Genomic DNA, 63,111 nt, shown 5'->3' with positions numbered 1-63,111 from the left:
TTTAATAAATAAGTTTTAAATATATATTATTTTTAAAAAAAACCCAAACAAGACCCATCCCCAGATTTCTATTTACTGAGAATGAGCTGCATAAGTCTAAATTTATATTGAGGACATAATAATTTTGAAAATTTTCCAGGATTTAAATAACATATGGACAATCAGACGACCTTGTACAGAATCAACTGTGGTGGAAGAGGTGTGTGGATCATAAATTCTATTAAATCCCATATAAACCCCTGTTCTATTCATTAATTGTAAATTACCCCTATATTTATTAAAAAGGTCACCCTTTTTTTAATATTCATAATGCAAATCACAAGACATAATTATGTATTTCCCTCTACACGAATTTAGCACACAATATTATATGTGATCACGCATTATTTCAAGATTAAATAAATATTGTAAATAGTAACAATAATATCCTATTTAAAAGCCTCAATTGCGTAAATTTAATGTCCTCAAGTATTTTTATTCTGTTAACAACAAAACATCTTAATTAATTTTATGTATCTATGATTCTCTGATCTAAGGACGTTATATCTACATTATTTTTGTTAAACAATTTCTAATTCCTTATGCGCCGCCTCAACCCCCGGGGCGTCACAATTAATTGGTATCATAACCACCAGGTTTATAATTCAGTTGGGAGTTTGATAGAGAAATTTTGACGAAGTCAAATTTTAGCAAAATCTCAATGCCTTGCTAGTCGAATCGTACCGGAAAAAATTCACATTCCATCATTTGGAATTACAAATTCAAAATGTTTGCCATTTGTTGGAACATTTTGATAACTTATATATTCGCATAGTGGTCTTAAAGCTCGAATCTGTCCGTTACTCCATAATTTCAATGTGTGTTAAAATTTATAAGCTTGCCACTTTTGTGAAGCCTGCGAAAAATTCTGTCCACCCCAAATCTTGTACTTTTACTTGTCTGATGGCTGCAACACTACAAGAGTTTGCAAACCCAAATGCGAATCCCAACCAGCCGCCACGAGAACCCCAACAACATGGTATTAAGTACCATTATGAGTCTCTTTGAAGGAACAGCATCCCAACCTTTGATGGAACCCTGGTCCAGAAATTGTACATAACTGGCTCAAGAACGTGGAAACACAACTCTATCTGCTAAAGGTGCCAAAAGAACTTCAAGTGAATGTGGTGACCCAATTTCTCGAAGACAGAGCATGAAAATGGTGGGAAATAATTTCACCAGCCCTGGTGAATGTCGGACCAATCAAATGGCAAATGTTCCGAAGGTAATTTATGAAGCAATACTACCCAACATAATTTTGGTTACAAAAGCTGAGTGAAATCGAAAGTTTTACCCATACTCATGACATGATGGTTATAGAATATAATTCTAAACTCAATGCTCTTGCAATCAATGTTCCAACCACTATGGTGGACAGAACTTTGAAGATGCATCGCTATAATAAAAAGGTTGAAGGGCCGAATCCCATTAGCCTTAAGATTATACAAGCTTACCAGCTTTGTTGACTTAATGGGAGCAGCTATGAGCGCTGAAACTGACATCAATTGTCGGGATGGCGAAAACAAATGACCTTTTGTGGGTTAGTCACTGCAAGCCGAGCAAAATATCAAGCGGACCAGCTTTTCAAGTGACCAATCGAAAGGACCCTCTTCCACCACAGCAACGAAGAAATAAAGACATGTCCTACTTGCAACCACGACACCTTGGGAAGTGCTACAAGAAGTTGAGAGCTTGCTTCAAGTGCGGAAAGTTAGGACATCATATCATTGATTGTCCCAAGACCAAGGATATAAAAGGAACCGGACCAAACATAGGAACTCACAACCTAAGGAAAACAAACATAATGCTCGTGTGCTAGCCATGACCCAAGATGAGGTAGACAAAACAAATAATGTGGTGACATGCACTATTCTAATCAATAAAATGACTACCTATGTACTGTTTTATTGTGGTGGTATCCACTCGTTTGTATCGAAAAGATTTTCTAGAAAACTAAATCTTGAATACAAAACTCTTAGCGAGCCATTGAGAGTAACAACATCGGCTATCAATACAAATGAAACCCGTAAAGTACATAGAAGTTGAGAGATCTGCACAAGTAATCAAATCTTCGAGGTAGAACTTATTCAACTTAATATGATAGATTTCGACGATATCCTAATCATGTGTTAGTTAGCCAAGAACGTCTTGTTAAATTGTTAAGATGTTTAACGTGGTCACTAGTCAAATTACTAAAATACACACAACAATTTAAGACGTGGAGCTATAGGCATCAATACTAGCATCACAATATAATACAATATATTAATATTATGTATTGTTTGAATTATGAATAATATTTTTATTTTTAAATAATTGATTTATTCGTTATTTTTTATATATAAAATAAAGATTTTCTCCAATATTTTATTTAAGATTAAAATGATAGATAAACAAGTTGAATTATTTATCCTATCTACATGAGTTAGTTAATAAAAATTGGTAAGATATGCGGAAATTACTAATAAATGCATTGAAAGGAATTTTATTTTATTTTTAAAAGGGCACATGGAATGTTGGGGCAATCGAGGAAAACAATTCTGGTATACAGACTTAAATATTACAATATAGTCTAAATTTAGGATAGATGCAGCTTCTGTACTTGACAAGCAACATGTCGTTTTCAATAAAGGACTCGAATTGTCAATTTTTTGTGTAAGAAAAATGTTACATATATATACGTGAGATTTATATTTTAAAATTATAAATTTACTTTAAATATATTTTTAAAAAAGTTTTTTCAATTAAAATATGTTTCAGATAATTTTTTAAAATCAAAAGTTAACTCTTCCTTTACCTTGCCAACAAAAATGTCATTTTCTATAAGATCTTATATGTTGTTTTATTTATTTCTTCATTAGTGTAATAATGCATTTTTTATATTTGGTTATCTAAATTCATTATTCACAATTCAAAAAAAAAAAAAAAAGTTGATGTTCCTATTCTTAAAAGCCAGCAATGTCTAAATTTCCAACAAATCCTTAAATTGTCGAATATTCAATTCAACCCATCAAATTTACAATTACGTCTGAAAAGAAAAATTCAAGAGTGATAAGAGCATTAGAACGCCAAATTTAGAAAAGATAAAACAACATTGATCTTAATCTTGAGAGATTAATCTCGGAGAAAATATTCAGAAACCAAATAGTTCATGCATATTCTTGATGAATTATCAATATAATTATCGTAAAATCCAGGTTTTGATAAAGTTTCCTTCCATCGAAGATGATTTTGCTTGATCGTCTTCCCCATTTCGCTGTCTTCGTCTATCAAAGATTTAATGGCCTTACACAAATCCTCCTTAGAAAACCATGCATTCTCACCCCTTTCCACCTCCACAGCCACTTTCATCTCATCCGCCAGCAGCCGCGCGTTCAGGATTTGATCTCCCAGCCATGGAACCAGCACGATCTGACAGTCACTCAACAGAGATTCCCACATAGATCCGATTCCGCAGTGACTGACGAAGCACCCGACGGAAGGGTGGTTCAGAATCTGAGTTTGCTGAACCCACCCATTTAAACCACGCCCATGTCCCCACCCCTTTCCAAGAATCCTTCCGGTAACGCTTCTTCCATGGAGTTTACGCCGTGGGGTTTCGACAGGGCGAGGAAGAAAGGCAGCCTCGTCATCTCGAAACCTAGTACCAGCTCCTGAAACTGATTCTTTTTCATGATGTTTTGGCTTCCAAACGCACAATAGAGGACGGATTTCGGCTTGAATTTTCTAAGCCATGTATCCCACTTCTCTTCCAAAACAGTTTTCTGAGCCTGTGGAAGAACAGGCCCAGATAAAAAAACAGATTTATTGTACTGGCTGGCCAGGTAATCACACATCGGGCCTTCTAACTCACGAACAGTTCGCGTACCAATCGCATCGCACTCTTGCAACGCGGAGGTGATGCGAACGTCGAAAGTAATGTCTCCGTAAGTGGAACAGATAAAAGACAGAGCCCGTGCCTCGTGACGACGGCGGCGGATGACGACTGTTTCAGAAGGATACCCTTTAGGAGGCTCCGCCAGTTCATCATCCGTCGTCGGCCGATCTTTTGGGAAGTGCCTTGCGGGAACCACCCCGATAGCCATGGACGAGGCAGAAACGATATTATAGCAAACAGTTTTGAACCCGATTTTGGCAGCAAGCTTTGTCATCCAGTGGGCAAAATCGAAAAGCACAATATCAGGTTTTAGAACCGAAATAAGCTCCTCCACTTCATCGGACATGGCGTCAAAGGCTATGGCAAGCGGGTCCTTCCCGCTGTAGTCGATGTCACCTGTCGTCTCCGCGCCGAGGGGCAGGCCTTCGACATGAGGCACTGCAACAGTGTAGAATTTGATCAACTCTGAGTGAATATTTTGGTTTTGGAGTTTAAGCAAGCCTTTTTTGGGCAGCAGAAAGGAGATTCGGTGGCCTCTGTTAGCGAGATCGTTGGATAGAGTGGAGTAGGGGATTATGTGCCCCATACCTATCCATGGAAACATGGCTAGGTGCAGCTTTGGTTTCCCTGAATTATTTATTCTTGCAGGGATGGATTCAGTATGTTCAGTTTCTATGCAACTATATAATGGTCATCAAGTTGGTTGATGTATTTGTCTGGTTAATTAAAAAAAATGGTGGGTGTAGGCGAGTTCGTAACCTACTCGATGGAAGGTGTATATTATTTTTTGTATGGGCACGTCCATCCGACTACCTGTGCACCATCATTTAACACAGGTGTGTTGTTTGTGGGGTTCAAATTTGAGAGAAAAACAAGAAGAAAACAAAGAAAATGGTTTTGTAGAGACAAGTGTTGAACACTTGCTCCTTAAGAAGAATTTGCCCTCACAATGTGATAGAGTTTGTGGCGATCTTCTCCCAAGATACAACTACAACACTTGAATAATGAGCCCTCAAATATTCAAGTTCTATCATAAGGAAATGAAAGAACTCTCTCTTGTTGAAGAAGGAAGAAGAAGATATGCAAATGATGTATATGTGTGTTTGATTTTTAATAATCAAACATTTAATATTTTTCAAGTGAAAAGACATGAGCTTTCATTTAATGTTTTTCAATAATATTTAATAATAGTTTTGTCTTTCTAGATAATGTGATAATTAATGTGCTAATTATGTTAAGATATGTGTGATATGACATCTTTGTTTAAAAAGAGTTTGTGTATAATAAAACTCATATTTTTCATATTGTGTAGGTTTCTTTGTTGATAAACCATAAGGCTATAAATAATAGGATTCATCTCATGCAAAGTGTGGAGATTCACGCAGAAGCACATAGATACTCTTGCACATTTGCCCGCCATAAACTTTAGAGAAAACAATCTGCAAGGTTGCTGCTGATCGAAGAGTGTCGAATCCACGTGTTGTCGTGATTGTTGGAGATATCTGCAGATAACAATTGTGAAGGATTGTTGAAGGAGTTTGGCAAGCAATACACCATGGATAGGCCAAGTGGATTGTTGAATCGGACGTAATCACTGCCTTTCATTCCATTCGAACACTTTCTCTCTTCTCCATGGATGATCCAATTGATGATTATATCCCTCGTCTCTGCTCAAGTGCATATGAAGCTACTTTAAAGCATTGTCGAAGATCCGCAAACTAAGTGGCTAATGAATTGTCTACTCGAAGTTTGCATGCCAAAAAAAGAAAACTTGGTGTTTTTGAATGTGGTCCCTAGACTCATATGTAGCGTTCTGACAAATGATTTGGTGAATTACATTGTTTCATGCTGAAAAAATTCAATCGATGATATCCAAAACTACTCGTGCTTCTCTTTATATATGTATATATATAAGATCGAAGATGTTTAAATTCGGGTCGAAATGGATAGAATATATATAATGAAACACGATCCAATAACTGTCCATTTTGACCCGAATTTAAACATCTTCGATCTTTAATCAAATATAATCATACATTATAATCTATTCCGAACCTTTTGCGCATTTAAACCTTTGTACACTAATATAATTACTCCATTCTTATGTTAAAGCGTATGCATTTACATCCTTGAAGTTCCATTCCACGTATGTTTCCGCAAGTCTTATCAAAATTTGCGAAAACCAATGTGTACTGAAGCCATAGGCGACATGACATGAATCAAAAGGCTTCTTGCTTGCTCGTTACCAACCACTCTATCAGGAAACAAAGACATAATTTCTCAAATTTACAATGATATGAAGCATCTATACCTTCATCTAAACTAACCAGCACGCCGTCCCTAAACATGAAGCTAAAATTTAGCCCAGATGAAATCCGAGAATGATCTGTTCTAGCTACTTTCTCAGTCTTTGCATGACAACCGCAGTTCATCATCAATTTTCGTTCCAACCTTTTACATTCAGGAAGAAGTGTTTCCCTGCATTTGTTACACTGGAGTTGTTTCTCATGCTTGGTGTCTGGTGTTCTACCAGCACACGATAATTCACCCTTAGATAGCTTGCTCAGTGTTAAGTGCAGATTAGCAGATAACGAGGAAAGAAAATCATGAACATCCTCCAAAGCCGTACCACTTCCTTTGTGTTGCCATTCGATGTTTATTTTTTTCAGCAGTAGATTCTGGAGGTTGACAATGCAGTCAGGACAACATTGGTAAAAGCACGTGACAGAACCATTGGTGAAATAGGTATGCTTCAAAGACGTATCTTTGTACAAGATATGAACTTTAGTCAATGACAGATCACTAGCCAGGTTAGTGGCATTTGCAGAAGAAAACTCAAAACCATGCTCTTCACCGGATTCACATTGACCATCTACAAGGATATGACAGCGATTCTCTGCAAAACCATTGGAAAGTTCGAAAGATTCAGCAGTCCCTCCAAATTCTGTCTCATCTCTGGCAATTTCAGCCTCTGGACACTCTAAATTAGTATCATTTGGTGGCAAACTGTTTTCATAATGGGCAGGATGATCCAGGACAACTTGCTGGGGAGGAACTTTTCTGAAATCCTCCACTCCATCACCAGCATTTAACAGATCATCATTAACTGTAGCTGTATCAGCAGGTCCACCCTCTGTAGCAGTAACGTCCTGCAGACTTTCTTCAAGTAGTTCTGGTCCATGCATGATTTTGTCACAAACTTCTAGACCAAAGCCATCACCTTGAGAAGTACCATGCTTGCAGACATCATCACTATCCAAGGATCCCACACAAACTTTGGTGGTTGCCGCTGAAACACAAGGATCCACTTCCAAACTGGAAATAAGATCATTTCTTAGAAGATGAGGACTGAAATAATCACAGCAAACAGAGAAATATTGAAGCATTACCTGTGTATGGCATATGCCCAACTGAAAATCATGTCTTCGAGATAAGCAACTTGTGATAGGAGACGAATAAACTGGGTTCTGTCTTTTCCAGCTTTAACTTTATCATCAATTCTTTCAACAAGAATTTCTAGAACTTTCCGAACACCATAGCAGACTTCCCTGAGAGAGGTGTATTCACCTCTATATGCTGATAAACCAATAGCAACAAGTCCTCTAATTAAACCAGATTCTTTACTTCTGATATTGCTGGAACCAGAGGCAGCCACTGCCTTCTCTGTCGAATTGATTGGACGAAGAATGCAAGAATTGAAGGGCCAGTTTTTCCATGGTCCATTCATGTTGGCATGAGGACCTTCTTTCAGCTTGGATGTGACCCAACAAAGTTCAGCAAAATGAGGATAGCATAAAATCTGATAGCCTACAATTGAGATTGCGAACAGCAAGCTTGATTTTCCTTTAATACTTTTATTTGTAAATGGAACTGGACTGAGGGACCGGACCGGACCGGATTTACTAGCACAAGCTTTATCCACAACACTGTCAACCATATCATAAGTTTTCTCATCCAATGAGTTCCTACGAGAGTGATATCTACCGTAAATTGAGACAAGGAAGTGCTGCACCATATCCTTTGACAATCTGGCAACAAATGTATTAATCGCCTTATCATGATCAAACATCCCGTCAAGCTGCACAGAGAAATGCGGCACCTTATGGTCCAGAGGACCCAAGATACTACTTGCAACATCACTCATAAAAAACAGCCTAACTCTAGGAGGCAATAATGATAGTGGCAATTCCGACGTGGCCTGTCAAATGAAAAATGTGCGATAAGAATTCTTAATGCATAATTGACAATGCAGAGACAAGCAAAAAGAACATACCAGAATTATCAAGGATGTATTTACACACACAGATTCCACCTGCTTGATGAATAAGGTCCAAAGATATGAGACTTTAACAGGACACACGTCACGTTCCATGTCAATTTCACTCTTCCCCTCCGAAGATAAATTTTCAAGGGATTGAGGTTCCATTGAAGATAAATCATAGTTGCCTTCTCTGGCTTCATTACACATATCGATAGCCCACAAATCAATTCTTGGCATATATATCATACACATATTTGTACCTGAGCATCTCACTGACATGATAAACAATGAAAGTGATCATATTCTTCGACTAAAATTTTTAAAAAAGAAAAATCATAACAATCATATATCACTATCAACTATTTCAAGTAGCACTTCCTCCTAAAACTGTTGCAAACACTGTTATGATATATATAAAATAATGATTGCTTCCTCAAGATGAAAATGGGAAACCAGAGTTAAACTTTTCATATAAATATTTTAAAATCAAAAGCTGGTGCTATGAACTAGATTCTGGTTACCATGTCTTGTATCAGCACTTGGGTAAATGAATGGATAGGGTAATGAGAAGCAAAAAAAGAACAAGAAAGGACAAATGCAATTCACTATACACAGAGTTGTATAGAGAAAAGAGGAGGCGATGCAAATAATATCTATGGAAAAGAAAAAAAAACTCAAATTTGAACCCAACAAGTTCCTGCTTCTGAAAAATTGTACCCCAACACCAAAAATAATAGGGGAACTGTTACGGGTTTGGGTTGAGGGGTAGAGGGCTGGGTCCAAATAGGGTAGTTAAAGAAATAGCATATAAAAAAGAGGGGGATTAGTTATTTTGGGGGAGGGTAGTTTTTGTTCGGAAATAACGTCGCTGGCAGTTGCTAGGGAGAGGGAAGATCATTCTGTGATGCATATTTTCTGCTCCATACTCTTTGTGAGGATTGGTCATTATCTTTATATAATTTTTCTAGTTTAGTTAATTAAATTACATTCTTTTATAATTGGTGTTTTGAGTTTGTATCAGGAAGCTACTCAGTGGAGTAGAGATATGCCACATATGTACTTAAATTTCACACAAACAAAGCCAGATTCATAGATTACATTAGCCATTAAGCAAACAAAATATCATCTCAATGCATTGTCACAGTATTCTTTTTCCATGCCTGCGGTCAAAGATATTTTTTCCCAAAAAAATGAGAACACAATCTACAAGGCAAAAATGGAGACACGCAAACCATGCATAACACCTGATATAACCTAACACCACAAATCTGAATAAGGGAGAGATTACTAAAGGTACAAGCAAGAGAACCAAGGCATTAACAAAACCATATACCAGCTACAGTTCCTGATACGATTGAGCCACAGCGAAATGAGGAAAATACTAAATAAAAAATAAAAAGATGATATCCGACGAGGAAAAACAGGACCTTAGAAAAGTAAATATCAACAGTCCAAATATAAAAACATGAAGGGGCCTTGACTATTTTAATTCCCACACTAAAAAATACTAATTATTAAAATATAAAATGTCATGAGCATGGCAAATGCATTTTTATATGTGCATAAATTCATTGGCAATGACTGCATATAAAATATCAAGAAACGAAAAGAATTACAATGATGAAATCCAATAAACACTCAAATCTTTGCAGATTCAAGATACTTGAATATTTTACCAAATCCTCATACTTCTACATGCAACTGGGTATAAATAATAAAAACTTTAAAATAGACCAACTAAAGCAACTTTGTTTATTCAAAGCAGGTTCTGGATACCTAGCACAACCAGTTGCAGTCCATGCTATTACTAACTGAGGAACGACTCATTCTAAGCTTGCAAAAACCTCACATGATATGCATCCTGAAATTAATTTATAAACTGCAATTTCAGAAGCATATATTGTGCTGTATAGAAGACAAAACAGAGGTCTCAGAAAGATAGCTTGCAGGACATAAATGCCAGCATGGTTGATAAAACTTTAGCAGCTTTCCTGCTATGATGCAAATAATTGAATTTTAGTGGCAGGAATGGAAAATCAGACATACTCAGTATTCGTGTCAACCCATGAACCATGTCTCCATGACCTTCTTGAGAGATACTAGGCAAGTCCACTTTCCAAATATCAACATTGCCAACAAAACAGTGAAGGAGACAAGATGCAAGATGCCTCTGGCCAGATCTCGGATTTCCAGAAATCAGCATGTGAAATCCTGATTTATTGTATGTTGTGTAAGACATATTTCTTCGAAGCACAGTGTGAGAACCAATGTTCTGAAGGTCGGGAGGGTAAAATGCACTATAAGTTTCATTACTGTCGTCCTCTGTCACATCAGAACTGTAAATCGTATTTTCTCCGACCAGAACATTTGCAAGGGATAGATTTTTCATAATCTCATCTATTACATCCACTTCTTGAAGCAAATCATCGACATGTGACCACCAATTATCGCCCTGCACTCTCCGCCTGTCCAAAGCAGAAACAATCACATTTTTAACCAATGTAGAAGCCTTGCTGAGAGGCAGCGGCAACCAGATGTGTTCATCTAGATTCAGGAGAACTAGCAATCTCGTCAGTGGTTGCAGAAGACAAGGAGCTAGATGGGTGTCCAGGGGTGAAGAAACCACATCGTTTACAACAGTTCCACCTTCTCTGTGAGAACATGGAGGTGGTGCGCATGAGAAAGCTTGCAACCAATCTCTCTCCTCGACCAAAATGGAAGGAATGGGAGGAAACTGACCCTGAGATGCACTAGTTTCAGCAGCTGAGAGAACCTCTTGCAAGGGGAAGCTCCTCTTTAAAGCAACTATAGCTGCTTGTGTACAAAGAGCCTGCAGATCAGCACCAGCAAATCCCACAGTTTGCTTTGCTACCCACTTCAGCAATGATCCGCCAATTGGCTTCGGCCAATTCCGAGTGTGCAAAGACAGAATAGCTTCTCTGTCCTTCATCAAAGGCAGTGGGAAATAAATCTCTCTGTCAAATCTTCCAGGCCTCCTTAAGGCAGGATCAACTGCTTCGGGACGATTAGTAGCTCCAATTACAATAACTGAACCTCGGGACATTAAGCCATCCATCAAGGCCAACAGAGTGGATACAACTGAACTATGTGTTTGATCTTGCCGCTTAGAGCGGCAAGGGGCTAAACCATCTATCTCGTCGAAAAAAATTATAGAAGGTTGAGATTTCTCAGCTACTTGAAACAAAAGTCTTAGCTGACGCTCAGCATCACCAACATATTTTCCAAGACAGTCTGCACCTTTGCGTGCAAAATACGCAATCCTTTTGTCCCCTTGAGCACAGGAACCAACCAGTGCACGCACAACTAATGTCTTACCTGTTCCAGGATATCCATGCAACAGAACTCCCCTTGGAGGAGTAAGACCTAGATTTTTAAAATACTCTGGGTATAACAGTGGTAAAATGACAACCTCTTTCATGCACTGGACGACATGCTGCAGCCCAGCAACAGATTCCCAGCCCTGAAATTGGGTCTCTCTTTTTTCAGAGTTGTTACCTCCAATGTAAACAGGTGCCATTCTCCGTAAATCTCGATGAAGCCTCTTGCTTTCTCGTTTCAGAAACTCTTCATCCTCCCCACAGTTCTCTAACCACTTTTCTTCCACTTCAATATCCTTTCGATGTGCATCATTTGACATTTTTCGCACTTCCAACCTCATTTTTTTCGCCTTCATTTTGTTCAACCTACGTTCATTCTGTATTCCATGAGGTTGAAAGAGATGCCGATGATCAGTGCAGGCTATAAGAAACTTGCGATGGTCAAAGATGCAACCTTTGGCTCGTGCACATGGCTAAAAAAATTAAGCAATCAACCATATTATAAATTAGAGCAAATCATTAAAGAAACAATAAAGCATCCAACATAAAATAGGGAAAAAATTAAATGAGCAAAGTATACTAGATATGAGACACTCACAAGGTGGTAGGTTTTAGGACATCGATCAACACGACACCCTATTGTAGCTCCAGGTCTCTTACAGCGATTGCATTTCAGCATCCTTCCCCGGTAAAGGGCAGCCCTAACATTTTTCAGGCAGCCTAAACCAGCAAAATAAACCTGAAAACAATAGTCAAGAGTAGCTGCACTAAATTAAGTCTCGGCATGAAGAAACAAAATCTAGCACTTTAACAAAAGAAATCAAAAGCCAAATATGTTCAGTGTTCATCTTCTAAAACATAAAAAAATCAGAGACCCAAAATTGTAGGTAGTTAGCACAAAAACCATCATTAAGCAACACTTGAGACGATTTAATGCAAAGTCCCAATAAATTTGGATAGATTCACACCGAGTACTAAAGCAAAGAGTGAGATGGTTTAAATCAGTGCATGCTCATATTATGGACAATAGACATAAATGCAAAGTTTGCAACAAAGCAGTACATAAACAGTTATTCATAGGCAGTGATGGCTATTTGCAAAGCTTTTCACTTCTTTCAAACTTCACGTCGCTTCACAAGGAAAATCACAGAGTTCAAAAATTATGCAACCACTCTTTTCTCTCCCCACTATTTTTTAGCGATCAGAACAAAATGCTGCACTACATCCCTTGTTGTCTAAAACACTAGCTTTTAAACATAGTCAAATACTCTGGAAATTCCAAACATGTACCATCCAATTTTTTTCCCAAATATCATACATACAATGAAGAGAGCTCTCTCACATAAAGCAGTGTAAATCCAAAAACTAAGCTGAAAAACGATAATTTAGGAAAGAGAGAACATGAACACTAGAACAACTCTAATAAAGCAACAAAATGCAGAAAAATATTTGGTTCGGAAAAGTTATTTACTCATAATAATACTGGCAAATACTCAAGTGTGGTACAAGAATGCTAGCAAGCATGAACCCCAAGTAAAAAAATAAATTGAAAAAAAAGTAGCACGAGGGAAAAACCAAATCAACCAAAATAAACGAGGTTATGTAGTCTTCCATCTATCAAACCAACGCCAAATTTCTCGTAAAGTAACACAAAATGATACATCAAGATCTGAGAATTAAGAAACAGAGACTCTTTAACAAAGCCCAACATGCATTTCGATGGTTAAAACTTTGTAAACAAGCTAGTACTGTCCTTGACTTTTATTATCTATTTGTTTAATGACATTAATAATTATACCTATAGAAGTAAGAACTAATGTGCATCAGTAGCTTTTTATTGCAATAAATGAAATCATTAATAAATTTAAATTGTGAAATGAGGCACAAGACATCCTTCTGATCAATCTTGCAAATCTGGATGCCTAATCTCAACAAGAAAAGAAAACACAACTATTGATTAAGTTTAATAGAGATTGACACATGTACTTGAAAAATGAAAAACGTATCTTCATGGCTCACAGGAAACATATGAGAACTCCGTAACAATACAAAACCCAAGCCAGTATCAAGGCTCACATGAAACGCCAAATGCATCTTAAACAAGAGTAAAAATAAGTAGGCGCGTAAATTTTCTATTGATACCAAGAGAAAAGGTGCTAGGCAGCATAGATATTATTGAAGTCTTGAACAAAGCAACTAAAATAAAAACCATAGGAATCCAAAACAGAGAAAACTAGTCCCATTAAATTCCACAGGCATATACAAATTTATTATGAATTTCCGTTCCCTTGTGCATGGGAACCTTGTCCTCAATAAATACATCTCAAAAGATAATGGATAGGCAAAAAATCTTCACATGGTTAATTCGTTTAAAGAAAAATTGATCATGAGACATTAAATGATAATACTAACAAAATATTTATTTACAAGAATAACAAGATTATCCACATCCCTTTTGTGGTGAGAAAAATAAACCAATAACATAAAAACAGAAATATACACACAAACATAAAACCCCATCTGTTTAATACAGCACACGGCCCTTCTCGTTCCAACGTCCATCTCTGACGGAGGGAAACATTTTTTCATCATTACTAGCACGCTCGAAATTTTTTATGTTGACAGTCGGATAGGAGATGGTTACAATAAAAAATAATGTAAAACAATAGAAGGATGAAACTTTAGTTTTAAACTCTGTATCAGAAAAGGTTAACAATGAAAAGAGTGCCCTATTCAATTAAGACAAAATTTTAATTCCAAACACACCTCCGGACTCCATACAGCACATTGCTGATGAACCCAAATTCCTGCTATGCCAAAACGATTATTGATAGGACCCAAAAGCCGTCCGAGCCATCCAGATTCATCACCAAATCCATCCCATACATCATAATTGTATTCATCTGAAGCAGATGACCCGCTATATGTCTCATTGTCACTGCCCATCCCATCCAGCACAAGTAATTTTGGAGGCTTGCCATCAGTACCTCCCCCGCATAAACCACAGCGTCTCCCTAGTTTAATTCTTGGTTTTCTATCCACGTCATCTAAAGCATTGTCTTTTCTATTTAAGTTTTCATATGTCTCATCTTCTGGAGGTTTATCATGACATCCATCACCATTTGCTCGGTGACTTGCAGCTTCATCGATGTCTTGTTGTTCAGGCACAATATCACTTGCTAGGTTTTCAATCCCCATATTTTCAGCCCTGATCTCAATGTCAACATTGTTGTGACCTTCTCCCGATTCTGATTCCTTTTGAATGGCAGCCACTTCTCTCTCACTCAAATCTGAAGCCAGATTACCATTGTTTGCTCCAATGTCACTTCTGACTTGCAACTTGATTTCCAGGTGTAACCTGTCACCCTCATTCATCCCTTCAAACACCTCATCCCTATTGTATTCTATATAATCCTTTTCAACATCTGCCGAAACGATCTCCAGTTCCTCATTTGCATAAACATTGGAAGCTTTAATTCGTCCTGGCCTTTTTGACTTAACAATTGTCGATTTTTCATCTACTAATTCAACTTTCTTATCATTACATCGAATTTCCATGTCTTCTCTAAATCCATCAAATAGTTTTCTTTTACCTCTCAAAGAAGACTCCCCTCTTGAACTCCCAGAAAAACTTGTCCATTTTCCCTTGAATCTCAATCTTGACCCCCAAGCACCATTCCGTCCATCCAAATTCGGAGAACTCGAGCAAGGTGATTCATACTTCAGCCCGAATTCTCTTCTGACACTTTCAGTACTACTAGCACCACGATCATTAACCTTTTGCCTCTTTTTTGGAGGCCGAGGCGATGAATCCAGTAATACAGGAGCTCTCCTAGCTCTACTGCTCCTTCGGAGTTCCAATTCCTTCTCTACATCATTAAGCTTATTCGAATCAACATTTTGAACCCCTTGGTGACTCCTATTGTAAGTTTTTTCACAAATTGCGTCCAATCTCTTGTGCTTTTTCTTACCCTTAAACTTGTTCCTAAATTTCTTGTCCTTCCCAATAAACTGCGAAAATCGCATATCAAAGACCAACAAAAAATAAAAAATTATAATATAAACTCCAACCAATCTCCTTTTTCCCTCTCAGTCGCCTATATAATCCACACCACGCGACGAAATATACAGCTCGTACAGGTTGATTCGATATCAATTTCTCTTTGTGTTCAAAGTATCCCGGGAAACGAGCGAATAAGATATAATGAGGCAAAGAAGGACTGACCGTCCAATAAATTGATCATGCAGAGGAAAAACCCTAAAAGATTAATATTTCAACCCGAAATCTGTTCAGACCAAAAATCAGCATCGCAGATTGACACCAGATTTTCAGAGTACACAGATATTCTCAGTTTTTTCCCATTTCAATAAGATGCCAAGGGCTTTTTGGTTGGAGGAAGCTCTAACAGAAGACTTCTGGGGCGGAGCTGTATAGAGAGACCAGGGTTCCTAGTCCACAACGAAGTGTGTGTGTATATATATATATAGACACATATTTTTTGGGTCTTTTACCCACTCGGATTTTAAGCGCGTGGCTTCAAGCTCCAACATACAGGGAGATACATATTGGAACCATGAGTCCAATTTGGTCCGATGAAAGATTCCGTTAAATACATGATTGTTTTTTTTCCAAGTCTTCTGCCGGATTAAAATGGGGTCGGATTTTTATTATTTTGGATTTAATATCTCAAAAACTCCATGTTTCATCCAATAATATATATTTTTACAAAAACAAAAATTTATAATTTCTTGAAAAAATCATGATTTCAAATGTTCTAGAATTCGAGTTTTAATAAAAACAGAATAAATAATAAATAATCAACATATGAAATTATTTTATGCCCTTAATACTTTCATTTTATTGGTAATAATTGATTAATGATTTGAACTTGAGAAGAAATATGTGTTGTTGAATTAATTAATTGTCTCAAATTGTTCGAGAATTTTCATTTCTTAATTGTGAAGTAAGTTATCTTCCGGTTCCCACCAACCCGAGGGTTGGGCTTTGGGTCATACTGAGGTGGTGGACTGGTGGTTTGTGTTTGTACAGTGTGACACGCGCGGATGCTAGAAGGTGAGATTAGCTGGATGAATTTGATTTCTCAATTTTTAGTGCTATTTTCCCACCTAACGTTACCGCCAGATTGGATATTTTCATTTATTTGCCTTTTAATTATCACATCTCTTCTCTTGTGATCCTTACACACACACTGGGCGGGCTTTTTCGGGTTTCGGGTACCTGACTTTTTCGGATAGCATTTTTCATACTTGACCCGACCCGATGTTTATAGGCTACCATATTAGTCCGGTACCGTCGAATTTAATTGTTGTGTTCTTGTGTAATAGGTGTAGAATATCGTCCATGACACTTCTTAGTTGTTTCAGAGTAATCGGATGTGGCATATCGAGTATTGCTTTGATATTCGATGGGTGAACCTGTACTTCGTTCCTATGAAAATCGAATCCCCAAAATATACCAACTGAAACACCGAAGTCACATTTCAGTTAGTTCATCTTCATCTTATTTGCCCAATTGGGTTCGGGTTTTTCAGGTCTGGTTCACCAATCACCACCACAAAAAGACTCTAAAAGCTGGCAATATTAATTGGTCCAAAAACCCGAAGCGTGCTTCCGACGTACATCATCTCAACCACCCCTTTGGCCTCTTCCACAGTCAAGTTTCCGGTTCTAATATCCTTCAAAAGCCCTCGTTCGACTAACTTAGGTGCTAGTTCAAGAAGCCTTAACGCAGTGAATCCACTTAAAATCTTGTCAAAGAACGGCAAGATTAATTCCTTTTCACAAGTAACAAATGCCACATTCACATTAGGACCTTAGGCAATATATCCCTCCTCATCTACCCAGATAGAGGCAGATGCCCCCTTCTCCTCAGCTTCCATTTGCGAAAGAACATTTGGGAGGTAGTTCACATTTTTCATTGTAGCAAAAAGTGGAGATTTCATTGGGATCGTAGATGTTATTACTATGACTCCTTCTTTACATTGAGAAAAATTATGATCAATGACGACTGCATAGAATGCAGATTTTGGGCATCCGGCAGGAGAGAGTAGAAAGTCCCCAGGCCCAGCACTTAACCAGTATGTCAGAGTTCCTTTTCGGCAATTTGATGCTGCTGTGAGCTGAATAAGAATGCTTCTAAGAGTAGATTGAGGGAAGGGTGAAACAACTTTCGCTTTTGCTGCTGATCTGAGAAAACGAGCTAGGTGGACGTCTAATTCATAGAGGTGTCTGCGAGTAGCAATTATTTACCATTCAAGTTTGAGATTTCGAAAATATCAACCATAAATTTTTGATAGAAAACTCAGAATTCGAAAAATGAGATGATTGGCGATGGGCACATACCCATAAAGTATAATGGCGGTGTCAAAGACACCGTGCCCTCGATGAACCATGTGATCATCTATGGGAATAACCATCATCGTAGGATCAAGAACAATTCCACCAAATATGCTAGAATACATAGCTGGAATTGGCTTTGGCTTTCCCAGCCATTCCTCTTGCCTCTTTGAAAGCAACTAATTATGGTAACAAAACCAAGATAAAGAAGTCAAGCTAGAAGTTTTTAATATATATCCAAAATCAGAGAAAATGCAGAGGAGAAAGGAAACGGATTTAACACCAACATGAAACATCAATCAGTAATTCAAGAACAGGTAAATCCTAGTAATCCCACGTACGTTTATGCTGTATGAAACATTTGATGTGATAGTAATTCTCTTGATACCAACGTAGACCAATACAAAGACAAATTAAAGATGCAAAGAATTCATATTGAAGCTGAGTAGGCGCCTCAGTCCTCACCTCTTCTGCCGATGAAAACACGTGGACACTGAAATCCCCGCCATTCTCAACAAATTACATAACATTCAAGAAAATCAAATCCAAGAAATAAAAGAATGTACCAGATTTCTCTGAAACAGAATTGGAAGTTGCCATAACACAAAAATGCTAAGAATTCCGCAAAAAAAGGAGAGATGGGTGTGGAGATTCGCTAAGAAAGGACCAAAGGAGTGCGCTTTTCAAGTAAGAAAAAAATGAATCATGAAACAAGCCGTCGCCTTTGTTAATTTGTTTTAATTAGATTATAGTATAATGAAAGGGACACATACATACAAGCAGAAACGGGTTGTCACTGAAAGCCAAGAACGATAAAGTGCGGGAATCAATGCGTGCTTTAATGATGCGTGAACTCCAGCGTAAGGTGTATGTAATTCCCAAGAGAAAGACGAAAGCCGGTTAAACTGAAAATTCCTGACGTCAGGGTAAATCGAAAAAAAATATTTTTTATTCTTTTCTGTTATTATTGTATTTACATTTTCTTGAAATCAAAAGTTGCTGCAGCCATTGATGTTTCCAAATGCAAGATTTTCGACTTCGTCATTTGAATCTGAATACAAGTTTCTTCAGTTTGTATTTGGTTTTGTAGATTTCCCCGACCAATGCATTTCTCTTTTGTCTTCTGATTCAACATCTCATATCCTCTCTTTCTTTCTTCATTTTTATTTTTTAAAGCTTTCAGGCCGGGCACATGGAGAGTACACTAGCTCTTTGGCATTCAATTCTTAGATTCTTGTCATATTTATGTTGTCCAAACTAATATAAATAATCTGATTGTAAATTTATCTATTATCTATTATCTATATAAATATGTGACTTTATATGTGAATTTTCATTTGTCTCCTTATTAATTGTTTTCTTTATATTAATTGCTTATTTTAAATGTGTCTTTTCATTCTCCTTATTCATATTTTAAATATGTGTGATTATTAATATTTATTTTTTATGTTTACCCACATTATAATATGTTATTTTTATCCAATGATATCTTTCCATTATGTAAATTAGTATTTGGTTTTTTTATGACTACCCACATTATAATATGTTATTTTTAATCCAATGATTTAGATTTTTTATTTATCTTTTCATTATGTAAATTAAATTAATTAAAGTTTAGAAATAACTCATTATCGAATTGTGAATTTTCTTTGAAATCTTATTAATTTTTTTTCATGTCCTCATGTGACAGTTTGCTAGAATTTATGTGTTTAAATTAAAGTTTTTTACAACTGAAATTTTTTTGCGGTTTATATTTATAACTTATTTAAATAAAACACAGTAAAAGATCGTTGCGATTTGAACTGTCAATTTGGGTTGGGTATGTCGATTTGGCCTACACCGCCAAACAGTTTATGTGAGTCAAGTTGAAATTTTGTTGACTCATTTAAAGGTGAGCCTAAATGAGCTCGCACGAGTTTATATTAAATATCTATATGTATAATATTATCAATTTTCAATCGTGAATTTTTGATATAAAATGAAAAATATCAGTTTGATTTCAAAATTGTGATATTACTATCTTGTCCAAAAATTGTGGGTTGTTGAGACATTTTGGGAGTCACTCAAAATTGAGTTTCAAAGTTGACATTTGAGTTGTATTTTTGGATTCCTGACAATATGTTCGTCAATATATTATTTTTAATTTAGTTTTATCAGTATTGTGAGGGGTAAATATATTTATTACAATATATAAATATTATCATCTTTTTAAATTAATATTCACTTTCATGTTTGACATATTATGAGTCTTGGTAAATTGAGGAATAATAAATTCAAACAAATGAATATACAAAGCTAAATCAGAATTATATGGTAGCGGAAATTAATATATAAATTTTTAGTGAATTTATCGATGTTAAGATGTATAACAACTCTTATATCATAATATATAAAATTTCAACCTTATAAATGAAATAAATCAAACATACATGAAATATACAAAATTTTATTACATATACAATCAAGTAATTTATTATAATTGTTTTTTATTCTACAAGAATTCTTGTCAAACTCAGTGATTGTGGATTTAACATCTATTAAATCAGCAAACTAAGAGCGTGTCAATTAAACTAATTGAGTAGTCACATATTCTTGAATTTTCTAATTAATTTTTTATCTTGATAATTTGTTTCATTTAATATTTTAAATTATAAGACAACATTATTATAACTAAAGACACATTTTTTTTAAACTGTTCATAAGGACTCAATCACTAACTAATATGGAAAAACATTTATCGACATACTATATTAAAAACATTCTAATTAATTCAGCGCATTCGCTGAAACTTTTCTAATTAATAAAGAAAAATTCATTTACAATAATCATATTTAATATTTTTGAGCTAACACAATTTATTTTATAAGATATCCATCGCAATTTTTTATTTGTATGTTAATCTTTAAATCTGAATTATGATGTATATTGTTTTTTCTAAAAGTTCTTAAATAATGATTCAATACATTTATTCGACACTTAAATATTAACATTTTAAAATATATTAATTTTATATTGTATGCGTGCAACACTTCTAATCATGATTATAAAATTCTAAAAATGAATTATGTATAACATAAAAAATTACACAATTAATCAAAAGACATAAAATAAAAATTAAATAATTGTCTATTACCTATAAACTGCTAATACCGACTTCTAAAGATTGAAGTCAGTGAGAGTGGAAGCCACTATGTACTAAAAAAATAAAAAATTACTGCTTGAATGAGTCACACTGCAAAGTCAGTGGAGTAAAAACGAATGACAAAGTCGGTTAATAAAAATATTATAATGGACTAAGTTGAATGAGACTCATATATATAAGTATCTCACTTGGTCTCACCTTATTTTTTGTTACTGTACAAAGCGAAAGTTTATGCACTGTAGTGTTCTACATTTTCTTAATTTTTCATCATATATTGGTCTTTAAAGATACATTAGAATTTTTCCAAACATTTAATCTTAAATGTGATCAATTAACCAAATAATTATTATAATTTGTATACAATAATAAATAGATTAATATATTTGAAGATAGAAAAATTAATGTATTGAGAAGAATAAAAAAAAGAATGTTAGAATTAATACTATAATTATCTAATGTCCATATTAAATTTAACATCCTACATTCGAAAATGTGTTTATTGAGGTAAAGACTATGATGATAAATTAAAAATAATAATTTATTTATCATTGTAACGTAATAATAATGTGATCGTTATTCGGAATCAGAAAATGATGTAATTTGACTTTTTTTATTAAATTGTATAAACAATTCTTTCAATATTTTCAGTGGATAAACATGTTAAATCTATTAAAATTAAATAGTAAAATTTAATGATGAATACGGATGTATTAATTCAACTTTCAATTTGGGTTTCGGGATTTTGTCAACTTTCCATAATTTTCTTTTATTTTAAAATATAAATTTTCAAATAAATGAAAAATAATTTTTTTTCTCTACTCAAATGTCTTATAAATTTATATGATATAGTAAAATGTTATTTGCATAAACTTATTGTTGGGTACAATAATTGATCATGTTGGTTAGACTGATTGAAATGTAGTGCTTGAGCTGTTGTACTATTTAAAATATTTGATTTGTACTGTTACCATAATCTATAGATTTTGATAAAACAGTAAACGCTTGAGCTTACGATTGGTATCAGAGCTAAGATCGCGATTTTGATTTTCATTGATTGCAATTGGTGCAATTATTAGGAGATAGATTGTTTGGTACAATAATTGTCAACTATGGGTAGGCACTTGAGCTGTTGTATAATTTAAAGATTTGACTTGTATAGTTACTATCAGTTATAGCTTTTGGTAAAGCGACAAACGCTCGATCCTATATTATTCGATTGTAAAGCTAGAAAAAACATGTTGCATCAACTTTTAGTTTTGAATTGATCCCTTACATGTTACTCGGTTTTTAAATTTAGAAGCATTCTACAATTTTCAAATATTATTATATATTGAATTATAATTTATCCCTTTCAAATTGGATAAATATACAATAAAACTCATGTAAATATTATTAACAAAAACATTTAAAAGAATTATTGGATTTGTCGATAATCAAAATAAGAAATAAACAAATTTTGATCCTTGAGTGAGAAATAAGATATTTAAATAAAGTTATAATTGACACAATGAAATAATGCACCTACATGCATTTATCACTGTATTTTGCAACTAAAATGACAAAAAAAGTTTCCACGTATTATTTTTATATCATATTTAAAATAATTATGAATCCTAGTTTGTATTATTTTGAGTTGACCTTAATTATGAAAAATCATTGTGAATAAATTGAATCTGAAAATTCTTATATCTATGTATATCACATATTAATATATCAACCTAAGTCCAGGTAATAAAAAAAACTACAAAATGATTTTATTCATCTTCAATGTACACATATTATATAGTAAAGATATATGACAATTAAGACAATGAAGTAGAATATATGCTCACATATAACAAAATATATAGACAAGAAAAACAATAAATAAAAATATTTTTCTAGATATAAATATTTTTTTATAAATTTTACAATGAGTTGGAGAAGATAAAAGAGAAAAAATATTAACTCTTTTGGGTTACACAAAAAATAGAAATGGAAGAAGTATTTGTCATACAATGAATTCAGTTTCCAAATTAAATGTATACTATAAAGTTATATTTACCGTTCAAACTTTATAAATGTAATGAATTTTTCTCAAGATAAGGGTACACAAATGTTCCCGTTAAGATATTTAAACAATTAGAAAAACTAAATATATTATTTTTCTTGAGGTAATACCGATATGACATTAGTAATTTGATTGTGCTAATTATACTTATGAGTTAATATGAAATATTAAAATAAGTGTCATAAGAGTCAGTAAAAAGATGATTTATTGTCAAAAATATTATTATTATAAATTGCAAATAAATGACAATATTTATTTAAATCAATCCATCAGTATTTTTATTTGATGATAGATTGTTATAATAATTAAGGGTGAGCATTCAGTCGGTTCTGTTACCGATCGAACCGAACCGAATTAGTCATAACCGGACCGAACCGAAATATTTAGCAATAACCGAACCGTCCGGATTAATTTTCATAACCGATGAAAATCGAACCGAATTAAAATCGGTTAATTCGGTTGGTGACCGAATTAACCGATTAGTTTTTTAAAAAAATTGTGATTTAACTTTAATTATATATGTAATTTTTTTGAACACTACAATCTACACAAATGCATAAAAACATAAAATCACATACATCACAAATTTTTCTTTAGAATTAGGACTGATTTTAAAATTAAAAATAATATATATACTAAAATTGATAAATAATAAGAATTTATTAAATAATAATATTTATTATATCAGTTAATTCGGTTAGCCGATTTCAAAATTTTGAAAATCGTAACCGAACCGATCGAATTAACCGATATAACCGAATTTTTTTTAATTTGAAAACCGAATCGAATTTCCGAATTAACTCGGTTCGGTTGGTTAATTCGGTTTAACCGAAATTTTGCTAACCCCTAATAATAATGTGTATTTTATATGTTATCAAGTATAAGTGTCTAATAAATTAAAGTGACTAGGAAAGTAAAAGCATCCAGTAGAAATTGTTGTCAATTTAAATGAAAAAATATGACAAATAACAAAAGAAAACAATATGATAAAAAAGATATAATAAAAATTTTAGTAGTCCAAATCTTTTTTTAAAATTAAAAAAATATGTTTTTTTCCAAATTAGTTACATATGCTAACTAACACGAATTGTCAAAATTTACAATACTATTATCATTGTTTTTTGTTGAGTTAACTAATTTTATTTCAAATTCTAATTACTTCAACATATGTTTCCCACGTGCAACGCACGTACATTATTTCTAGTATTATAAAATATATAACACAAAAAAATTTATGAAATCGTCTCACAGATCATTTGCATGAGACATATCTTTTATTTTAGATATGAATATGATCGACTTACATCATGAATGTAGACTCATAAGATCATCTCACATTGTATATTTGTATATACTCAATATGTAAAAATACTTCTTAAAAACAGTAATATGAAGGATGTTTCCATCATCAGTATCTATTTTGTAGGGAGGAATGGCGTTCACAGAAACACTTCACCCTCTCCAATGCTTCTTCCAGCGAAGATGGCTCGACCGCGAATGTGATTCGTAGCCAATTTTTGAGACCCACAGCTAACCCTGCAAAAACACAACATGATTCTCTCAAGAGTTGCATACTCAAATTTTGAAGTGTGATGCTTTTAAAAATATGTTCTTCCTGAACAATCTTCGAGTTGTTCAGCATGTCCAAAAAATTGGGATGTGGAAGCCAAATTATCCGTTATAAATTTACCTGGAAGAATTATGACAGATTCCTCTTTGGCAAGCTTAAAAGAGAAGTCGAGATCATCGCTAATATCTTTTAGTAGTGAAATATTCAGTTTCACCTACATTATAGAACGGACATACATTACATAAAATGATTATCAAAATAATCCACTACATGTCGAAAATTCGATTTCACTGATAAAATACTCAAGATGTTGAATACTCACCATAAAAGTCATCGATCCTACTGGTTTTTTAGGACAACTAAAGCAATCGATCTCTTTAATCTTGTCGTAACAAATATCCGAAGTTTGCTTCAGCATATTTAAAGTTTTCTTGAAGAAAAACTCTTGTGTTTCCTTAATAATTGTTGGCACTGCTGCCTGATAAATCAAAAAAGAAGTGGTGATGAGATATAAGGAAACTAATAGAACATCTCGACATAATATGCATGTGTGCATAAACACACACACACACACTCTATTCTAAGTTCTTGATCGAAAAACGAAAAATCATCAATATCTCTGACCTGTATGAAAGTTGCAGGACCTCCACAAATGTCGCAGTACTTCTTGAGCCGCTCAACAAACTGGAAAGATGAACAAAAAATGGCATGTTTAAGCTATGGTCGAGGAACCAACACTCGAATTTTGGTGTTTGCAACGAAAGTGTTGCATTTAGAATATAAACATGAATGAACAATAGAGGGGGAAAACAAACCTTAGGGCTCTTTAAAATGCCATCTGGATCATTTGTAACCAACCAACCAAGGCGCCAACCAGGTACTAACCATCTCTTCGAAAGTGATCCAAGAGTAAGAACTGGTGCGATAGATCCAAAAACTCCCATGGGCACAAAAGGATTAGCCCCAAAAGCAAGATGCCCATAAACTTCATCAGCAACGACGGCTATTCCAAGCCTCTTTGCAACTTCAGCAATCTATTTTCAATTCATGTGATATTAATAAGGGACCATATAATTTATGAAGTAAAGCATTGAACTCGCAATATGAGTTGGTTAAAAAATATGAATGTACCTGCTTAAGTTGTTGATAAGTATATACATTTCCACATGGATTCCCGGGATTTATTATTACCATTGCAACAGTATTGTGATCTGCCAAATCTTCAACTGCATTGAGATCAACTTCCCAGTCCTTCTCAACAAGAAGATCGAAATGACGAATTTCAAGATTTCTAAATGCGGCACAAAGTTCATAAATTGGAAAACATGGTCTTGGAAGCAATATATTAGCACCAGGACGAGTTAATATTGACAGAGCTATTTCGATCGCTTGTGTACAACCTGCCGTGACATAAACATCATCAAGCGATAACTTGTATGGAAGATCACGGGACAAATATTCTGCCAGTGCTCTGTTCGGGAATCAGTTTAATATAGATCAGAATTGTTGGTAAATATACCCACAGAATCCATATGAGCTATAGAAAAAGATCAATCCATAAGAAAACTATACTACAAACCCAATCAAACGGACGCTAGCTCGAAAACAGTTAATCATCCCCTTCGTTTGAGCACCGAAATATATTTTTTACTCAAGAAGTTCGTGGAAGTTCTTAGTCTCAAGTGTGAAAAACACAATATTTCAATTTGTTATTCCTTATATATCTAAAATTGAACTCATCTTAATTTATAACATCTTCAAGTTGACAGCAAAAAATAACGAACTTATAAATATAAAACCCCGATATTTCAAAAATATGATAGGAGCCCAATATTCACCAGTTCGACTGAAAATAATATTATAAATTTTGGTGGGTGCAATTAACTTAAAATCCAACTCCCCCTTCTATTTTATTTACTTATCATGCACAAAACTTTCTGATTATCTCCCGTAATTCAAAGTTCTGGTGCTAGCCACACTCGGAACCTTCTCTGAGCAGTAAATAGAAATGCAAATTATAAAATGAAAGATTGTAACTTGTTTGAATAAAAACAAAATTAGAAGTACAAGCAATCACGAAATCCAATCTACAATTAATAAGCTAATCGAACATGTGTACTCCACCAAAAAATAAACTGAAACACATACATCTTGAATGAAATTCCTCAAGAAACGCCTAAAAGAAGCAGATACCTCCCAAATCAATGCGAATTCCGAACACAAATATTGCATGCAAGAGTAGTTTCTTCATCTACGATATCGATTATAACAATACACGAAACTTTACCTTCTGGTTTGAGGAAGGCCCACAGTGGGAGCGTATCCATTGAATTTAGCAGAACGCAGCGATTCCACAACAGCTTCTTGTGCAGATGAAGTTGTGTGAAAACAAGAATAGGCAGTTGGGTCCCCAATGCCCAAAGAAATCACTTCTTTACCATTGTCATTAGAATCTATGCTGCCCATCAATAAACCCAGAATCCCTTTAATTGTAACATTATGCGGCGCTTCAGTTTCTTGGCCCATCCCCCAATTTTGAGCATCCATCAATGTCGCTTGATTACAAGAAACGGGTTTAAGCTTATATTTGTCGAAGAGCTGATTCTCTGGGTGTTTTTCTTCTTTCTTTCTTTTTTTTGTTTGTTTTGAGGTTTGTGATTCACTAAGGTCACGAGAGTATTTGATTTTTTGGTGTTTGCTGATCTTGCATGGGTTTAAATAAACCCATGTTTGGTTGCTACCAAACGGATCCTTGAATGACACAATCCAATCCTATTAGGAAAGAAAGATGGTCTTTCACGACTCTCGTTGTGGCCGATACTCATCCACGCGCTTAATATTGTTTCTCGCTTTCAAGTGGTTCTTAATTTTTTATTTTATTTTATTTTTTCCCCCTAAAACAATTTACAACGTCTCATTTAACTTTCACTTTAAACATTATCTCAAACTTAAAATCTTAATATAATATTATAAAAAATACATTTATTATAAAACAGATCGATTTCTTCATATTTAAAATAAAAAATAATACTTTTAACATCTCATAAATTTGTTTCGTGAAACGATCTCATAAAAAAATTTTACGTTATAAATTATAAGATGCCCTCATATTACAATAAATTCACAAGAATACATAACTATCTCCATCATTATTACCCAAGCTTAAATAATTAAGTACAATACTTATAATCAGAAAATTTATTATAAACAACCATAATTTATAAAAATACAAAATATTATTATACATAAAAATAACTCTTCTAATTAATTTATCAAAAAATTTATAAAGAACCATCCAAACTTTTCAATTTTACCATAATTTCTGGATTTTTTATATAAAAAAAACTACTCGATAATATAATATTTATATGTAAAATAGTGATATATACATGTGTATGTGTGTGTGTGTAGAGTTTGGTGAGAGTCTTATCTACAAGATCTAATATTTAAAAATCACAAATTACCGTAAATTTGATTCAGATTTGGATGAGATTGGCAACTCAGTGATTTACAATTTCGTAATGAGCAACTTTATATTGGAAAAGTACAATTAAATATTGAGTAGATCTCTTGTGAGACGGTCTCACGAATATTTATCTGTGAGACATGTCAACTCTACCGATATTCACAATAAAAACTAATACTCTTAACATAAAAAGTAATACTTTTTCACGGATGACCCAAATAAGAGATCTGTATTACAAAATACAACATGTGAGACCGTATCACACACGTTTTTGTCTTAAATATTTTATTTTAAAAAAACTTGTCCGAGTTGAAAATAATAAACTTTTGTTGTTATGTATATCGCGAAATTAACGATGGGGATGGAGTAAGAATAGGACTACGTCCACGTAAAAACATGAAACTTTGGACAGCAACGGGACGTTGCATGCTTCCAAGTGTGGGGTGAGCTTCACACGTTGCTTGTACATTTCAATTTGGAATATTAATTAGTAAAAATCTATAATTTCACCAAAAAGTTTGGTGGGCCAATTTATTGTCATTTGTTTTGACCAGTTTAATTCATACCCAAAGTTAGGTACTATTTATTGGTGGGCCAACTTATTGTCGTTCGTTTTAAGCAGTTTAATTCATAACCACATTTAGGTGCTATTTTTCGGTATGACTAAGGCTAAGGCTACACATGAAACAGTAAGTTAGTAATTGTTCTTACGGAGTTATACACATGAGATAGGTTGATCAGATTCATATTTAGGTGCTATTTTTCGGTATGACTAAGGCTACACATGAAACAGTAAGTTAGTAATTGTTCTTGCGGAGTTATATACGTGAGATATGTTGATTAGATCCATAATTATCATACAAAATAATATTTTTTTTATGAGTTAGATTGCGTCGGAGATTTGTATCACAAAATTAACATGTGAGACTGTCTCTTAAGCATTTTTGAGTTATTATTAATATTATATTAAAATGTAAAAGTACAAGTTTTAAAAAACTAATTCTTTTGCTTTAATATTTATTAAAAATAATTTGGTGGTTAATAATGAAAATGGTAGGTATCATGTGCAATAGTCACATATCTATTTCTGTTAGGCAGGTGGTAGAGCGGTTTATGAATGTCTTCGCGGCGGACTTGATTTTACCAAAGATGACTAGAACGTGAACTCCCAGCCATTTATGCGTTGGAGAGATCGTTTCAAGCCCATCGATCCACACAGTTGTCCATGTACCAGTAGAAGATTTGGCAGCGACCGCGGCCTTTGCTTTTTCCGGCGGAACTCCAGGTTGAGTTACTCGGAGTCGATCTATGTCTGAGTGAATAATAATTTATTTGACATTGAAAATAATATTTTTCACCCACATTAACATATATTACACGGTATACTTTTGATATGAAAAAAATAATATTTTTCACATAAATCAATATATGTCTTACATAATATTTCTTCATAATATAACTAACAAAATTGATATTTTCGCAGTGAAAAATAATATTTTGTACATAAAAATTAAAATTAATATTTTTAATGATAATTTTAACTCAAAACAACATATATTACATACTATTTTTTCATTACATAACTTAAAAAATAGTAGGTCTATTGTGAGATCAGTCAACCATACCCATATTTATAATAATAAGCAATATTTTTTTACATAAAAGCAATATTTTTTCATGAATGACCTAAATAGAATATTTGCATCACAAAATTAAATCGTGAGATCGTCCCAAAAAAATTTGTGCTAAGAAAATATGATACTTTTATAGCGAAAAATAATATTTTGGACATTTCACATGAGTTTTTGTTTAGTGAAAAATATATATTTTTTGAAGTATTTTGTCCCTTCAAATATAATATTCTCGTAAGACGTTTTTTTTATTTTTTTTTTGTTGAATCATGTCTCCATAAGCTATGTCATATTCAAATTCGATTTTATTTACTGATTGGGTTCCCTTTAATCACGTTGGTGGGTGGGATGTTGAGCCCAATTTGGTAATAAAAGAAGCCCAATTGAGAGCCCATCAATACCGTGAGTCCAATCCAATCCAACGGCTGAGGGAGTTGTGGTCCATCCAACTGTAGGCACGTACACATGGACCACGCACGATCAGTTACTGAAGACTACGTGCAGTGTGTACACTGCTCACCAGGTGGGTTAACCAAATGTTCACGCCAAAGGAAAACTTTAGAGGTGTATTTTTTACACCTGGGGCGATGGGTCAGCGGTGGCTCGTACTACGATGCGCCGATGGTGGAGGGCGGCGGGCTGAGTTCAGGTTGTCGTCATGTGCAATAAAATCTTCCTTTGCAACACTTATTTCCATGCCAATGAATTTCGTCTAACGTAATCAGCCAATTAGATTGATGGACACATTTGATTCGACTGAATATCAAATTATATGTTAAATTTTAGTCATTCAAATAATTCAAAACCCGTAGATTCAAACACAACCTAAATTTGAGATAAAAATTTATTTTGAAATTTTTTATATCAGACAAATTGGATGTAAATGATATGTTTCAAGTACCTCGCAAATCAATTTCTTCATTGCTTATAACTTAATGAACAATGATAGCATCATAGAAATTACACGTTAGAAAAACTCTATTGCTGTTGCATACAAGTTTAATGTAGATTTCACTGCGTGGGACTGTGGAGGCTACAATTAGCTAAAGCAGGTTACAAAAAATGCCAAATTCAAAACAGTACAAAGAGATTCTATGTCTTTTTTTTTTTTTTTTTTAATTTAATACCACAAAGAAGCCAAAAATAGGAGCCAGTTTGGTGGAGATTTTTGGCCTATTTTGTTAAAAGTATTAAAGACAGTCTCGTTTTCAAACCCGAAAGAAATTTGGAAAAGGGGGGGGGGCCTTTTCATTTTCCATTTAAGACATTATATTATGTATGTATATATTTATTTATCAATAATAAAATTTAAAATAATTAAGGATGAATGATTTTTCTGTAAAAGCTGGGGAGGGGGGGCTGGGTTTGGGGTCTTGGTATCTGAAAATGGGAGGGGGAGAATGACGCGTCAAATTGTAAAAGCATCAATCAATCTGACTTCTTTGGATGGGATTGGTGATGAGATACATGCATGCCATACAGCAATATTATTATTAATCTCATATTCAATGTCCCTTCCTCTCTGCATATTCCAAACAACTCTTTCTGTATATATTATATAAAATACATATGATCAAACTATATTTTAACTTAAAAGTAAAATAATATTGCTAAGGTTTTATCTGCAGTAAATGTAATTAAAAGTATATTAATGTCTTTTCAGTTGAATTCATCATGGAAATCAAGGAGAGTAAATATAAATAAATAAGTATCAGAGGTAACTGTAATAATAAATATTAATTGCGGAAAGCAATTGTTAACAGCCATATTTTCCCAGCTTTTTGTTTACTATTTTAATGTAAAATGCACATTTTACACTGCCACTGAATCGCAGTGAGATGTTAGCTCTGTTCAGTGAAAATAGTAATGCCACTCGAAGTCATCAGCTGCAAATATTATCAAATTTTTTTAAAATATTTTTTTATATATATGATTATCGTGTGTTCATTGTCATTTTACTGTATTGAATATTTTTTAGTCTTTAAAATACGTTAATTAAGTTTAACTTTACTTGTTAATAAGATTGTTCAAATCATGATTTGACTGTTTGAATATATCGTTGTAATGGGTTATTTCCAACATAGAGTTAATTTCATTAATACAAGATAAAAAAATTCAAACTCTATTTGTTGGCATCCGTTAATTTTACGTTGTTATTCCTAAAACACAAACAAAATAGATGTAATATTTTGTGCAATGCAGATAAAATAGTAGAATAGAGTAGGGGAGGAGATGGATGTTAGGTGTGACGGAGTTAAAAGTCAACAATGATATGACTACACTGACACACACACACACATATATATAATATCATAGTTTTGATATATAGGATAATATACAATACGTAAGTATCGATCATGCGAAATTCATCATACTTTGTTATTTTATAATTTATCTTAAATATATAGATTATAATTATAAACTTTTTAAATATGTGTAATTTTTTTTTTATAACAATAGAATCCGCGCTGCTGTCTATGAGCACTTGACAAACTTCTAAGCCAACGAAAGAGCCAAATCGATATAGAATTCTTAATTGAGAAACTGGTTGTTAGTTTTAGTACTCAATTTGTTTATATATTTTATTGTGTTGCATTGATATATATAATTGTTCAAAAAATAATAATAAATAAACATATGGGAACACAATTTAGATTTAAGCTGTTTCTGTTAAAAAATAAACAAATCTTAGGTTTTGTTAAGGAGATTGGAGCAGGCTATTATGAGACAAAAGATCTTCTTTGTAAAGAGATTCGATTCGGGATTCTTATGTGTCAATCACACCAAAACTTTTATAATACATTGAATGGCATTGTTTCTTTAAAATATTTATGAGTTTTGTTAAGATTGGAACTTGGACTTAACTCAATTTTAAAAGCTAGCTCAACGGAAAAGATTATCCAAGTCTATATATACAACTCTCAGAGATTTTATCTAACCGACGTGGGAACACTAACACACCCCATTACGTCCAGGAATGAATATCTGGAACAAGAAGTTTACAATGACCGAACTATGGGCAGAACATGTGACCCAACTATGTACAGTCCAACACAAAAGATGAAACATGGGCTCTGATACCATGTTAAGATTGAGACTTAACATAACTAAACCCCAAAAGCTAGCTCAAGGACGGAAGATTGTCTAAACCCATATATATAAGTCTCATAGATTTTATCTAACTGATGTGGAATAACTAACAAATTCCGTGATCCACATCATCAATCAAATATCTCACTACTAAAACCCAAGTAAAAAAAAATCAGACTGAGATCGGGTCCATGATTTATGTTTCCTTTGCTGTGATATGATGAAAAACCTATCAGCAATTATTATTTATGCTTTTCGAAAAATAAATATACTCATAAAAACATAATTCAATACTGGCCATGTCAATATTTTTCACATAATACTATCATATTTTGTTAGCCACAAATTTAATGGATTTTATGATTCTCTATTGATATTTTTTTTATAAATTCAATTTTTAATCTAATGTCCGATTAAGTCGAAAAAAGCTTATTATAAATTATTTTAATTACTAATAAAAAAATTTACATTCAAGGCAAGGACAAATGAGCTATTGGGAGAAAAAACAAAGGAAAGAGGAAAACAAGGGAGAGAGTGCCTAGCATGTGATGTGATGACGAGTGAATCCACAGAGGAAGAAGGTGAATGGTGGAAAATAAATTATAAATAATAAAAATAATAAAAATAATAAATATATAAAAATAAAAGAAAATGGCTTTATTTATATATTTTTATTTTTATTTAATATATTATTGTCTGTGTCCCGTAGTATTGTTATTATTAAAATTTAATGAGTGTACTGCGCTGACACAAGAGATATATGAATCAGCTTTATCGACAATGGTGAATTCATGAAAAAAAATCTCTCATTTTCTTCCCCAACCCTTACTCTTTAAACTACATTCTGTTTCATCCCTTTCATTTTCTTCACTGACATCGGAAATACCTGCACACGCACGCATACTGTAAACTGTCTTATAGTGTGTATGTATATATATATATGTATACGTACATACACGTATATATACAGCAGTTCCTAGCTACCCCCTATGTCCCTTAGCCGTATGGATGTGATAAGGGTGTGCAGCAGAGATTGCAGAAGTTGCAGAAGAGGACAGCCCAGAAGTGCAGATTTTTTCCAGCCATATCATACCTTATTATTTTGCCTTTATTCCTGCAACTCGATTCATCAAATCCCCATGAACACTACGCCCCCCTTGTTACACTCCATCTCATTTCCCCAAGCTTAATCCTCCCGTTTGCTTTAATTTCCCCAACTACATAAGCACCCATCGCAGTACCTGATGCCTCGGATTTTTTCTTTCCCAAGTCCCGGCTTAATATGTGTGTGAATAATATGTATGATGATGATTTCTTTAACGTTTTTCTTGTTCCCGAATCTAGGTTTGCTTTCTTGTAAACCCTTTTAAGTAGGAAAATTTCCTCTCTTTGAATTCCTGTTTTTGGTTTCTTGGATTGCCTGAAATGGAGGATTACCGCGCCTTCCAAGAAAGTCATGAATCACATTTACCTCCGGGGTTCAGGTTCCACCCTCTTGATGAAGAACTGATCACGTACTACCTATTGAAGAAAGTGCTCGACTGCAATTTCACCAGCAGAGCCATCGCTGAAGTTGATCTCAACAAGTGCGAGCCCTGGCATCTCCCAGGTAGGTTCTTATAAGTCCTTACGAGTTTCTTCTCTCTATTTAGTTTCTCTTCACTAGTTACCTATTATGAGGTACAAGTGCACCGAATTTTGCATGGCTTCTACAAGGGTTTTTTTGACTTTCATCGTGTAGGGAGAGCAAAACTCGGAGAAAAAGAATGGTACTTTTTCAGCCTTCGTGACCGGAAGTACCCAACCGGGTTAAGGACTAACCGGGCTACCGAAGCCGGCTATTGGAAAGCCACTGGCAAAGACCGGGAAATCTACAGCTCGAAGTCTTGCTCGCTGGTGGGAATGAAGAAAACCCTAGTTTTCTACTTGGGCAGGGCTCCGAAAGGAGAGAAGAGCAACTGGGTCATGCATGAATACCGTCTCGAAGGAAAACTTGCATATCATTATTTATCCAGGAACTCCAAGGTCCGCTTATTTGCTCTTCGTATTCAAATCAATTCGCTTTTTTACTTGCCAATCATTGATGATTTTGGATTGCGTAATGTAGTAATTTACACATTACAGATGCTTTTTGTTTGGATTTCTTAAAATTAGTTTTTTCCTTAGTTGTCGCATTGTTGGCATGGGTTATTGAAGCAGAACTGGTAGCCTAATTTGTCTATCAAAGTACTTGACTGCCATTTTACATTTCACATGATGAATGCGATAGAACGATGACATATTCATGTTCGTCCTTTTCTTTCTTGCTTTGTTGTAATTCGAATGGCTGTCTTGACGCTGATGGGATTGGGTGAAAATTGATTAATTAGGAAGTTGCTTTAACGTTTGGATCCATATCTAAGTGGATTTTTGATTGAACGGATCAATGTAGGAAGTGACATTCGATGTGTAATTTGATTGTACTTGACATTTATCCTAGGAGGGATTTTTTCACTTGTGTGTTGTAGGATGAATGGGTGATTTCAAGGGTTTTTCAAAAGAGTGGCGCCGGAGGCGGCGGAAAGAAGAGGGCCGCCATCCAAGTCAACCTGGAAGTAAGCTCCCCGTCTTCAGTTTCGTTGCCGCCGCTGCTCGAACTCTCGGCCACCTCTACTGACCACGACAGCTCCTCCTACAATGGTGCCGACGGTAAATCCAAGGAGCACGTGCCCTGTTTCTCCACCACTGCACTTCCAAGTTTCAACCACAATTCCCTCTTCGAGTTTCCGCCGCCGCCTCCACTGAACTCACTCATGCATGATCTGTCATCTTCATCTTCTGCTCCCCATTTCCCGAAGCACGGCCTCGGAGCTTCTGCATTTCCGAGCCTGAGGACACTTCAAGAAAACCTTCAGCTGCCTAAATTCTTCTCCGGTCTTTCTGCACCGTCCGTGGTCGGCGGTGGCGGCGTTGATCCGATGTCTGTATATGGCACTCTGGGCCAATTTCCTCCGCCGCAGAATCAGAAGATAGGCCCCACCGAGCTTGATTGCATGTGGAATTTTTAATTAATAATCCAAAGTCTTAAGCTTTATCTAAATTTCAGTACTAGTATTCTATGCATGCAAGATCATGTGAACTCGTCTTTCATTTATGTTGCGAGATCCAACTTCTCTAGGATTCTATCGTATTATTGTACTGGACATAATGGATGCTAATGCTATGCATTTTCTTTGCTGTCTGTTTTCTTGCTGTTGTTTAATATTTTGAAATTTCTTTTATATATATATATATATTTTATCACACATGAGATATAAAATATTGTTTATTTAAGAATACCTTGATCATTATTATTCATGTCTTTTTTTTTAAAAAAAATACAATATGAATTTTAAAATTTCAAATTCAAAGTTTATTTATTTTTACCCATTTGGTATATTTAAAAGTTTTTGGATTTGGATTTGGATTTTCCTGTGATTATTTTCACTCAAGTTTGGGAGAAGTCATGAGTTCTAAGCCAACACACCCGATCCTCTTAGTTAAAAAAAATCCTAGAATTTGATTCATTTTTGTAAGCAAAATTATTTAGAATGATGCTTTTATTTGATTTGATTTCAAAAAATACATGTTACAAACTAAAAATAAAAATTGATGACAAGACCAAAAATAAAAAATTAATAGGTTTAGAAATAAAAAAAATGCAATTTATTGAAATAAGAATTTCGAAAATGAAAATTATATTAAAAAAAATAAATGTAATTTCCTCGTTTCATATCTAACGAATATTTATGGGTGTAATAATTATGTTGAGGATAGTACATGGTACTATTTCATAACATCACCATCCGATCTGGTCCTTACTACTTGGCATGTCGGAAAATTGTGATAATGGGAACCAATAACTTTAAGGCGAAGGGAAAAGTAGGTACTGTTTTTCATATTCTTTTTCCCCTTTGGAAACAGATTTAATTGAAATTGGTTCAGCTCTATTTCAGCCTCTTTTACATTTGAAATAATGCATATATATGTGGTTCATTAATTCGAGTTTTTGTTTAATCCTACATAGCCGGTTTGAAGAGCTGCGTTTAACGACATTCTACTGCACGTCGATTTAATATCCTTACCGTAAAAACGATGATTATCATCGATTCAAATATCCAATGGTGTTCGTTGATACGGGTTTACTCTTTTTTAAAGATAACGTGATCATGAAATATATCCGTGAGACGATGGACGCTTCAACTCCGCATGTGAAGAGATTGATAAAATGGGTAAATATAAAGTGACAGATTAGATGTGTTTAAAATTTAGGTAGGAGTACGGAAGGATTGGGGGAGTAAATGGGGAGACCATCCAATGCACGGATTTAACTGCGGCACGCCAACTTCCATATTAGTGCAAGTTTTTTGGAATTTCATTGTGACAATGATATCAAATCTTTGCAGATTTTCATATATATATATATATATGTATGTATGTATGTATGTATATCCCGAGATTCAGAATTTGTAAAAGTCTCAAGAAAATATAATATACCACAAGATTTCAAAATATTCAACCCCATAAAACTAAATATATGACACAAACATTTTTAATACAATGCAACTACGTAACACGACATGTATATAAAAAAATATTGTCTTCTAGAACATGAAATTAAATATATATTGTATTTTCTAATACAATTTTCGAATAAAAAAAGCTAATTGCCTATAATTTTCTTTTTCCAAGTACACCACAGTTTTTGGGAGTGGTGGGGGCAGTTCTTTTTAATTTCGACTTCTTCATTTGTTTGACAAAATCAAATGTTCAAAGTACCCCGAAATGATTGACAATTTATATAGAAGGCTTCATCCGAGTCCGAGGCCTAGAAATCCACTCGACACCTTTCTTTGAAAATAGCCAACTTTTAAAACAAATTCGGATAACATTGATTATCCGATGTTGTAGTAGTACTCACGCCTAGGATTATCCACTCGACCCAAGTAACATATTCCATTATTAACCTAGCACATACACTTACCAATCCAAATTTATTTTGCTTTCTTTGAATTGATGTATTTGAAGTCATTTGAAATCTCTCTCTCAAATCATTTTCACAAACTAAAATCTTTAGATCCAACTACAACCTACAAATAATAATTCAATTTTGATTGTAGATACGTAGTCTAAAGAAATTTGGTAAAGGTGTTAAAAGCTTTATAGCTTCCTTTTTTATTTAACGTAAGCACCACTTGCTAATACAACCAATTACATCTAACATTTGAATGGGTCTCATGTGAGACCGTCTCACGGATCTTAATCTGTGAGACGGGTCAACCCTACTCATATTCACAATAAAAAGTAATACTCTTAGCATAATAAGTAATACTTTTTCATGGATGGCCCAAATAAGAGGTCCGTCTCACAAATACGACCCGTGAGACCGTCTCACACAAGTTTTTGCCCTAACATTTATATTGCTACAGAGAGTCTTTCTGAGGTAAATAAAGAAAGGCTTTAGCTAAGGCATATCATCTCCACTAATCCTGTTGTTTCTTGAATGGTGTGTATTTCAATAATTATCTTCATTGATTATGGTATTTTCCTTCTCATCGTTGATTCTCTTGGTTATGGTATTTTCCTCTAACTGTGGATCTGAATTAATTGTGCCAATACCCTGCCGCAAACTTTGCCGGGGCTGGAGGCGGAGTTTGAGACGAAGAAGAGACAGTGAAGCTTTTGACATGGGCTTTGTGAAGACATCTGCTACCTGATGTGAGCTGGATATATGCCTTGTAACTAGAAGACCGAGAGCTACTCTTTCGCGCACGAAATGATAATCGAGCTCGATGTGTTTGCTTCGAGCATGAAAGACGGGGCTTATAGTCATATGTAACGCACTGAGATTGTCGCAGAATAAGACCGGGGTTTGAGAGGGCTGGGCGCCAATGTCTTTAAGAATAAAAGTTAACCATGTGATTTCTCTAGCAGTGTGTGCCATGGCTCGATACTCAGCCTCGGGCTGGAGCGCGAGATAGTGGGTTGTTTCTTTGCACACCAGGAGATGGGATTGTGACCAAGAAATGTGCAGTAGTCGGTTGTTGATCGACGAGTTATTGGGCAGCCTGCCCAATCCGAATCAGAGAAGGCGCACAGATCAAGTGTGGTGTGAGAGGTAAAATAAAGTCCAAGATTGATAGTCCCTTTGACGTAGCGCAGGATTCGACGAACCATTTTAAGGTGTGAGTGAGTTGGAGCATGCATAAATTGAGAGACGAAGTTAACACTGTACGCAAGATCGGGCCGAGTAAGAGTGAGGTACTGTAAAGCACCAACAATTCCACGGTAGCTGCTTGGATCATCAAGAGTAGTATTATTTTCAAGGCCTTTTGTTTTTGCTTCAAGTGGCGTGTTCATGGGCTTACAATCCACCATTTGAGTCTTCTCAAGAATGGTAAGAGCATAATGAGATTGAGACATGTGTAACCCTTCAGAATGATTTGTGATCTCTATGCCAAGAAAGTGATGTATTGTACCAAGGTCCTTCATAGCGAACTCTGTATGCAAGAGCTGGATAAATGAATTTAGTAGTTTGGAGTTTGATCCTGTAAGAAGCATATCATCAACATACAAAAGGAGAATTAAAGTTCCATGAGAAGAGTGAGAAATAAAGAGTGATGGATCAGCTAGACTACAAAAGAACCCATGCTGCAAAAGGAAGGAGCTAAAGCGATCAAACCAAGCACGAGGTGCTTGTTTCAAACCGTAAATGGCTCGTTGAAGTCTACACACATGGTTAGGAGATTTAGGATCGACCATCCCTGGAGGTTGTTCCATGTAGATCACTTCAGTAAGCATGCCATGGAGGAACGCATTCTTGACATCTAACTGCCGAATATCCCACTTTTGAACTAGTGCGAAACTGAGTACAACCCGAATGGTACCAGGTTTGATGACAGGGGAGAATGTATCGGTGTAGTCTATGCCATCAACTTGGTGATAGCCCTTGGCGACAAGGCGTGCTTTGAGCCGATCAATGGTTCCATCAGGTTTTAGTTTTGTCTTAAAAACCCACTTGGATCCAATTATATGCATGCTGGGATCACGAGGAACAAGCTGCCATGTATTGTTGAGATGAAGAGCATTCATTTCCTCTGTCATTGCTGCTTTCCAGCCATCATCACTGAGTGCAGATTTTATTGAAAGTGGTATTCGAGGTATTTCTCGACTGGTTACCATAAGAGCATATTTAGGATTTGGTTTGTAGATACCAAGGTGAGATCGTGTTATCATTGAGTGATGTTGTGGTTGAGATGGATCAGACGTCATGGAGCTGTCATCTTGTAATTCTGTAGACTCCAACATTTCGTGTGAATGAAAGGGATTTGATTTATCACCCAAGCTCTCATGATCTGTGGAAGAGTTAGATGTAAGATCTGGGTTTCCGTGGCCAGAGGTTGATACTGAGCTTGTAGCCGCAGGTGGTGATGTGGTTGGAGCGTCAAGTGATTGAGTCGTCTTGTCCAGTTCGGGTGATGGAAGAGATGGATCACAGAATTCTGCATGTTGGGGAGGTGAATCATTATGAAAAATAGGAAAACTAATCCATGAATCAAAAACACTCATCCATTGATCTTTTGGAACAATTTTTCCATTAATTTTATGGTCGTTAAAAGGCAGATTTGCTTCATCAAAAACTACATGTCGTGAAACAAGGAATTTTTGTGTAGATGGATGAAAGCATTTGTACCCTTTATGTCGATCACTATAGCCTACAAAGATACATGGAACCATTTTTGGATCAAATTTGTGTCTACGTGTGTCCCAAGTGTATGGAAAACACCGAGAACCAAACACCCTTAAGAAAGAATAATTTGAATGCACATTATGCAATTTAAAGTAAGGTGTATCTAAGTTTAGAGAAGTAGAAGGTAGACGATTTATAAGAAATACAGCAGTTGTAAATGCTTCTACCCACAAATATAAAGGAGCGCCACAATGAAACAACATTGACATACCTAGTTCACGGATTATCCTATGGCGCCTTTCGACCATACCTGACTGTTCCGGAGTGTGTAGGCAGGATATTTGATGAACAATTCCCTCCGCTTGAAAATGTGGGCTAAGTCTTGAGTTAACAAATTCACCACCACCATCCGAATGAAAAATTTGTATTTTTTTTTCAAATTGTCTTGCTACATATTTTTCAAAGGCAAAATATACATCAACAAACTCAGATTTTGTTTTAAGAGGAATAAGCCATGTGTAACGAGAGAAATCATCAACAATACAAGCATAGTAACGAAATTTTCCAAGAGATAAAACTGGTGATGGCCCCCATAAATCACAGTGAATTTTATTAAAATAGATGAACTGGAATTTTTTGAAACAGAAAAAGGTAATTTGCTAATCTTGGCTAATTGACAGCTATCACAAAGATGTTGTAGTTTATGTGATCCTTGCACATCAATCAACCCTTTTTGTTGTAGCAACTTAAGAGTGGATGTTTGAGGATGTCCTAGTCGTTGATGCCACACTTCAGCAGTGCTGGATTTAAATCTATGAGAGTAGTGTAATTCATGTGGGCTGGAAATAACATATAGATCACCATTTCTTTGTCTCGTCATCACTTTGTGACCTGTCTCCCGTTCCATAACACAAAAATCCACATTAGAAAATTCACAATTCACAGGATAATCATCTGTAAGTTGACTTATGGATAATAAGTTCCTGTTTAGATTTGGTACATGTAGAACATTATTTAAAGGTAGAACTTGAGAATTATTTTTAATTTGAGTATTGCCGATAGATTTAATTCCCAGCATCGTACCATCTCCTATCAACACTGAGTCATTACCAAAATATGGTCGTTTAATTTTTAACATACCAGCGTTACCTGTCATATGATGAGATGCACCTGTATCAGACGTCCACTCAGTATCAAAGACGGTGTTGTCGAGGGTGAGAGCAGCCAATGCTTTTGGGACTTCATCTTGAGTTTGCGTGTAATTGGAGAGATGCCAACAGATTTTTGCAACGTGTCCTGTGATCCCACAAATTTGGCAGATTGCATCTCGGTACATTTCTCTTTCCGTCGGTGTCATTCGGCGCTGTCCAGGAGGAGGAGGCCTTTGAATTTTGGAGTCTTGTTTGTTGTGTTGTTGGCTGAAATTTTTGGTTCCATGGTTGGGATTCTGGTTATGTGATTGAAAGCCACAGCCATTGGAGTTGAAATTGTTTTGAGATTTGCGGTTGACGGAACCAAGTTGCTTTTGTCCGTAGAAGGCTACTTGATGAGTTGATGTGTTGATAGTGAACCAGTTTTGACGTTGTTCATATCCTTGCAGCAGTGACACCTTCTCGGTATATGATGGACGTGGTGGTTTTAGCATGGTTGTGGTGAAGGACTCATATTTTGGTCCTAAGCTTGTGAGAAGAGAAAATACCTTGACTTTGTCGGTGACTGGATTTCCTATTGCTGCTAAGTTGTCGCAAATGCTCTTGAATTTGCGAATATGTTCTCCAATGGTGGTGTTATCATCTTTGCATAGATACGTCAATTGTTGGCGAAGGGTGAATTCTCTTTCTTGAGAGTCTTGTGCATATGCTTCCTTTAGGGCATCCCATACAGATCTGGCTGTGTCTTGTCCAATAGCAAGACCAAGAGCTTCTTCAGATAGAGTTCCAATAATCCATCCACGAAGAAGCCGATCCGATTTCCTCCATTCTGCGATTGTTGTTGATGAATCTGTTGGGTCATTTGCTGGCTCGTCTGTTTCGCCGGTGAGATGCCCAATTAAGTCTTGACTTTCAGCAAGAGCTAGAGCTTGCTCACGCCACAGAGGGTAGTTGTCTTGGTTTAGTTTGAAAGTGATGAAGTTGCTTACATTTTGAGAGATGGATGACATTGTGGTGGTTTGTTGCTCACAGTAGCTCTGATACCATAAAGAAATTTGGTAAAGGTGTTAAAAGCTTTATAGCTTCCTTTTTTATTTAACGTGAGCACCACTTGCTAATACAACCAATTACATCTAACATTTATATTGCTACAGAGAGAGTCTTTGTGAGGTAAATAAAGAAAGGCTTTAGCTAAGGCATATCATCTCCACTAATCCTGCTGTTTCTTGAATGGTGTGTATTTCAATAATTATCTTCATTGATTATGGTATTTTCCTTCTCATCGTTGATTCTCTTGGGTATGGTATTTTCCTCTAACTGTGGATCTGAATTAATTGTGCCAATATAGTCAAGTCCCCTGATTATTTCATGTTTCTTGACCACTTAAAAAAAAGTTAGAAATAATCACCAGAGAAATATTGTCGTTAGTTTCGATGGTTTTTTTTATTTTACTTTTGTCCATATCTCCTCAACTCATTCATCGTGGGGGCACACACGCAGAGACATTGTATTGATCGAAGCTTTTATTTTGTCGTCGGAGTAAAGAGAGGTTTGTCTGTTTCCTGTGAAAACATTATGGCATCAAATCAAGAATAAAGTAGTGCATACTACTAATCATGGTGGAGTCATTCTTCAAGTAAAGTAGCTAGAAGAAGTCCAATATCGGGTGACATGAACAGGAGGCCGGAGATAATCGAGTTGGAAGGAGAAGCTTACAAATGCAAATCTTGCAAGACCCATTTGGCTTTGGCTACTGATATTGTCAACCAGGTTCATTTTTATGTATTTCTTGGAGAAATTCTCGTCTACACTGGTGATGTGCGGGTAGATTGGATGAGTTTGGGTAGACAATCTACCAAGCAGAGAAGAGTACTTTCTTTGTAAATATTTTGACATGATGAGATGAGTATGACCTGACTTGATGGAATGAGCTCGAGTGCTCTTAACATGTTGGATGACCCCGGGTGGTCTAGCCTGGTCTCTCGAGTGATCTGTCCTGCTCTACCCGGGTGTTCTGTCCTAGTCTCCAGGGTGGTCTGGCCTGGTCAGATCACTTAGGCAGACCATGTCATACCATCTGGGAGACCAGGACAGATCACTCGAGAGATCAGGTTGGACCACCTGGGGTCATCCATAAGGCCAGACCACCCGAGCTCATCCCATCAGGCCAGGTCATACTAATCCTATCATGTCAAAATCTTTATAGAGAAAGTACTCTTTTCTGCTTTGTAGATTGCTCACCCAATCTATCCGGACATCATCGTACACTTTCATTTTGACAGTATCTAGTATTGTTGCAGGCGTTTCATACCAGCCGGGGACGGGCATACCTTTTCAATATTGTGTAAGTTTCTGTGGCCAGGGGATGAAAACTCTGATTTACAATCAGGAACCATTTAGTTAAAAAATCTGGAAACCTGGGAACTTCTTTGAACTGAAGATGATACGTGTGTCTGGTGTGTAACTTGAGGTTGTATTATGAATGATCGATTTGATTCGTCGGATAGAGTTGATTTGAAGATAGATCCGTAATTTAACTTGAGTTAGACAACTACTTGTGATCCCAAGTAGGATTGTTACATGTCAAGGCAGTTTGCAACAAGTAACCCAAGCTGCAAATTTTGCTCCCAGAGTGAACATCAATGTCGGAGCTCGTGAGAAGAGGATGATGATTTCCGGAATGAATACAGTGGCAGATATCTCATGTTGCTGTTGCGGACATATTCTTGGGTGGAAATACGTAGTCTCTCACACTATTTCCTTTTATTTACACCTCTTACAGTTTTCACCACGCATTGGATTAATTCAGATTTCTTCTAAACCTTTCCAGGAAGCTAGATCATGAGACCCAGAAACATAAAGAAGGAAAATTTGTTCTTGAAAGGTTGCTTTCTATCCTTATAATTTGTTCCACACTACCACATAGGTTCGGGTTTGACCCGGAACTGAACCGGACCCAGCCTGTGGTCAACGTGCCGGTCAACCGTATCAACGAGTTTGATCCGAAACCGTGACGGTAACTGTCCGTCTATATGCGGGCCAATCCGGCCGGTCGGATTGGTAATATTTTTTTTATTTTTTTTAAAAATAAAATAGAAGAATGGCATGTGGAAGAAAATTTAAAAAATCCACACAGTAATAGTATTTTTGCGAAAATAAAAAAATCGATAAAATTGACTCGAGAATCAAAATATAAAATATGATTTTTTATAAGTTTTATTTAATATAACTGTTCGAAATTGGACATATAATAATTTAATGTTGATAACGATTGAGGTTCGAATCTTTCATCTGACAAAATTAAAATTTTTTTTAAAAAAAACCTATTAATCATAAAAATTACACAACTCGTTAAAAATTGGGTTGAACTGGACCAGACCCAACGATTCACGGGATCGGACCGCGCCCGGCCCGTATGACAATTACGATTAAGGATCGAGATTTTCCCAACCCGGACCGGCCCGTGGCCAGGTCTACTACGACATTTGCTCTCTCAACTGAATTAACACCTGAAATCTTCTGGTTTGACAGAGTTTTACTCTTCTTTCTTTGGGACCAGGGTGAGTATTACAGATGGAGTAGACTCAGAATTGAATGCTGCTGCTCAATCCACTACGAATCAGACCAAAGATACATAGATTTTTGTTCTGCTATTTTGGATGCAAGAAGTATGTAACATGTTTATGTAATTGTACCATCAAAATTACCTTTTTTAGAGCAATCTGCATTAGATGTTGGCCTATCAGGAATATTGAGATCGTGAGAGCTTCTCTTGAAGCCAGCTAAATACCGTCGTCTGTTATACAATATCGTTTGCATAATTACCTAATTCAATTTTTATGACACTAGAAAAATGGATGCAGAACACCAAGCAGAGTGCTCGTGTTCACAGCTAAGAAACGAGAACATAAAATCTAACTAGTGCTTTTCTTTGAACCACTTATGAAGCCCAATCTTCCATTGTTGCTTTTCTTTGAACCACTTTCACATCCTGGTTTACATTACATATAATAGTGATCCATATGTGCAGATTGAAATAGGGATGTCCAACGTCAGTTAACTCTCGGCATGTTTAAACTCCTCCTCCACAGTGACAGTATAATAGAACAATGAGATTTTGCTTTGTGCTGCAACAAAACAAGCTCTCATTTGTTATATCCATCTGTACAGAATAAGTGGAGTCCTCAATCAGGAGTATTTGCTACCTCTTTATCGGAGTCGTGGTCATCTTCCAAATCAATGGTAGACGATCGAAAAACATACGAGATTCCGATAGTGCGTCCTAGATAGCGATTAAAAATAACCTCCATGTATCCTAAGTGACGCAGACTACCAAACTACAACGAAGAAACTAACAGTCAGACGCAAACAGGCTTACAGTGGCGTGAATTGGACAAGAAATTCGGACCTGAGAGGTAAGGATAAGTGAGTGAATCGTCGCCAGTAATGATGCTACCATTCAACGAAAAAGTAGAATAACTAATGGCAGTAAAATTACGTCCCCGTCGTTGCTTATGGAGCAGCGATTTAGCTGACCAGATGGATTAGAGGCGGTCGGCCGGAGCAAGGTTTGAGAGGTTGGAAATCGTACAAAAAATTTAGAAAAGAAATAAAAATCTTGTGAAGCTCTCTCGCCGATCAAATTTACAGGAAAAATGCAGTCAGGAGAAATGGTTATAATCATACAGATCATAGGGTGCAAAGCTGATCGATAAATTGGTGCGTCAATAATCAAAACTGAAGAAAGTTTCTTTTAAAAGTAAATAAAATAAAAAAACAAGCTAAAGAAATGTTCTTTGATTGGTAACATTCAAATTCCTATCACAAACATCTTGATGCATACAAAACGCTTCTTCCACTCTCACAATAAATAGCCAATTTTAAACTAATCATGATCGATGATGTCTTGTACCAGAGGCAGAAAAGAACATGAAAATCGCAAAAACAAAATAGCCAACAAAAATGACCAAGGCGAACTTACAGCTTTCCTTGAATAATATGTACATGTAACTCTAAAAAACAAGACAGGAATCCACCAAAAAATATGATCCTGACCTCGTCTTTCAAGTATTTAGATCTCGGGAAGCATGGCCTTGCCATCTGCATGTAGAGTGGTTAATATGTAAAGGTTAGAATATGGGAGATAGTTGTTAACAAAAAAGAGATACAAAATAATGGAATTTCAGGGATAAAATGGGCTATAGCATTCTGTTGTGAAATATACATGTATATATGCATTCTTTCTTTTCTTTTTTATCATAGAAGTGTGAAAGTGAACGAGATAAAGTTTTCCGAAATAGGAAATATTTGTTTCTTTTAAACAAATGGGGCATTCTTATTGAACAAAGGTGTACTTTCCAGAAGCAGAACAGAATTGCCCAGCTATGTTGGCGGAAAGCAAATCAAATGTTCTATCCAACACAGACGGCTAGTTTTCTAATAACTAGTTTTATAAACGCAGCGACGTGGACAAACTAATAACGTACAAACCTTCATTTCAGAACCAAGAGTTGAAACTTCTTCAGAGGTTCAATACCCAAGTCGATTGAAAATCCAATCAGGCCGAGTGTCATACATTAACTGAGTGATAATTTTGTGTATCGACACTAATGAATATACATGTGATTTCCAATCACTGTGATCAGTGGTTTGCAGGCGTAATTTTCGTTGCTATATATTTTCTATGTACCATTCATCTTTTCTATGCTCGAGCAATTGGGCAATCATTCCTCTCTTACCGCTTCGCAACTAACACTATCTTATCACTTCGGTTCCAATACTTACATCACGTGTAACTTCAATTCAGGAATCCTAATAAGTTTTTTCATTGAGTAACAAATAAGCAGTCGGATAGTATTTCGCCTTTCGAAATCATATCAAGGAAAAAACAAACTATTTCCATTACATTTAAAACTAACAAACCATATTAAGCAAGCCAATATACCTTTTTAAGAGTGACTCAATATGTTTTATATTCATAACATTATGACAACTTGCTTAAAATGTATTTAACAAAAACATTAAAAATCTTGACATTCATGAACAATATAAATAATTAATACATAGTCAAGAATAAACACATTAAACAAAATTCACGTCATTGCCGGTGTTTTATTTTAAACACTTCAGGTGCTAACATGTCGGTTCACGTGATACACAATTTTTGGAAGAAAATGTTAAATACATTTTGTTATTTTTCCAATGCAACAAAATTAATGTTCATAAATAACATGTCTATTTTAAACACTCAATTTTCATTAAAAGTAAATTTGTTTTCTATTTGTCACATCCCCTTAGATTATCTTTTTCTAAAATTTTGAACATCATATACATTACCGATTTTTTTATAGCAGCCACCAAGAATAAAACAAAGAAAAAGGTTTAAAATTAATTATTAGTGGTTAGGCGAGAATATAAGATTACTTATCGATGGTAACAAAGGGAAATACATTTAATTCTAATTTCATCATTGCTTTAAAAAAAAGGAAAAAAAAGATTATTATGTCAATTATCAATCATTATACCTTTAAAGATCAACAAGGTAACAAAAAAAATTATTCTGTATCTCATCGAGTTATCATGTAATAAATTATAATTTTTTTTATTTATAGCTGAATCTGCAATACACGTGAATTTCGCTTGTAACATGTAAATACAAGGTAAGAAATGACAAACCTCGAGAGCAAAAACCTTGCAAGTGGGCTCATGTTGGCATTTGAGGGAAGCTCCTTACTCTGTTTCTTTTTCTTGCTATCTCCTTCTGTACTGGTAGACGGTGTTTCGGCATTGCCCTCCCCAAATATCCGAGCTGACAGCTCTTGCAGGTCTTTCAGAGAACTCTCTTTTGAACTAGAAAATTAATTATAATTCAGAATGAATAATATGATGAATGCTATATCACAAGTATAATATGTTCAAAAATGACAATTTAGAAGTTAAAATATAAATAAACCTAGACAATCGCTGAAGTAGCTTGGTGACAAGTAGTTCGGAAGACCCAGGCTTGACATGTTCCATGTCCATTAAAGAATTTGATACTTTCAGGAAGATTGATCCTCCTGGATCATCAGTGATTACCTACATTGTACATAAATGCAACAAAGAGAATTATATGGAGGAACATAATCAATTGTTTCGCAGAGAGAAGTGTTTCCTATAAAATGGTAAGAAAATTGTTGGATTCAAGGAAACAAGAAATGTGACTTTGAGGACTGACAGCGATGAATCAACACTTCTCTTGGATACATGGACAGAAGTACACAAGAAACATGAGTTTTGAGGACTGACAGGCCAAGAATCAAAATTTCTCTTAGATAAGAAAGTTAAAAATAAAGCAACGGCCATGAATTTAAGAATCAGGAAAAAGGGATCTTGACTTCTGGACTAAAAGGGGAAACCATGGTTTATAATTCAACAATATGTCACTACATCTTAACTAAAGTTGAAAGTAAGTGATTTGCAGTTTACAGGGCCAACAAAATCAGAAGATATGGAGTGACAGAGTCTTAATACAATATTCACTCAAAATACAATTTCTAAATTAGGAGAATAGGAGGGTAAATTCATCAGATCAGCACAGGATGCAGATACACACACATACAAAATGGAATGTGCTGGAAAAGTGACTTGTTTCCAGCATATATAACAATTCTAACTTCGCAATACCTTATCATGTTGGAAAAGAATTTATTAAAGTATGAATCAATACTTAACCCTTTTGAGCAGCTTTTGCTTGAATTCTATCACTGCATCATCCATTGCCCTATCCTACAGTATGTCCTCTGCAGCACCCTAAGTAATGCTTAAAAAAATTTCAAATCGGTTTTACCATGCAAATACTAATTTAATCGTGCATGTTATTCATAGATTGAAATCTTTCGAGCCTGTTAATCCAATCTTGTTGCAAGGGTAAATAAAGCCTCTCCCAGAAGTCTTATCATCTATCAGGCTTTTAATTGTGCCAGCAGCTGCATGAAGAGCTGCTTATGAAAATTTTCTGAATTAAGTTTCCAAACCAAGCTAAAATAAAAAATGCAAAGCCCTCGGCAACAGGGGTGTAGCTATTCACTGTATTATTTGAGAAAGTCTCGTTTCCCAAATCATCACCATGTTCATGAGATGCATGCCAGGATATTCTAATATTTGACCATCCCAAGTTCATGTCAACCAGAACTGCTTGAAACCTCTCAGCCGTCAGGAGCTTAGCACTATCTTGAAATGCCTTTTTCCATCATCAGCTTCTATATAAACATTATATGACCAAATCCTTTCATAGATATAATTTCAACTGAACATAGTACAGTAACGCGAAACTTGCATGTGATGAGGTAAGATAACAGTGAGACAAAAATCACTTCAGGAAGGGAAGTCGAGAAACAACAACTACTAATAATCTCGTTGCTTACATCTTTAAGTGCAGGTATTAAAAGGACTGATAATGGGGCAGACAAAGTTGCTGCAGAACTCCTGGAATTGTCTTCGTCGTCGCTTGAATGGTGTGATCTTGTAAATGCTTTTTGTGCATCAAAATAATCGCGTGAATGTCTGGACAGGAAATTTTAGATTTCGTTACAGTAAATAGAACTTAGAAAATTATGCAGGAAAAATGAACTTATCCGAGAGGAAATTTTCCAAGCGACCCTCATATTCAAGAAGCTGCATATGATCGAGAAAAATACTTACCCTGATGAATCAGAGCTTGTTGTTGGTTTTGACATTCTTCTGCTCTCTTGCACATCTCTGTTGGCCTTGCTCAATGCAGATCTATCTCTAAGGTTGCCTTTTCTTCCTACTTGCATTGCAGCCTTGGCCTGAATAAAATACCAGTTTAAGGCTACGATAGAAACACTGATTCAATCAACATAATGAAAGCCATTTTTTACTTCTATACTACTATATCACTTATAAATGATACAATTTATAGGATGGAGAAAATTGCAGTTTTCGTTCTATATGTTTGTTTCTTTCCAAATTTGGTAATCTACGTTGTCAAAGTTCAGTCAATCTAATGTCTTTCAATTTTTGACAATTTTAGTTCTTTCATGGGAGCACATTAGCTTCATGCCAGAGTTGCATTGGTAACACGTTGGAAAAAAGGACTAAAATCGAAAAAAAAACATTGATATTTAACTAAAATTGAATTTTGAAGACATCGAGGACTAAAATTACAAAGAGACGTTTATGATTTTCCTATATAGTATGTGACTATGGATCTCCATTAGTCTGCCAGGAATATACCCCTTTGTAGGTGAGAATCTACATCAAACCTTTACTCCAACATGGTTAATGACAATAAGATGGTTCAAAATTAATCAAAGTCTGTGAACCTCGGCAAGGTTTATCTCACTATCTTCAAGAGCCGCACTAAAAGTTCTCTCTTGAAGCCCCAGTCTAGATTTTGGAGTTCGAGGAGAATCTAACTCATCATGTTGACCACGATAAACGACAGTGCCACTGATGGAAGTGTCTTCAGTGGAGGCATAAGTGCTGCTAGACTGGAAATTTTAAAAAAAAATACAGAAGCCTCGATTTAGATGAGTGAAGCAACAGAAAATAAGTACTTTTGTAAGCTCAACTAATCCGTAATCAAACCAAGGAACTTTGGTTGCTGAACATAGAGGACATCTGTTTTCCCCTAGGAGATCGTACAACGACAGTTCCTGTGCCGCTTACATCATCCTGCAAGGATAAAATAATAAATTGGAGAATAACGGGATCCTGTTGGTAAATATAATAGAGTCTTGGATGGCATTGATCATAACTATTTGGTGAAATCTTGAAACGAGGAGACTAAGGTTCAAACAACCAACGTCAACATGCCATCAATGCATAATCTTTGTCCTAATGACACGTCGCAGGTGAAAAGGTGCATTAGAAAACTTGATTGATTAATCTTAATGCTCGTCCTAAATCTTAATATAAAAAGCATTGGTCAACCCCACCCATGAGTATCAGAGTGACGTTCTGCTGAGTGCGAGAGTTTGTTATCAGATGTTGCTCAGATGGGATACAATACTTATTATAGAGCATACCTAAATTTTATGATTTAGTTTGTTTAAATGCCATGAACATTTAGATCAAGCCTAGTAAATTCAAGTATCCAGCTCTTCAGCTTTAGACCAAGTTTAACAATAAGCAATAAAGAACCTAAAAAAGCATATGATCTACAGAAAGGGATAGAAATGTCATACTTCTTCAAGATAGTTTTCTTGTTTCCCGAGATGGTTAGTATCTTTCTCCACGGAGACCTCCACTGATGAATGAATAATACTTCCAGAAGGAGTAGCCCGCTTATTGCTACTGTCTGAGATTTTTCTAGAAGATTGAGTTAATGGGGCCTCAGTTTTCCTCTCTCTCACTTGAGGTGGTTTTACTGCACTCCGAATAGTTCCAGTGCTCATTGATCCACCAATACTAAAATCCCATCCAGTATTTCTTACACCCCATGCCTGACTACTGTAATTTAACAACAATCAGCACAACAAAGAGGTACATAAATGATATTAACAATTTCAACTGACCTGGCACGCACTGTGTCTTCAAATCCGGAATCTCTAACCATCTTCACAGTTCCAGAAGCCTCCTCTGACATAGTTGGACCATTTTTAGGAGTCTCTCCGTCTATTTGAAACCTAGGACGGTCTCTACATAGTAAAGAATTTCGAGTTCATATATCACTGAAAAAACATTGCGAAATTTGGAAGTTGATGAAAGGATCTTGGCCCATGTCTATAGTTTTCTGGTGTTATCAAATAGCACCAATTGTAGTTGCACGTTCCACCAAATTTAAATCCATCATTTATGATTTAATTCATTGACAAATGTGATTCAGTATTTTGTGTAGTGCAAGAACAGCAAGCCCACACTTTGTTTAGACGCCTTACATTTTATTAAAGAATAACTGCGTCCAGACAAAAGAGATCAATATACCTGATTCTATCCAAAAGCTTCGGGCTCCTCCTAGCATTTCTGATAAATCGGTGTTTCAGTAGTTCCTTGGCACTTGTCCTCTGAAAGAGAGAAAAAAAGAATGAGCACAACAGAGCTATAGACACAAAACAGCATCAAAGGCAAATGAAACAGTTCTCAACCAGATAGTTTCAAAGATGGACAAGAAAGTCATCACCACAACCAAACCGACGACCAAATTTAGTCAGCAGCATGCAGAGTGTTAGATTGATCAAGGATACCAAGAACAAATAAACAGGTAAAGAAGGGTCTCAAACTATAGGCTTAATAAACCATACAGCTAAAGAGAGAGTGAGAGTTCATGTTAAAACATCAAATCCAATCTGATACGAGAAACAAGCACAAAAAAGAAAATAGGAGATTAGCATCTGTTTCTGTATTGTTTTTCTCCCCTCATAATACCCTTTAGGCAAAGAAACCACCAAGCATCCACAAGTGACAAGCGATCAAAGACTGCTATATAGATCCATTGACGATCAAGACTAGTGAAGAAGGCACAAATTCCTAGATGATCAGTTTGTTATTGAATATTAGATAGAGATGAAAAAATAACTGTCAACTTCCAGGACAAAATATCTAGTTCAAGAAAGAATCTAACAGACAAGTGGTAGGATTACACTAAGTGAGATATTCAGATAGATAAAAGAAATTCATTCATTAACAGGCAGCAGTAAATCTATTCCTGACAAAACCAATTTGTTGTAGTGAGCAATGATCATGTGTTAGAGAACTTTCCTCCACATGTTGTAAGCACACAATGAATAGATGCAGCATTTCATGGATGCCATGATAATCCCAGGTCAATTTTTACAATTACCAGATTCGATTTCTTCTTGAAGCGAAAAAACCACCCAGGATAGGAAAACTTGGAACACCCATGAGAACCATGGCTATTTAAATGAATAGGACATTCCCAAAAATTATAAAGTAAACAGAGTAAGTTCCTTTAAGGTTGTATTTGGATTGATGGATTTTAAATCTATAGATTTCAAATGTATTTTGTAGTTTAAGATAAGAAAAACTGTAAAATTCAAATTCACTCATGTTTGTTCATATAGTATTTCATGTTAATTATGATGAATTTTAAGTTAATCGAAATATCAGATAATGAATGTATTTGAAATTCTTTCTACTTTGTGTAACTAATGTGTAAATAAATAATATATAAATTTACGATTTCATCTATTGTTTCATCGTTAATTGAAATCCATGAAATTCAAATCTATTCATCCAAATGCAACCTTAGACATTCTGAAAAATCTTAAATTGTTCAAGGAGACAGAATGATTTTTTTTGAAGGCATAAGTCGATTACCATGATTTCACAACAGTAATCTCCTAAAATTGCAAGTTCTCCCACCACAGTCACAAACACATATATAGATATCTGGGAGGGAAAGAGACTGGGGCAAAAGCAGCTACCTCTGCTGGATTCTTCTTCAGACATAGGGCAACAAATTCTTTAAGTGGACGAGAAAAGTGTTCGTCTAGCTGTGGAGGGTTTTCTCTAGGAATGATAAAAAGCACTCTCATAGGATGGAGATCCGCAAGTGGAGGTTCTCCTTTTGCCATCTCGATTGTCGTTATCCCTAAAGACCAAATATCGGCCTGCTTGAAGCCAAAGTTTCCCACATTACAATAAGAAGGAAAGAAGTATAGCACGAATTGTGTCCAAAAAAATATAACTGAAGTTATAAAACTCACATAAACAGGGTTAGGGAAAAATTATGGTTGACATGAGTATACCTTCTCGTTGTATCCTTCCGAGTTCTGAATGACCTCTGGAGCCATCCAAAATGGTGTTCCTACAAAAGTCTGCAACATTATTAGTTACATCAGATAGAGGATCAACCGGTCCTTGAGTAAAAAAAGAATGTAGGAATAAGGACTACATGTTCGTGGTTATGAGGGAATGAAAAAAATATAATGGCATGTAGATAGAGATGTGGTAATGTGGTGAGTGGTCACTCGATGCTGTCAATAGCGGTACCAGTCAAAGCATACAAATCGTGTGGTACATTAATGCGGCGGAGTTCACGTCAACATAGTCATCATGCTCACCGTGAAAATTTTAGGCACAATCTTAAAATCGAGAACAATCTAGATTGCACTAAGAATTGCAGTGAGCAAGATTGCTGTTAAAATTGTGATCCGGATCATATTATAAGAATCTACTATCCCGCCTAAAATAGGAAAAGAAACATTCAAAAATTCCAATTTATTTAAACCAAATTAATAATAGAAACATAATATTTTAGTGAAATGTAATCTTGCTTGATGTAGTATGATTTGGATTCTAATTGTATCACAATGAAATGTGAAATAGAAAACAAACATAGAGATGAAAAAATCATGCTTCGAGTATCATCTTATCTCTAAAGTAGAGACGTTTTATCCTTTTCTCAACTTCAATATTGAAAAACAGTAACATTGAATAATTTTGGTGTCATACTTATTGAATAGGTCAATCAAGTAACAAATTAACAATTTCATAGTTTAGGATCTTAGGTTGGCATAAGTTGTTTCGTGAACCTTTTATGGGAAATCGAAGGCATGTAATCTTTTTACTCTTAATTTTTCTATTTTAATTTCTATCAAGAAAGTGTATAATTGAACGATGAAAAGTTGAATTTGACATCTTTTGTCAGATTAGAACTATTCGATATCAAGACAATAAGGCTCACTCTTAAAGGGATCATATATTCATAGAGCCAAGGAGAGCAACTTGGGAACATATATAGGGCAAAAAAAGTTCATATGTAACAAAATAAAAGGTTAGATCATCACAATGACCATATTTCAAGAAGAAGAAGAAACTAAAATTAAGAAACTGACACCTTTCTTCGCGAGATTGTCCTTGTCAGTTGAGCAGAAACACCAAAATCTGCAACCTATTCATATAAAAAGGCCAATCAACTTAGTGCATTTACATTAACCGATAAGTTAGCAGACCAATATACAATAGAAGCATTTCAAATTTTTCGGAACCATGGATGATACCTTGACATCACCATTCTCTGTCAATAAAATGTTTGCCGCTGTCAAAATGTTTTATAAAACTTATCATTAGAAAAATTCATATATGATGGGAAAGGACTTGATAAGATTCAAATACAATTATGAGAAGGAAAGACACTCATACAAAAATTGAAGACAGATTGAAAGCAATAGAGGGTATACTGTAGGCATCATTAATGTGGTAATTTATAGGTTAGGAAACAATAAAAGGGTGCAGGTGTATAATACATCTGACATATGATTAGGAGCGGCAAACTGGAACAAGAAGGATTTCCTCCAGAAGTAATGGGTAATTGGTCCCAAGAATCTTAAGTTAGAGCCGAGGTGGAAAATGGTCATGTGACTGGAGCAAGAAAAGACGGGCTGACCATTACAAAAAAATTGTTAAATCACCGAGAGATAGGGGTGAAATGAATCATACGTAATCCAACAAGGTGATATATACATTTTAACTTGGTCAATTTATGACCCATTCACTGAAATCCTGCAAAAATCCAGTCCAAGTAATGACTTTTTAAAATTAACATGTTCAAAAAGGGTAATAATCCAACGTGTCCGAACAAAGTGATTGGTCCCACCAATCTACCTTTAATATCTCGATGAATTTTCCCCTCACTGTGGAGATATTCAATTGCATGAAGCAAATCACGTAAAATCCATGAAATCGAAACTTCATCCAGTGGCTGGTTAGGCTGAATCTGCAGAGGAATAAAATAGTATCAGTATCCTGCGAACAGCGAATAGTGTGTGATTCCTTTTTCATGACTCAAGCTACAGTTTAGAACACATCATGTGCCTTTTGAGGCAATTTACATTCTATTTTCATGGTTATAAATTTAAGGGAAATAAAAATACACATGCCTTAAGAGGGTCTACACAAAGTAAAAGCATGGTATAAGCAAATAAAGTGGCAGGCCTTGTATATAAGTAAGTAAGTACCCAATTGACCACTGCATGCTTTTAGGTTCAATACCGTTGGATGCCTCTCTCAGAAGAGGGCATGGAAAAAATATGACCATCCATCGATGTAAAATAGATACTTAGGAAAAAGGTCCCAGATTAACTACAATAAGTCAACTTGGCATCTAACATTCCATCCTACCAACATTAAATCAGTATGGCATATCTAAACTGGAGTGAAAACCTTTCAGAAGACAAAATAATGGAGAATATAAAAGAACATGTTAGCGACTCACCAGATCAGCAACAGAACCACCAGCCATGTATTCCATTATAATCCACAGCTTAGTGTGATTCAGGAAAGACCCATAATACTCAGTAATATAAGGAGAGCGACATTCTGAAAGAACAGCAATTTCCTGTCAACAAAGAAAATGAAATAAAAGGCAACTCATTAGTGTTAAAATTTCAATCAACAAAGCCCTTATAGAGATGTCGAAGGTACCTTTTGGATGTCCTCTATTTCGTCTTCCCTGGACGAGAAGAAGAAAATAGATGATACTCCAGGAAAAAATCATGATGGAGAACAAGAATGAAAGACTTAAAAGAAGAATTAATAAGACAATTACTTAATAAAAATATTCAATCATCAACATGTTGAATTCTTAAAGGGTCGGTGAATTGGCATATTTTGCTGCTCCATGGTATATGAAACTTAAACCTTGTCTTAGGCAAGAGTTCAAAGAACAACATTAAAACCAGAACCCTGATAACGCCCGCACAGCATACAGACTCGAGAAATAAGTTACTGTTGTACATAAAGTTGACAGCAGTTACACAAAACCAGTGATGAAGCTTTTCGGAAAAGTTTCTCAACACATGATAAATGTTGATTGTAGTACCTGAAATACACTTTATAGAGCATCCGGGATTTTATACTACCATCATCTAACTGCTCAACAAATACCTTTATAGCCCGACACTTAGCATCATCTCAACTAGCAAAATCTTAGAGATCATACAATGTCCAATGTAGCATTATGCGTAATAACCCCAACAGCTAGTAACACATGCAACTCACACAATAACATTATTGTCATTTGCATCTGTGTTCAGGGCATCCAGTACACTCCTACCACTAATTCATGCTTCGCAGATTCACATTTATTAAAAAAAAATTGCCTGATCCTTTTGAGAACTAGTAAATACCTATAATACAAAATTCACTCCACCCCAGTATTTTTATCCCCACACAGCACATGAAAGTGCTGACAGATTTTCTTTCTTGATGGCAGAGACAGAAAGCTAAACAAACAGGTGGATGCAACAAGTGACATTCAGATCATCTCCTGCTAATGATATCTAAAAAATATAAAATCTCAAATAAGGAACTTTAATTCTCTCAAAAATATAAAACTAAAAAAAACAGGAGCATCAAACATCTTATACTAGCAAATGTAAGTCCAATTTGTACTCACGATTCTTCTAAATCAATGACCTTTAGGGCAACCTCTTTGTTCAGTTCCTTATCAAACCTGAAAAGGAATAAAAGCAACAAATCACTTACACTTTGAAACCACGGAATTGAATTGAGAAAATAATCAATACCATCACTATATGAAAAATCAATTAGCCTTCATAATTGCTGCAATCCTTCACTTTGTTTGATTCCAAACAAGATGCTATTTTACGTATCCCGCTTAACTTTTACTCTTATCAACTACAAACTAAATCAGTCAATATACAATCCCCAACTCAAGAACAAGAACAAGTTACTACCACAGATAGAAGCAAAGGCAAAATTTTGAAATTCCATTAATTCAGCGTCATCTCAATTTGCTACAAAATCAAAAGAATGCCCAAATCACTGCAACCCACAGCACATTTAAAGAAAATTCAGAGAACGGACATCACAGACTAGGTTCTTTCCATTGATTCTTGTGCCATTTTGATAACTTCCCTCTTTTTCAACATGAACAGAAAATTTCACTTCAGATAGCAAAAATGAAAAGGCTCGCTCCAATTTGCCTTGTACCAAACTTTTATAGAACGAAGGGTTTTTTATCTTATTTTATTGGTAGACCATACAGTTGCAAGATTTCTAATTAGAGGTTACACTAAATGTGGCTAAAAATTTATAAAAAGAAAAATTACGATAAACTTGGAGCAAGAAATTTCAATAATTAAAATCGACATTTCATCACAATTCATAGCTGATGCTTTCCCCCTCCCCACATGATGTGTTATGTGTCCCTTTGCATCAGTATAATTCAGTAGGAGGAAATGAGACAAATGCCCATACCCTATAACCTGCTTGTGTCCTGACATCTTAACGTGTGTTACCTAATTCTGTGGCCAAAACTATCACTATATAAGATAAGTTTGATGTGATCTCCGAATGATCCATGAACAAAATAATTAAAGGAAATCCAAAGTCTGTTTTACTCACCAATTGGCTGAATTAGAGGTCAATGAAGGTCAATTTCCAGTCAATTTCAAACAATTCAAAATGTATAAAGATTATGCTTGGAAATTCCATATGAATCGAGCTTGTAATTAAGATCAATTCTATGTTGCCTGATTGGCCCTCCAACTATTAAATTATTCCATTAAGAGAGACTTTAAATCTCGTAGACTTGCATCTTGTAATTGGACCTCTACAAAAAGTAATGGATCACGCATGGGCTTCTTAGTTTCTCATACTTGGCCAAATATCCCACCATTTTGAATACGACTCATAAGTTTCCAAATAGAGGATTTTCAAATGGTCAACATCAAATAATCCGCCATTAGTATTAGTTCTATTTAATCATCTACAGACCAAATCTCAACCAATTTTTTGTCAAAGAAATCATCGTGAAGAAAATTTTCAAAAAACTACCATGCCAAGTACATGGGCAATAATAGCATGTTACCCTTTTGTTAAACGTTCAGTTTCTAACATGATGGCAAACTATAATAATCAATTCGACAACCTAATTACTGAAATTCGAATAATAGTCACCACCAGAACACTTGAAAGGATCACAATATTATCCCAAAAAACAGAGAAAATTAATACATCAAAAACTTCTTTCAGATAACCTGATATATTACACATGCATTTTGCACTCCAAAAATTTTTGAAACCTAAGAGTTGGCAGTATGGAAACATAAATATCGAGTTTTGAAAAATGACACTTTGCCATTGGCACATTAGCGGAAGATCTATCATTCGCTCTTTGACTTAGTTATCTTGTTTTGACTTATAATGAGAAAGCCAAAAGAAATTATCGGAACTCCCAAAAAGTTCAGTTCTAACTTCTAATCTATGCTTGTTGAAGCAATTAGACACCATAACTGTTGATCACATCATCTGTAGCATCAGAGTCGTTTTCGTTTTGTGTGAACCACATGTTGACAAGCAAGTAGAGTGAGCAAGAGTTTCACTCCCCTCCAGTCGTCAATAAAGTCAAAAGCTGTTAAATGCAAAATTGTCAAAAGTGCATTGCTTGTGATTTGCATTAAAGAGTGTTACGGAGGAAAACATATTTTTTTAAAAAAACAAAAATAAATTGATAGGTGAAATGTCTTTTAAAGTGTGATTTCTCCTATGTTTACCTTTTTTTTCCCCCATCGCCTCTGCCAATTGCAACACCTTGGTCCTTTGGCCTGACATTTTAATATTTGATATTTGAAAGATAAAGTTGATGATGATTTCGATATTTTATAGCTTATGTTTCATATTTTTTAAAAATTTTGAATTTATTTTTATTTTTTAGAATACTTTATTTATTGCATTTTACTTCCATAGAGCTTGTGCTTTGCGATTAAAGCCCCGGGACACTTGAGTGCTTTAATGTACCTTGCGCTTTTGACGATTATGGTTAAATGATCCGATCTACACTCTCTTCCGGTCCTCGCAAAAGTTAAAAGTTGTTAAATGTTCCAAGCTCATACGAACTTAAAACATTCACGAGCTTCATAACTTTACAAGTGTTTAACGGAATTTTGCATTCGAATGAGGCCAAGAACCTCATAAATGCATTATGTCATAATAACACCTGCTGAATGTGTCAATCCATTGCAATTAAACTTGAAAGGAACAGAATGAAAAAGGTAAATTCAAAATCTTACCCTTTGTACACATCCCCGAAAGAACCTCTTCCAATGAGCTCCAGATCACAAAATCTGAATCCCGAGGTCTCTATAAGAGCAGCTGCATCAGCCATTATGCATACGTCTCAACAAATTCCCTTCCCCCTTCGGAAACTCAAAGCAAAAAACAAAGTTTCCAACCAAATAACCCTGGCAACCCTAAGCCTGATGATTTTGCAAAAATCGCAATGTGGGCCAACTGAATTTCACTCTTCTATTTATTATACGCTCGTAAAATCTGGAAAAACAATGATAAACTAAAATCAGTAAGTCCAAACCAACTCTTGAGATCCAATTAACAAAAAAATCTAAAATTCAGCCTGTAACCTTGTAATGCAATGGGACTCCTATATATAACAATAGTTAGGTGAAGTGGGGGATTCTAAAGTGACGGCCCAACATATTTCATCGAAATTCACATACAAATACAATTCTTGTATACCAAAGAAACAGAGAGATCGCCAAGAAAATAAGCGAACAACGACTTTAACTTGGAGTATAAAATCGGTCAGGAACTAGAATACTGACCTTAATAATGCCGATTCAAGCCAAAATTCACAGCTTTCAGCAGAGAATTAATAATCAATCGACTGAAATCAATAGCAGATCTTAGAAAATATATACACCAATGTACGTAAATGATCTTCTTCCCCTGCGGTTTCCGCAGAGAGAAAAGTATCGAGAAAAAACATGGTATTTCTAAGTAAATAATATAATATAAATATTAAATTTCCCAAGGGACCGCAGTTTCAAACACCGGCTTCTTGAAAACTAATACACCGACGCACGCGTTGTGTGCTTGTATAATATTTTTTATATTTCATTGGATTTATATTTAAATGAAGATCAAAATATAATTATAAGAAATAGTGAGGGACTACACTGATTTTGATATATAAATTAAAAAATAAATTGAAAAATATTTTTTATATTTCATTGGATTTATATTTAAATGAAGATCAAAATATAATTATAAGAAATAGTGAGGGACTACACTGATTTTGATATATAAATTAAAAAATAAATTGAAAAATATTTTTTATATTTCATTGGATTTATATTTAAATGAAGATCAAAATATAATTATAAGAAATAGTGAGGGACTACACTGATTTTGATATATAAATTAAAAAATAAATTGAAAAATATTTTTTATATTTCATTGGATTTATATTTAAATGAAGATCAAAATATAATTATAAGAAATAGTGAGGGACTGCAATGATTTTGATATATAAAGTAAAAAATAAATTGAAAAATAAAAGAATAATGTATAATATTTTTTATATTTCATTGGATTTATATTTAAATGAAGATCAAAATATAATTATAAGAAATAGTGAGGGACTACACTGATTTTGATATATAAATTAAAAAATAAATTGAAAAATATTTTTTATATTTCATTGGATTTATATTTAAATGAAGATCAAAATATAATTATAAGAAATAGTGAGGGACTGCAATGATTTTGATATATAAAGTAAAAAATAAATTGAAAAATAAAAGAATAATGTATAATATTTTTTATATTTCATTGGATTTATATTTAAATGAAGATCAAAATATAATTATAAGAAATAGTGAGGGACTACACTGATTTTGATATATAAATTAAAAAATAAATTGAAAAATAAAAGAATAAAAAAATGACTTTAAAAAGAATTGAAGATATAACCTAAATCACAAGAAAAAATGACTTTATCCAATAAACTACATATAATTTGCATTAAATTTTTAACATTTTATTAATATATATAATTATTAAAACAGACCATGACACCAAAGTTAGTTACTCTAAGTATCTCAAACTTAATTTTCCAAGGGACTGGAGTTTCAAACACCGGCTTCTTGGAAAATTAAATGCCCAGGTTTTGTCTTGTTTTTTTTTAAAAAAAATCATCTTTAAATTATGCTTTTTTACAATACATAAAACTTTAATTTTTTAAAATAGTATCACTAATTTTTTATACACATAATCAATTAAATTGTGATTATTAATAAGAATAAATAATATTATTGATAATAATAATCATTAATTTAAAATTTTAATTAAAAAATAATTATATATATATATATATTCTGCTTTTGTTAAATTTTGTATTATTTATTGTTTATTTAAAAAAAACTTTATATATTGTTTGGTTTGAGTAATGGGACAATTAAATATTAGTAATTGGGTTGATGAGAAATTAAAATATATAAATAAATATTATGGTTTGACAAAATATATGATATTGGGTATAATTTTAATAGGGTTTTTTTTTTTTTGAATTCGCATCCTTTATATTTAGCTTATTTGTTATTGATGTCTTTTATCACGTGTAAAAATATAAAAGTGATAGGTTAAAAGTAAATAAAATACACGGAAGATTAATACAAAATTTTCAATTTTAATATGATAATTAC

At 34.7% G+C, this 63,111-nt stretch overlaps 5 protein-coding genes and 1 pseudogene across 6 annotated transcripts; 1 reads left to right on the top strand and 5 right to left on the bottom strand.

Moving 5' to 3' along the window:
• Nucleotides 1-3,088: 3,088 nt before the first annotated feature.
• Nucleotides 3,089-4,740, bottom strand: LOC140969719 (anthocyanidin 3-O-glucoside 2'''-O-xylosyltransferase-like; annotated as a pseudogene).
• A 1,249-nt stretch (nt 4,741-5,989) lies between these two features.
• LOC140969721 (uncharacterized) lies at nt 5,990-15,970 on the bottom strand. The gene is made up of 6 exons (XM_073431156.1): nt 14,282-15,970; nt 12,114-12,254; nt 10,224-11,988; nt 8,190-8,449; nt 7,306-8,114; nt 5,990-7,231 (listed from the first exon to the last, which is right to left on the bottom strand). The coding sequence occupies exons 1-6, from the start codon at nt 15,539-15,541 to the stop codon at nt 6,136-6,138; spliced, it is 5,331 nt and encodes a 1,776-aa protein (XP_073287257.1). The 5' UTR covers nt 15,542-15,970; the 3' UTR covers nt 5,990-6,135.
• A 1,171-nt stretch (nt 15,971-17,141) lies between these two features.
• LOC140969716 (D-amino-acid transaminase, chloroplastic-like) lies at nt 17,142-18,538 on the bottom strand. The gene is made up of 3 exons (XM_073431150.1): nt 18,338-18,538; nt 17,879-18,051; nt 17,142-17,764 (listed from the first exon to the last, which is right to left on the bottom strand). The coding sequence occupies exons 2-3, from the start codon at nt 17,995-17,997 to the stop codon at nt 17,350-17,352; spliced, it is 534 nt and encodes a 177-aa protein (XP_073287251.1). The 5' UTR covers nt 17,998-18,051; nt 18,338-18,538; the 3' UTR covers nt 17,142-17,349.
• A 5,752-nt stretch (nt 18,539-24,290) lies between these two features.
• On the bottom strand, nt 24,291-27,340 carry LOC140969717 (probable aminotransferase TAT2). The gene is made up of 7 exons (XM_073431151.1): nt 26,922-27,340; nt 25,766-26,105; nt 25,450-25,668; nt 25,259-25,318; nt 24,957-25,112; nt 24,755-24,848; nt 24,291-24,600 (listed from the first exon to the last, which is right to left on the bottom strand). Exons 1-7 carry the CDS (start codon nt 27,179-27,181, stop codon nt 24,473-24,475), a joined length of 1,257 nt encoding a protein of 418 aa, XP_073287252.1. The 5' UTR covers nt 27,182-27,340; the 3' UTR covers nt 24,291-24,472.
• A 6,281-nt stretch (nt 27,341-33,621) lies between these two features.
• On the top strand, nt 33,622-36,033 carry LOC140969720 (protein CUP-SHAPED COTYLEDON 2-like). The gene is made up of 3 exons (XM_073431155.1): nt 33,622-34,430; nt 34,563-34,846; nt 35,329-36,033. Exons 1-3 carry the CDS (start codon nt 34,247-34,249, stop codon nt 35,866-35,868), a joined length of 1,008 nt encoding a protein of 335 aa, XP_073287256.1. The 5' UTR covers nt 33,622-34,246; the 3' UTR covers nt 35,869-36,033.
• Nucleotides 36,034-46,406: 10,373 nt separating this feature from the next.
• LOC140969718 (uncharacterized) lies at nt 46,407-61,396 on the bottom strand. Of its 2 annotated transcripts, none has more exons than XM_073431152.1 (20): nt 61,231-61,396; nt 60,682-60,940; nt 58,044-58,100; nt 57,071-57,098; nt 56,862-56,984; nt 56,252-56,363; nt 55,648-55,685; nt 55,485-55,538; nt 54,394-54,462; nt 54,070-54,255; nt 52,610-52,689; nt 52,201-52,323; nt 51,871-52,135; nt 51,272-51,358; nt 51,007-51,174; nt 50,363-50,490; nt 50,086-50,224; nt 48,633-48,757; nt 48,356-48,529; nt 46,407-46,780 (listed from the first exon to the last, which is right to left on the bottom strand). In XM_073431152.1, the coding sequence occupies exons 2-20, from the start codon at nt 60,774-60,776 to the stop codon at nt 46,744-46,746; spliced, it is 2,088 nt and encodes a 695-aa protein (XP_073287253.1). In that variant the 5' UTR covers nt 60,777-60,940; nt 61,231-61,396; the 3' UTR covers nt 46,407-46,743. The 2 variants fall into 2 exon arrangements, with proteins under 2 accessions (XP_073287253.1, XP_073287254.1); XM_073431153.1 differs by having other exon boundaries at nt 51,871-52,132.
• Nucleotides 61,397-63,111: the final 1,715 nt, after the last annotated feature.

This window comes from Primulina huaijiensis, unplaced genomic scaffold, assembly GCF_012295235.1.
Source record: "Primulina huaijiensis isolate GDHJ02 unplaced genomic scaffold, ASM1229523v2 scaffold42557, whole genome shotgun sequence".
NCBI lineage: Eukaryota > Viridiplantae > Streptophyta > Magnoliopsida > Lamiales > Gesneriaceae > Primulina > Primulina huaijiensis.
This window is presented reverse-complemented; position numbering and strand designations above follow the sequence as displayed.

Coding starts and splice junctions, on each gene's coding strand:
- LOC140969721 (XM_073431156.1), bottom strand. CDS start 15,541: ATGCGATTTTCGCAGTTTATTGGGAAGGACAAGAAATTTAGGAACAAG. Junction 8,450..10,223: donor TGGGTTGACACGAATACTGA/GTATGTCTGATT, acceptor TTATCATGTCAG/TGAGATGCTCAGGTACAAAT. Junction 8,115..8,189: donor ATACATCCTTGATAATTCTG/GTATGTTCTTTT, acceptor TTCATTTGACAG/GCCACGTCGGAATTGCCACT.
- LOC140969718 (XM_073431152.1), bottom strand. CDS start 60,776: ATGGCTGATGCAGCTGCTCTTATAGAGACCTCGGGATTCAGATTTTGT. Junction 57,099..58,043: donor GTCATTGATTTAGAAGAATC/GTGAGTACAAAT, acceptor CTTCTCGTCCAG/GGAAGACGAAATAGAGGACA. Junction 46,781..48,355: donor GCAAGGTTTTTGCTCTCGAG/GTTTGTCATTTC, acceptor CTCTACATGCAG/ATGGCAAGGCCATGCTTCCC.
- LOC140969720 (XM_073431155.1), top strand. CDS start 34,247: ATGGAGGATTACCGCGCCTTCCAAGAAAGTCATGAATCACATTTACCT. Junction 34,431..34,562: donor CGAGCCCTGGCATCTCCCAG/GTAGGTTCTTAT, acceptor TTCATCGTGTAG/GGAGAGCAAAACTCGGAGAA. Junction 34,847..35,328: donor ATTTATCCAGGAACTCCAAG/GTCCGCTTATTT, acceptor TGTGTGTTGTAG/GATGAATGGGTGATTTCAAG.
- LOC140969717 (XM_073431151.1), bottom strand. CDS start 27,181: ATGGATGCTCAAAATTGGGGGATGGGCCAAGAAACTGAAGCGCCGCAT. Junction 25,669..25,765: donor CTTATCAACAACTTAAGCAG/GTACATTCATAT, acceptor AATTGAAAATAG/ATTGCTGAAGTTGCAAAGAG. Junction 24,601..24,754: donor ATCTGTCATAATTCTTCCAG/GTAAATTTATAA, acceptor GTGTTTTTGCAG/GGTTAGCTGTGGGTCTCAAA.
- LOC140969716 (XM_073431150.1), bottom strand. CDS start 17,997: ATGTATTCTAGCATATTTGGTGGAATTGTTCTTGATCCTACGATGATG. Junction 17,765..17,878: donor ACCGCCATTATACTTTATGG/GTATGTGCCCAT, acceptor TGCTACTCGCAG/ACACCTCTATGAATTAGACG.